Below are 70,947 nucleotides of genomic sequence, written 5' to 3' on the forward strand. Positions count from 1 at the left end.
GCAGGTTGCAAGGGTTTCTGTGTCACAGGTTTGGAGCTGGGGCCACTTGATAGTTATCCTTGGAAGGCTAAAACTTGCAGACACTCAAGAGGTGGACACAAAATAAACAACAGCCTTTAACGAAGAAGCTGCCATCCCAAGCACTTAACATGCATTGTTTCACTCACTGGTGTAACGGCCCCCACCAGGGAGGCATTATTAGGCCCATCTGACAGATACAGAAACTGAGGCTCTGAGAGGTTATGTGTCCAGCCCAAGATCACAGCTATCAAACAGCAGCACCTTGACTATTGTCTATTGTCGTGCCAGCTCCTGAGCAATATTCTTTGCTCCACACAACAGTACCGAGAAGAGCTGGGGTGCAGTGTCAGGGCTTGGCAGAGTGGAGCCAGACCACTTCCCACGCCCATCATACACTCTCTCACATCTGAGGAGACTGAGGGGTCTGGAGAGGTCAAACGCTTGTCTGAAATCACACCGTTCCTCGGGAGCTGAACCAGGCCAGAACTCAAGGCAATAAAAATGTTCTGAATAGCTGACCAGAGGGAAACCCCCATACCCATCAATCTGTCACAGCCACCCTGGTTCAGCTCCTGTACTTGTAACTTGTTTTCTCAGACTCCCTCCTTCACACACACACACACACACACACACACACACACCTGTTGTTTTGAGGGGCCTGAGGCAGGGCCTCTGAGCAGGATGCTACCCCTCATTTCGGCCTTTTCTCCTTCACAGCCCCTCAGATGGCTTGCACCGCCCCACTCTCTGCCCCAGCCCCCAAAGGACCCTGGGTCTCTGGTTTTTGTCAGGCCTGAGAGCTGATGGGATTGATTTATGAGAGGAGCCCCTGCCCCCACCTCACCCTGAGCCCCTTGTCCTCCTCCCCCCTTCTCCTCCTCTTCCTCTTCCAACTCCTCCTCCCCTGCCTGACTGCCTGCTCAGTTTTCCACCGAGTCAGGATTTCCCTGGGGTGGGGGGCTCCAAGCCAAGAACAACACAAGACCGGTTCCCCCACCTCCCCTGCCCCTCCCATCCCCCTCCAGCTCACACACCCGCCACAGCAGCCCCCTTAGTCGAGAGGAGGGGTTGAGAAGAGAGGTCCGGGCCCAGCCTGATTCCCCAAAGGAGGAGCCAGAAGCCGAGGCCTCTCCCATCCTGAGCCATGACTCCCTAGCCCCACCCCGTCCTCCCCAGTTCCCTCAGAAGTACCTTTCTTCAAGGACTCCTGTTGGAGAGGTCATGGAGGAGGACTCTGGGAGTGTGCACTGGGCTGAGGGGGAAACAGGAGAGCTTGCTGAGATGGGGGGGTACCCACACTCTGAGGGGGCAGGTCAGTGAAGACCCCCAGAATCTACACTGAGGGCAAAACAGGAAGGCATCCGGTGCCTCTTGTTGGCTCTGGGAGGGGGCGGGCAGGGCAGAGAGGCCTCCAAGACCCCAACACTGGAGGTGATGGGGAGCAAGGTCTCTAGAAGGTGAGTGGGCTCAGGTAGGAATGGGGACAGGGATCCCCATCAGTCTCTGGTTCCCTCTCCACAGCTTGGGACTTGAGTCACAGGGAGGAAGGAGATAGGGACAGAAAGTTCAACAAAAGCAGAGGCCAGCCTGATGGGGGTAGTGTCAGAGGAGCAGCCAGCAGACAGACCCCAGGGTGGGGATCAGGCTAGCGGAGGGTCAGGGCAGAAAGGGGGCCAGATCAGGGCTTGAGTCCAAGTCCTCCTTCCATCCCATTCTCAGACTTGATTTTGGCCCTTGACTCTGGACCAGGAGGTATGGGAGTTGGGGGTTGAGGAACCTTGCTTCCTCCTGGAGAAGGGGTCCAGACACCCAGACCTCTCCCGAGAAGAGCGCTCCCTGCGGGACAGGAAACTAGCGCTGGAAGAGCAACCTACTGTCCCGCCAGCCAGCCTCTCCCTCCCTCAGCCCGTCCTCTAGCCGCTCCCCTACCCCGCCCGCATCAGACGAGGCCTTCATGCCTCTCCAGGCAGCGTGAACCCGGGTGACCCCTCAAAGGTTACCTCTTTCACACAGCAGCTCTTTGATGGGTCTCTGAAGGCCTTGGTTTTTCCTGACTGTGTGCCCCCGCCTGGCCCCGCAGTGAACCCCCCATTGCCCACCCCTCCCCTTCTTTCCGACCCATGCCTGGTCCTGGCTCTGACTGGGGAGGAAAGGCCCTTCCCCAGACCTCCCAGGGCAGCTCTGCTCTGTGAGGGGCACCCCCAAGACACCTCCCCAGTTAGGACAAGGAATGAGAATCTGTTTTTTAAGTCACACCTCAAAGCCTTAAGCAATCCACTCCTTTGCGCCGGGCTGAGGGCTCAGCCAAGTTCATCCGTGTACCCTCAGGCTTAGAACAGAGCAGGAGGAAACAGAAATTTTGAATGAATACTTGGTAAGACGGGGAGTCACAGGGGCTCCTCTGCTTCAGAAGTAGAACAGGAGCAGGGACGGGGCAGGGAGGCGGCAGAGGCACAGCTGTGCAGTGCTCGAGAGTGGCAATGGTGGCCTAGCCCTGTCCCCTTCAGGAAAGGCGCAGGGGTGGCTGGGGCACCTGGCTTCTCCCCCCTGTGTCACAGCAAGCCGCCCAGGGGACGGCGGCCCCTTCTCCCCATCACAGCTCAGGCCTGGGCTCCTCCTGGGAACACACATCCAAATCCTGTCCAGCCCCTCCCCCCTCATTCGGGGCCCAACCTCCTCCCCTCCCCTGGTAACCCCCCCTTCCCCTCAGGCCAAATCTGGCCAATTTGTTCTGAGACAGGGTTCTGGTTTCATAGCCTCATTTGAATGATTTCCAACCAGAATTCCTGCCTCCTCCTTTGCAAAGCTCTGCCCTCCCCTCCCCCAGTCTCCCTTCTGCCTAAGCGGCTGGCTCAGCCAAGGCCTGTGTGGAAGAAGTAATGAACCCCCCCACACACTGACCCCTGAACCCTAACACCCCTTCTCTGGGCACTCCCAGCCTCCACACAACTTGTGGCCCCCAGAAGGAGGGTGGTCGCTCAGACCTCTGCCTCAGGCCTGAGAATGTGGGCGCTGGGGCTCTGCCAGCTGTCCTTCCTGGGGCCTGGTTCACCCCACCTGTGCTGGGAGCAGAGGATGTTCTAGAGCTGAGCCCAGAGCCCAGCCCTGCCCTCAGTAGAACTTAGCTGCCAAACTAGATGCAAATCTCCATCTTACTAGCCATCCCTGCCTGCCTCAAACACATTCTCTAGTCCCCTGGAGCAGAAAAGCTCTATGTTTCGGGTAGTGCAGCAGGGGTATCAAGAGGAAGCTGGCCCTGTGCACAGCTAGCCTTGTGAAAAAAATCATAGGCAGCCCCCCCGGGGTGCTGGTTCATGCTTCCTAACTGTCCTCACCAGCAGAAAGGTCAGGCGGAGAACCGGTTCAACTCCCACCATTCCCAAGACTTTGCTTTGGCCCAGAGTCAGACCCCCACAGCGTAGAAGGTTTCTTCCTCCAGGCCCTATACACAGAAGGTAGGCAGAAAAGGTTTTCTTCCTTTGTTTATAAAAAAAGGAGTTTGAGGCCCAGAAATATTTAGTAATGTGTCTAAGATCACAGCAGGACTTGAGCCCTGGCCACCGCCGAGGCTGAGTTGCCCACCACCCTGCACTGCTGGGTCTGGGTCAGCCTGGAGGCCACTCTTCAGCCCAGGACACCTGGCCCTCATAGGGGCTGCTGATCAGCCATCTGCAAACCCCTATCCTGGGAGATGATCCTGGAGATGGGTCCAACAATCTGTTCTGCAGTTCAGGTGTGTCATTTCCTGAGCCCTCGGGTGGGGGCTGGTTTGGGTACGGCCCTGTTGGCACTGATTCAGCATCTTCATTTTGCATATGCAGAACTAGGCTCCTAGCACAGAGAGGCATGTCAAGCCACAGCCCTGGTGCTAAGCCAAACAGAAAAACACTCCAGTATTCCCTGTGCCGCTGGAGCCTCCTGCCTCCTCTCCCAACCCCTGTTTCAAGGGCCCCTTTCTAAGTACCGCTCTTGTCAACTGTCAGGTACCCCAGGGTTCAAATTCAGGCTCTAACCTTCAGTGGGCATGTGACCTTGGGTGAGTTACTTCCCTGAGACTGTAAAATGGGGTAATAACGTGTTCTTCATAACCTCATAGGGTTGCGGTGGGTGTGAAAATACATCAAGTCTAGCACAAGATGTAATCATTCGCTTTTCCTCCCTTCATATATTCTGCCCAGTACAAGCCTAGTTTAGGAGGAGAAAGTGCCCCCAGCTGAGTCAAGTTCAGCTATTCAATATGAGAGCTCTCTGTGAAACCCAAGGTAAGACGCCCAGCCTCTGTTCTTCCACCTGAAAACATGTCAACCTGGTGGAGATGAGACAAGAGAGGGGAAAGGAAGAACAGTGGGAAAGGAAAAAGGTATAAATCTCAGTTTCTCGCTTCCTTTGATCAACATGCTCCCCACACACTCACAGGCTGTGGGAGAAGGCCCATTCCTGGATCGGAGGGGGAATCCTCTCCCCTTCCTTCTTCCCCAGGCCATTCTAGGGCCCCCATGACTCATCCTCCACAACAAGCAGCTCTTTTTCATTCAGCATGGAGCAGGGTGCCCTGCCTGCCTGGCGCCTGGCCCAGAGAGGGAGGCTCGGGGTCTGTGGGGCTGGTCTGGCTTCCTCAGGGGTTCCATGGCTGGATCCACTCCCACCTGTACCCCGATGCCACTGCTCAAGCCTTGAAGATTCCCAAGGAACTGAGCTAGTGGGGGCAGAAAGCAGGAGAAGGCTTCACCAGGAGGTTCCCATGACGCTATGCTGGTTCTCCGAGGCCACGGGGACCTTATACCCATGACATCAATTATCCCCCCAAACCTATACTTCTTCCTAAACAGACACAGAGCAGGGAGTCCTTAGCTTATCTTCCCCAGAAAAACTGAAACCATCACACATTATTACTTCTAGGAAGCATCTGTTACTGTGTGCTACACATTTTCTTTGCATCATCTTGTTTCATTTTCTCAGCGACCATGTGAAGCGGCTGCCATTAATTCCCCTGTGGTAAAGCTAAGGACTTCTAATTGAATGTCTTCAGAGATGGAGCCTGCCTCATTTCTTCTAGCTTGCCTGACCTGACTGCTATTCTGAAAACGCCTTCTCTACTTAAGAATAGATGTGGCTGTCCTGCCAGCCCCAGAGAACACTCCTTTCTCCCTAACACTGTGCCCCTAACAACTTCTGAGATGCCTGTTGGTTTCCCACTTTAATCTCAGCCTTCCATCCTGGCATCTGCTTGGGTCCTGGGGCCCTGGGTTAGGCCTATTAAAGAGACCACACAGGGGATGGAGCGGGGAGCACCCATCACCCCCATCCTCCCCCTCAACCACCACTCGCCTTCTTTCTAGGCTGGTTATTTGGAAGGTGCTTTCCCTGGACATCAAGGCAGAAGACCAGGAAAGGAATCAGGATTGCTGGAATGCATTCCAGGATGTCTCTGTACTGGGGGCTGTGGGGAGGTGTTTAGGACCAAACTTTGGTGCTTGGCTGTGGGTTTGCAGAGGGTGGGTAAGGACAAGATATACTCCATACACCAATGTGGAAGAAATGGCTAAGAGAAGTCATAGCTACATAGAGGGAAAAGGATAAAGGCTATAATTTGTGGGTTTTCTTATTCTCTTTTATAGCCCCAAATATAAGAATTCATTCCTTTATCCAGCCAACCATCTAAACATCCACTCATCCATCCAACCATCCAATCATCCAGCCATCTAATCATCTAATTATCTGTCCATTCATGTATCCTTTCATCCATAGGCCCATTGTCTTATCCATTCATGCTACCATTAATCCGTCTTTCCATTCATCCATTCATTTATCTACTCATCCATCCATTCACCCATTCATCTGCCTAACAATCTTCTCATCTATGCTTTTGTATCCATTCATCTTTCCATTTCTCCTTCTATCCTTCTATCCACTCACCAACTCACCTATTTTTTCATCTCTTCACAGTCATTTATCCGTCCATCCATCCATGCATTCTCTCATCCATACACCTGCTGCCTATCCTTTCATTCATCCTACTATTAATCCATCCATATATCCATTTATCCATTCACCTACCTGTCATCCATTTATTCAACAATTCATTCATACAGACATTCACTTATCTATCCATCTATCCATCCTGCCACTTATTTTTTCCTTTACTCATTGATTCATTAATCCATAATTCATCCACTTGTTTCATGTATGTGTGTATATATATGTACTACATATTTTACTCCATCCACCGAAACATTTATCTATTCATTCATTTATATAGAAATAAATTAAATAACCTAATAATGTTCTTAGCACAGTGCCTGGCACAGTAAGCATTCAGTAATGGCAATCAAGAGTAGCTGATTTTATTACAAGATTTTATTTGAGAAGCAGAATAGTGTGGGAGTAAAATGCATCAACTTTGGACTTAGACTACCTGGATTCACATCTTAACTCTTACTTCCACTTGATCTCGAACAAGTTATTTAACTTTTCTTAGTCAAGTTTTCACATGTGTAATATGGAAATGGCAAGAGTACATTTCCATTGAGAGTTGGAAATGTTAAGTTGTCCTGAAGATTAAATGAATTACTAAATGTAGAGCACTTAGAAAGGTGCCTGGCACATAGTAAGCCTTCAACATACTACTCGGAGAAGGCACTGGTGACCCACTCCAGTGCTCTTGCCTGGAAAACCCCATGGACGGAGGAGCGTGGCAGGCTGCAGTTCATGGGGTCGAGTCAGACACGACTGAGCGACTTCACTTTCACTTTTCACTTTCATGCATTGGAGAAGGAAATGGCAACCCACTCCAGTGTTCTTGCCTAGAGAATCCCAGGGACGGAGGAGCCTGGTGGGCTGCCATCTATGGGATCGCACAGAGTCGGACATGACTGATGCGACTTAGCAGCAGCAGCAACATACTACTATAATCATTCTTCCATCCTTCAGGCATTAATGAGCTTCTATCTTGTGCCAGACCCATGTATATCTTCCTGGGAAATATGCGTTGTAAGGATGTGTTGCCTCCTTCAAGGAGCCCACATCCAGGGAGAAAAGACAAACAGATAATTCATGTGATAAGAGCTCTCAGAGAGGCATGAAGGATGCCTAGGAACAGTGAGGGGGCATTCCCCACATACCCACCTCAACCTCTCTTCTCTTCTCTGTACAACTCTCTTGGGCAATCCTGCCCACGATCTGAACTTCATCCCTGGACTCCACGCTGTGCCTGGTACTCCAATTCAGACCTCTCTCCTGAGCTCCAGATCCATATATTCAATGGCTTACTGGGCACCTTCTTTGAAAGCTTCAACCTGAGCCCATTGTTCTCCTTCTCATATCCTGTTCTTCTTCCTGTACTCCTAAATCCATAAATGGTACCAAAGGATGCCTGATTGCCCAGTCCTCAGAATCTCCCAGGCTCAGACATCTACTGTATCTCCCTTTCCACACCCAATCAGTCACTAAGCATGTTGCTACTTACCTTTGCACCTATCCCTCACACCTATCTTCTCCTCATCATCTCTGCAGCACCTCCTCACCCCATCTCCATCCAGGACTTACTATCCTCCACCTAGACTGTGGCCTCCTCCCCTGTCTACCTGCTACCATCTCTGTGTCCTCCAATACATCCCACACTGGCCTCACTTCACTTCCCAGACACTGTGCTCATGACGTCATTCTCCCCTTCAAAATCCATCAGTGACACCTGGAATATCCCTATATCACTCTGTCACTTGCCTTTATATTCCCCTGCTGGAGGCTTCTTGAAGGCAGCACACTTATCTCCATTGCCTGCAACTCAGTGCCTGGCAAGAATGCATTATTTTAGTCAAGTAGGAGGTAAGAAGGGAAGAAGGTGCAAGTGTGGGCTCAAGTAGCATAGAAAAGTCTACACAGCTGCTGCAGAGGGAATTTTATTGGAAATGAGCAAAACAAGAAAAACGTTGCTCAGAAAGATCACGGTGGGATTGTTTGGGAGTGGGAATAGTCCAGGTTGGGCTGGGAGAGAAGTTTACACCAGGAGGCCCCCAAGTGGGGAGAAGGGGTTTGGGGACCAAAGATTTTGAAACTAGGCAGAACAGGAGGAAGTGGTGGGAGCCCAGGGTATCAGACTTGCAGTCTGGAGGAGATGGCTAAGTGATATAACCAGGATCATAGAGTACTCCAGTGTGCTGTACTAAGTGGAGGCCAAGTAGGAAGGAGGAGGAGGTCACTGCAGGTGAGAGGTCAGCATCTGGGTGTGAAAGCCAAGAGGCTGGAGCCAAGAAGAGTCTGGTTGGCCAGGTACCAAGACTGAGAAGAAGCCTAACTGTGAACCTGAGGCTCAGAAAGGTCAAGGGAGGTGAGGTTGGGAGGAAGGTGGGACAAGGGAAGAGTGCAGTGGTGACTTCAAAAGTAGGTGGAGAGGATGTGGGAGGACCATGCCCGGGAGCGGTGCTGGGGTGGAAGGAGTGGTAGGCTTGTGGGAATCAGGGGCTTCAGGGGACAGCAGCCTCCTGTACACCCCCCACGGTCCCGCAGACACACCCTTCCTGGTCCCCTCAAGCAAATGCCACCTCTTTCATTCACATGCCCCAAGTTCAATGCCCAGGGAAGGGAGAGGGGTTCAGGCAGGGTTGTCTCCTGCCTTTCTCCTTCTTCCTGTCAGGCCAAGACAAAGTGGGGAAGGGGGTCTTCCCCAGCCCCCAATAGTCAGGGTCAGGGCAGCCACCTCGGGGCTGATGTCACAGCAGGCCTCCAGCCAGATCTCGAGTCTGTTTTCATTCCTGCTCCATGAGACAGGAATAATTAATGAGAAACAGAGAGGGGCAGGGAGGCAAAGTGGAGGGACAGAGCTGCTTGCCTGTCAGACCTGCCCCCCAAGGTGGAACCCTATCCCACTCTTGGACTGTACTCCTGACAAGGGCCTTCAGCACCTGGGGGCCTAGCTCTCCTCCTCTTTCTTTCCCTCCCTTCTCTGAAGAAGGAACACTGAGGCAGCCTTTGTCCACAAGTGCAGACCCCCCTCCAGGGTAGGGTAAAGGGGAAAGAGTGTCACTCTAAAGTGGTCCAAGTGCGTTTCTAGGTTCCCTCAGGCCCCCTTCCAAGGGATCTTGATGTAGTGGGAAGAACACAGAATCGTGGATGGGTTAAGTCTGATTCAGATCCAGGCTTTGCCATTGACTGGCTCTGCGACTTCACCCAAGCCACATCATCTCTCCTGTAGAATGGGGATAGAAGACAACAGGTGCTCAGAAATGCTGCAGACAGATGTGCTATGTGTAGCAGGGAACAGGCAGAGCAGAGGGCTACAGAAGTAGGAGAGGATAGGATGCTTGAGTTGTAGACCTGCTGGAACCACATGCCCAAGACTAGCCAGCCCTCTGGGCTGTGAGAAATGGATGGCCTGATGGAGGAGGAATCATGGCAAAGGGGAAGTCTTTGTCAGTGTCATCTTTCCATGACCCTGTTCCTTCCTCATCCTGACTTGGAATGGCCTCTGTGCCCTGCTCTTACCTAGCCTGGGACCTTTGTATATACTGCTCCCTGCTCCCCTCTTGCTAACTGCAAACAGCCTTCAAGGCTTAATTCAAGCCTGGGTCCCTTCCTCCAGCCCTGGGTGCTTACATAGCTGTAGTACTTACGCACCACATTGTATTAGTTGGTTTATATATCAGTGTCCCCCTGTGAGCTGTGTCCCCCACACCTTAAGGGAGTGGGAGCTGTAACCAGTTCATCCCCACACCCTCAGCTCCATACACTCGGGCTGGCATATGGAAGGGACCAGTGAAGGTATGTTGAATAAATGAAGTGAGGCAGGGACAGAGTGAATGAAGATATACTCAGAGTCAGATACCAAAAGGCTAAATAAAGGGACCTGGAGAGTCATGAGGGCCCGGCTTCCTCTGCGGGGCATTAGAGGACGTTCGACTTTGCACTAGACTAGTTCAGGTCACTAGAGCTGGAATTTGATCCTGTACCAGTAACATTTACCTTGACTTGTAATTATATACATTTTTTTTTTGCATTATTATTTGAAGAGCATCTATACCCCTATTAGACTAAGCTCTTTGAAGCAGCATCTGTCTTTGTTCTTGTTCATCACAGTATCTTAGTGCCCAGCACAGTGCTTGACACACAACAAATATCCAGTAAATGTTTGAAGAATGAATGAATATTGGAGGGCAAGAATCCCCTCCCCACCCCAGACACACCCAGGATCAGTGCACTAAGAGGTCACATGCAGAAACCACGGTCCCTCAGCCACTTGCTACATTCTCTACCCCTTAGTGAGCTTCAGCACCCTCACTCTCATTCCTTTCCAACTACTCGGGCCCCAGTAGAACTATCCCAGGAAGTGGGCCAGCCTGGGCTAAGCCTGCAGCAAAATGCCAATCATTCCCGTGGCCAGAATGGGGTTGGTGGATTTCCCCACCCCCTGCCTTAGTTTACTGGATCCCAGCTATGCACCAAGCACTACACGGCATTTTCCTATCTGTTCTTATATTTTATTCAAAAGTCATACTAATAAAAATAGTAGCTGACATTTTTGAGTACTTACTATGATCCTGGCACACACTTTACATGTATTAACTGATTTCATGTTTGCAACAATCTTATGAGGTAGAAATGATCACTACACCTTTTTATAGATGAGGACATGGAGGCACAGAGAAGTCAACCTGTCCAAGGTCAAAGAGCAAAAAGCTGGGCTCTGACCCCAGGTCTGCCTGTACTCTAAATCTGCAGCTGCCCTGCCCCAGGTGCCCCAGATTTCCAGATTCGAATTCAGGGTCTGGCCACCCAGGCTTAGATCTAATAGTTCCTTGTCCAGGACCCTCTCCCTGGGGCCACTGTGGAGGAGGGGGATACTGTGGGGGGCTGAGTACAGCCTAGAGTAGCTTACTGTCTTTACCTGTCCCTACTCTCTGCACTCAGGCACAGAGAGGGGCATGACATGGGTCATTTGGGGCTGCAACTGCCTCTCTGGGGCAGATGGGATGAGGGAGGTGAGGGGAAGCAGCCCCAACTCTAGGCTCAACACTCTCCCCCACCCCAGCCCTCTGGCTTCCCTTTTCAAGCACTAGCTTGGGAGATCAAATGTTCTGCCCCCAGGAGTGTGTAATTAAGGAAGACTCTAACCAGATCAAGACCTCACTACATCTCATTCCTTCCCTGCCCCCAGGAAAGCCAGACTCCTGAATATCCTCATACTTCCTTTGCCCTAACCACACCCCATCCCTCTACATCACTGCTCAAGGACTGAGAACACTTCTCAGACCCCAGTGAGACACAGGTTGTTAGTAGGGTTATGAGGCCCAGGTAGGAATGCACTGGGGGGAGGAGCCTTCAATGAAGGGGATGGCTTTTGTTCTCCCTTCTTTGCATCCCTTCCCCCACCTCTTCTCTATCGTGGGAAGCTCTTAGGGTGTGTGGGCTGGGAGGTGGGGCCAGGCAGAGTATTGTAAGGGGACGTACGAACACGGGTAAGGACGTGACTTGGGGACATGGTGTGCTTGCAGAGGAATAACAAATCCGGACACAAGTGAAGGGAGGTATGTGTCCCGTGCTGCACAAGGCACATTCAACAGAGTACTTTATGCCCCCTTGAAATCTTCGTCCTGGAGCGCACCCACCAAGTGCCCCCTCACTGTGCGGCTCCCAGACCCCACCCCTCCCTCGGCGTTCAAAGCCCACGGTCCCGCCCTCTCTGCCTACCCACTGCGGCGATGCCCTACCTCTTCGGGCCGAGCCCCCATCCCAGAGTCCCGCTAAAATTATTAGAGTGAAGGAATAAGTGAGGGGGTCACTCCAGGAGACGCGGGCCATGGACCTTCCCCCATCCCGGGGCCTCAAGAGTAGGAAGGGGACACTTGAGCAGGAGCTTGGAACACCCCCTCCCCTTTATCTGAGCTCTCAGCCCGGGAATGCGGCGCAGGACAGGATGCGCAGGACGCCACTCAACACCGCCTCCCCTCCTCTGGCCGCCCGCCACACCTCGCGCCGATGACAGCGGCGGCGCCTGGGTCCCCCACCTCGTCCCCTCTAGCCCCCGCCCTCGGCAGAGTTCCCAGCTAGGGAAGAGAGGAGGGCTCTGTCCCAACGGGTCCCGGATCCCCGAGGCTTCCCGTCCCACCTCCCCGCCCCCACCGCCCGGGGCCTGAGCCTCGCGGGGCGCTTTTCCCCCGGGCAGCCTCTGCAGCGCCGCTGGGCTCCGTGGGGGGAATACTAAGGAGCCGCGCTACGGGTGCAGCCCCAGCGCGGGAGCGCGCGGCGAAGGGCGGAGCGGCCCCTGCCCCTCTCCCTGTCAGGCTTTGGGCTCGCGGGTCGAATGCCTCAACCTCCGCCTTGGACCAACTCTACTCTCGCCGGCCTGGTCTGCCTTCCGGGGTCTGGCCCCCTGCACCTGAAATAGCCTCCCGTTGCCTCCAGCCCTTCAGCATCGCCAAACCCTAGCTACCGCCCACACTTAGAATTCCCCTACGGAGCTCTGCCCTGCCTGGAAAGAAGTGCGGGACTGCTCCGTGTGAACCAGGAGATCCACAAGGCTTTGCCTACACTCCCTACCGGGTCCAGCCAGACTCTAATTTGGGATCGACAGGTTCCTTGGAAACTTGTTCCATGCGCCACAAAGGTTTACTGCCCAAGGTTCCCTCCTTCTGAAACTGGGAAAGTCACTGCATATGCACACCCCACTCCTCCCCCCCTCCCCCCCACCGCCACAACACACACACGTTTCTGCATCTAAGGGGCCTCTGAGTCCCCATTCCCACTCCACCCCCTTTTTCCTTTGACATTTATTTTCAGAAGCTGTTTTCCTAACCCTCTCCCTGGTTCTGGTTATTTATCCTCTGAACCTTTCGAGTGTGCAGGCAGTCTCAGGGTGGGAATCCCAGCCTCAGGCCTCACTTACTGGCTCAGCGACTTTGGGCAAGTTACTTAACCTCTCCCCTTCCTCCTCTGTAAAAAAGAGATAAAAATACTTCCTTCCCTGGCTCAGTTGTTGTGAGATTAAATAAGATCCATGTATAAATGGAGCATTTTAGCCCAGTGCCAGCAATATGGGAATTGTTCAGTAAAGAGTAGCCTTACTTCTCCACTGACACTTGCTGAAAAGGACTGCCCTCTGCATCTGAACACCAGTGGGGTCCCATCCTCTTTGTCCTGGGCCCTGTGACCCTGGGGGCTGATCAACGCCCTCTACCCTCAGCTCCTTCTAGACAGTGAGTGTGAAAGGGCTCAGTCTATGAAACACCATCCAGAAGCAAGTGTCTGCCCAGACAGCCCCTGGAACGGGAATGGCTGGGCCTTAGAAGGAAGGAGCTCTGAGGGAGTTTGCTCTATACTGTTATCACCCCACTTCCAAGAAGTTAGGTGCAACAAGGCTGAAACACAAAAAGGAAGTTGAGCCTGGGGAAGCCTGGATTTGGCCTCCCAATGACTCCTGGGAATTCTGAAGGGCCAGGGCTGAGGGGCCATGAATTTGGGAGGTGGAATGAGGAGGGGCAAGAGAATCATCTTATTGCCTTTATTCCGCTGACGGCCCAACTGGCCCCACGTCAGGGCACAGGGCCAAGCCTTTACACACTCACCCATGCTCTCTGTGCAGGCCAGTGCATGCACACATACGCTCACACACACTCACACACACACACACACACATCCGACCTCTGGCTCTGAGAGTCAGTCTCTGGGGGGCAAGGGGCTGCTCCTCAGCTGGCCCCTGCTTGCCCTTTTATGACAGCACCAAGGGCGGGGGTGGGGCAGGGCCCTCAGCCCCCAGAACAAGTCCCTGTGCAAACTGGAGGTGCCAGCTGGCTTCCGGCGGGGGGCTTACGTTTCCCCATTCCCAGGGTTCCCTCCTCCAGTTCCTGAGGGAGGGACTGCTCTCTGCCTACCTGGGGGGCCAGACCCCTGCCAGGGCTGGGCCCTGGAACCCAGGCTTATTCCCCACCTGACCATGCCAGGACCTCCAGCACTGATGAACAGCCAAGTCTGAGGTGGTGGGGATCCCCCCACCAGCGAGCAGGAAGGCCTGGGCCCCGAGGGGCTGGGGAGGGGTCGTCACCCCCTCTCCTAATCCATCTTCAATATGAAGAGGTTTGGGGCACACTTCCTGGGGAGGGAGCACAGGCCTGGGGGAGAAGTCCCAGCTTGGGCCTTTCCCAGTCTTCCATCTTCTGGGCCACAGCCTAAGGCTGGGCATCCAAAAGTCCAAAAGTCCAGTCGGCTGGTCGGAGTTCCTGCACAGTCCTTGGTGGAGCATGCACCCAGTGGGAGTCGGGTGTCAGACCTGCACAGGCAGCGTCTGGTTCATCTGCAGCCGCATGTCCTGGATACTGCTGAGGATCTTCTTCTGGTGGCCCGCCAAGGTGACCCCAATCCGGAGCAGGTCTCTGCAGAGGGGCCAAGGGTAGCGTCAGTGCCTCCCCTCCTGCCCACCACCCGGGCCCAGCTCAGAGTCCCCAGCCCCAGCCCTCCAAATGTGAGGCACACTCACTCTGCAGTCATCTGGGCCACCAGGTCAAAGGATGCAAACCCCGCGCTGACAAAGCTCTCCTTGTACCGCCCCATCTTGATGGCGTCTAGCCAGTCACCAACTGTCGTGAAGGTGGTGTAGTCGGGGACCGTGCGGTCCAGGAGGGGTTGTGACATGCTGTGGGAAGAAGAGGGGAACTGATGAGTCCTGATGTCAGGGGAAGCAGGGTAGGGCTGCTGGCTCCGGAGCAGAGGCTGAGGTACTGACCCAGACTGGGCACTGGCGATGACCTTAAGGCTGGCGGCATTACGAATGAGCTTGTCCAGGGTGTTGACGATCTGGGAGAATTTGGGCCTGAGGTTCCGGTCCCGCACCCAGCAGTCCAGCATGAGCTGGTGCAGTGCTGTGGGGCAGTCCATGGGTGGGGGCAGCCGGTAATCCTGCTCCACGGCATTGATGACCTGAGCCAAGAGCCAGGAACCCTGGAGTGAGCCACCACTCGGCTCCCCAGCAGCTCCCACCCACCCGAGCACTCTGGCAGGTCCAACTCACATCCTGGTTGCTCATGTCCCAGTAGGGTCGCTCGCCGTAGCTCATGACCTCCCACATGACGATGCCATAGCTCCAGACGTCACTAGCAGAGGTGAACTTCCGATAGGCTATGGCCTCTGGGGCGGTCCAGCGGATGGGGATCTTCCCGCCCTGGTGAGGGGGGCACACGCCCTTCACCCTATGTCTTGGGGCTGGTCCCCAGCCCCGAGCCCCTGCCTGGTTGGCCCCGCCCCCAGTCTCCCTCCCAGCTGCTTCCTGTACCAGGGAGCTGGTGTAGGTGGGATCAGAGGGGTCATCCTCCAAGAAGCGGGAGAGGCCGAAGTCTGAGACTTTGCAGACCAGGTTGCTGTTGACGAGGATGTTGCGGGCAGCCAGGTCTCGATGCACGTAGTTCATCTCAGACAGGTACTTCATGCCGGCAGCAATGCCTCGCAACATGCCCACCAGCTGGATGACCGTGAACTGTCCATCGTTGAGCTGGAGACAGTGAGGAGGCTCAGGAGGCAGCCCATCCCCTATAGCCCGGCCCTGGCTCCATCCAGGACCTGCCTGCCTGCTCACCTTCCCAGGTCCTTCAAGACCACGCCTCGTCTACCCCCTCTGACCATATCCACCGTGCACTGAGAGTAAGGAGCTGCCCTCCTGTGTGGCCAGCATCTGTATATATCACCTGATGAACCCCTGTGAATACCCAAAGAGCTCTTCCACTTCTATTTTACAACCAAGGCAACTGAGACTCAGAGAGGTTAAGTAAAGCCTGAGGTCACACAGGCAGCAGGGGGCAGTCAGGGTGAGAACTCTGGTCTTCCTGGCTCTGAAGGTCCAGCTCTCTCCCTGCACTGTGCCACCTCAGCAAATATTTGGGCTTGTATAGGGTCTAACTTGTGGGAGCAGGTGGTTTACCTAACCTAGCTGTCTTAGGGAGTGGAAGGGGGTTCTTACCCGAAGGAAGGAGTCCAGGGCGCAGTTCTCCATGAACTCCGTGAGGATCATGACTGGCCGACTTTTGGTGACCACGCCCTCCAGCCGGATTATGTTGGGGTGGTCAAACTGACCCATGATGGAGGCCTCGCTGAGGAAGTCCCGCCGCTGCCTCTCCGTGTAACCCACCTTCAGGGTCTTGATGGCCACAAACACCTCCCGGCGGCCGGGCTGTTTCAGTCGACCCCGGCACACTTCTCCAAACTCCCCTGCACAGCACAGGGCACAGGTACTAAGCTATTTCTGTACCTAACTGGCCTCCACCCTCCCCCAGGGGTAACCCTCAGCCTCTCCTCCCCACTGTGTGCCCCAACAGACTCACCAGCTCCAATCACCTCCTCAATCTTGACACAGGACACATCAATCTCCTTAGCAAATTCCCGCACAGCCTCATTAGGGTCTTCATAGGTAAAGGGGTCAATATAAACCTTCATTCCAGGAGCAACTAGAGGAAGAAAAGGTGGGCATGAGAGGGAGCCAGATCCTTGGGCTGAGGACAGTGAGGGAACTCTGCCACCCGGATCCTGCCCCAGTCTTCCTCCCTATCCCCCACCCCCATAGGAGCACATTCCCAACCTCCCTGCTAAGCCTGCTCTGTATTCCTTTCTGAAGAAGCTAGAGCTCCCCCGTTCCCATCCTACCACTGTCCCCTTGGTGAGAACTAGCGACCATAAAGGCTAGACACCTAGTAGTCTTCTCCTTCCTCCCTCATCTCTCATCACGTCAAAGCCTGTTTCAGACCCATCCCTCCCCTCATTCCCTCAGCCCCTGACCTTGCCAGGCCATCAACACCCAGACTACTGCAACAGCCGCCCAGCTGGGCTCTCTGCCTCTGGACTTTTCTCACCTATCCAGCCTGCATACCTGTCTTCCTACAACAATGCTTTCATTGTATTGCTCCCCAGCTTGAGAGCCTTTCAGATTACCTATGGTGCAGTCAAGTCCAAACTCCTCTGCCTGCCTTTCACGACCCTCCAAGGACTGGCCGCAACTACCCGGCCTGGCTTCCCAGCAGCTGTCAAACCAGTCTTCTCACTGCCCCCACAGTTGGGCACTCTCTCCACCCCACCCACTACCTTCCAAAGGTTCCTCTAGCCCAGAATGCTCCCCCTTCCACCTCTCTGCTACCGCTACTGCTGCTAAGTCACTTCAGTCGTGTCTGACTCTGTGCGACCCCATAGACGGCAGCCCACCAGGCTCCCACGTCCCTGGGATTCTCCAGGCAAGAACACTGGAGTGGGCTGCCATTTCCTTCTCCAATGTAGGAAAGTGAAAAGTGAAAGTGAAGTCGCTCAGTCGTGTCTGACTCTTAGCGACCCCATCAACTGCAGTCTACCAGGGTCCTCCATCCATGGGATTTTCCAGGCAAGAGTACTGGAGTGGGGTGCCACTGCCTTTTCCTTCCACCTCTCTAAACCCCGCTAAATCTCACCTGGCTCAGCTCAGCCCAAGGCTACCTCCTCCAGGAAGCCTTCCTCTCTTCTGAATGCTCACTGCCCTCTGTAGCAGGAACCCCCGACTTAACTCTGAATTGTTTTCTCATTGTTTCCTGTGTGTACGTATGTTGCCTTTCTCACAAGACTAACTACCCCTGAGGACAGGGGTCACATCTCACTCATCTCTGGGGCTAGCAAGAGTGAAGTAGGGGCTCAGGAAATGGCACTTAATTGGAAGCAGGACGGGGCAGCCAGGGGAGAAGTTAAGGGAATGAAGTCCCAGCCAGGGAAGAGGGTATCCCCAAGCCCTGCAGGGACCAAGGGAGCTTTGGGAGGTGGAAATGAATAGACAGACTCACTGTATTGCTGTAGCTTCTCCGTATACTCTGAATCAGAGCTGTGCCGCTGCTTCCTAGGGGGAAGGGGAGAGGGGAGGCCTGAGACAAGTCCAAGCTCCCTCCGTTCAGTGAACCCTTGGGCTCATAGGAGGGGCAGAGTGCACAGGGGACGGCCCAGTGCCTGGTCTCATAGTCAGTGGTTACAGCTGCCTCTGGGTCTGTGGCAAGGGGCTCAGTGGTCTTGATCCCAGAGGGAATTTGGGGACAGGGAGGGCATAGAATGAAGACATGGGTGTGGATTGGAAAGGGCCTCTCCAGCAATGACACCCTGGGCCTAGGAAGGCTGTGGTTCCAGGTCTGATGTGGGTGATGGTCACCTATACGCTGAGAGGGCTCAAGGGCACTAAAGGAATGCTCCAGTGGGCCCCTGAGCCCATCAGTACCTGAGGCAGACGACAGCAATGACCACCACAGCCACCACGAAGACCAGCCCAGCCGTGGCTGAGCCCACGATGAGGGGGAGTTGCTCCTGGAGCTGCTGGGCACCGGAGCCTAGAGACGAGGGGGAGGCACAGGTGAGTGGAGGGGTGGCAAGGGTGGGCGGGGCGGGGACAGGTGTGGGGGGACATGTACCTCTCTCGCTTGTGGTCTCAAACTCAGCTGGGTGGCTGTATTGCCCATAGCCAGCTACCGTGCGGGCTCGGACCTGGACCACATAGCGGGCATCGGGCCGCAGCCCATCCAGCTGCACGGAGTTCTTCTGGCTGGTCACGGTGGAGGCGATGCCCTCACTCTGCAACACCAGGAGGACACTGAGTCTCAGTGGGTCCTGACGTCCCTTGGCCCCTGCCCACCCTCCTCAGTACCCAAAGCTTCCCTCCCAGGGGCCCCCAACACTATCTGGGGTGATCTTCTTGCCCCAGGGCTTCTTCCTGCCCTGTGAGACTCTGACCTTCTCAAAGTACTTCATCTCGTAGTCCAGGATGACTCCATTGGGCCGCTCTGGGGGTGCCCAGGACAGGGTCAGGCTGCTCCCGGAGCTGCTGTGCAGGCGTAGTGTCGGCACTTCGGAGGGGGCTAGGGAAGGGGTGGGGCTCAGCACGGGCTTCTCGGGCTCTGGCATCCTCCCCAAGGACCCAGGTCCCAGGGGCCCCCCGGTGGTCCATGGGCAGGCCCCAGACAACTCCGCTCTGGGTGGGGGAAGATGAACCAGGCCCTACCCTCCCATGTGCCCTCCTCACCAGCCTGGTTGGTGGTGATATTCACAGCCGCGTAGCGGGGGGGCAGAGGGCTCTTGCCCGAGACGCCATTGACCGCCTGCACCTCGAAGGTGTAGCGCGTGTGGGCCAGCAGGTGGCTGACGTGCACCCGGCGCTCGGTCAGGCCCAGCTGCCGAGGCACAAACTCCACGTTGTCATCACAGCGTGAGCAGGTCATGGTCCCGGGGCCCCCGTGGCACTTCTTGCAGATGACATTGTAGAGGAGGTCGTCCCGGCCACCCAGGTCCCGGGGCTCACTCCACTCAAGGATCAGTGAGGTCTCATTCACATTAGAGATCACACCCCGGGGCGGAGATGGCACCGCTGTGGGGAAGATGAGGGGGAGAGCAGTGAGCTGGGGTCCGGGGACCACCCTCTGCCCAGAGCGCCTGTGTTCTCCAAGCTGCTTCCTACCTCTGCTTTTGTCTTTGCTTTCATATGCAGAATACCCTTCCTATGCCTCTTTACACTCCTATTTGGCCTTTAAGGCTCAACTTGAGAGGTCACCTCCTCTTGGAAACCTTCCTTGATTCCTCCTCTTCCCATCCTCTGTACTCCCGTAACCATTTCTGGGCATCCCTCCAGCCTTGCATTTAGCACATTATACGGTTGTTATCTATTTCCACATCTGTTTCTCCCACCAGGTTGCAAGTTCCTAGGACAGTTGACTGCATCATTCCTGGCGCCTGGCAATGCCTGGCACCAAAGGCCAAAGTAGAGAAAAAGCAGAATACCAGGCTGCCCCAGGGATGTGAGGCCCCCTCTCTGGTTAGAGCTGGACCAAAAGAATAGCAGTCCTAGACAGAAGAAGCAGCAGTAGACTGGAGGGTCCTAGACAGTTCCTGATACCCAGCTAGGAGCTAGCAGATGCTTATTAAGTATTGGTGGAGGGCTAAGCCTTTCAGTTCACCTGGATTCTGGCTCAGGGGCTGGTCACTTCCTACCTGCGCTGTGGTTGAGCACAACATCTAACCCCCACCCTGAGCCTCAGTGTCCCCATCTGCAAAGTGGAGATATTCATAGAGACTGTTTAGGCATCCCCAGCCTGGCCTGCAGAGGGAAGGCCTGGAATAGAGAACATGAAGACGCGCCACCACTCACTGGTACAGGCACTGTCTGCGGAGTCGGAGTCTGCGCGGTAGAAGTTGTTATGGCAGGTGCAGATGCCAGCAGCTGGTGAAGTGGTGCGGCTATTGGGTGGACAGGGGAGGCAGGGCCCTTCTCCCTGCTTTGCCTTGTAGCTCCCGGGGGGACAGGCTGTGGGGGAGAAGAGGATGGAAGTCTCAGCTCCCTTCCCTGCAGACACAACCCTCCACACCTCCATGGGAATCTGGCCCTTCCCCAGCACAGGTCTTGGCCCCTCCACCTCCCAGACTGTGCAGGCCATGCTAGTATTGCCTAACTCTGACTGCAGCTACAAAAGGCCCTTCTGCCTCGTGGAAACCCCATGTCAGCGGATTCCTCCCCACCCCTCCCCCACCCGCACCCCTGGGGCCTCATAGAAGAAGACGTCAGCTCCATCACCTGGACAGCCTGGACTTGTCGAGACAGGGAAGAGAGAGGGAGGAGGAGGAGGGGGATGGGAAGAGACCACTAGCAGGCTGGCAGCACCCTCTACTCTGCTGGGATGCCCCCACCCCTCCCTGAAACTCAAGGACAATTACTCCTGAAGAGCCTCAAGAACACTCCAGAACAACCAGCGGTGGGGACTCTGAGGACTCTGAGTTTCACGGCCCACCTCTCTCCCCGCCCACCAGGAGCAGGGCAGCAGCTCCTTTCTGCCCTGGGGCAGGGGTGAGGGCTGAGAAGGGGTGAGAAAAGGAGAGAAAGAAACCAGGCAGGAAGGCTGAGGTCACCTGGAGTTCAGAGGCCTCAAAGTGTCCACGAGGGGAACCCCAATCCCAAGAGGGAGCCCAGAGCTCGGTGCCTGAACACCTGGCACCTCTATCTGGACTTGGGTTTCTGGAGATCCCCTATATCTATGATGGCCATATGATTTATTACTCAAACTGGACTGTTTTGAGAGTGAAAGGGGTCACAAGTAATAATCACGATAGCTTGATGGGCGTAAACCAGGGCTGACCTGGACACACTAACACATATGGTCACCCTGTCCATACACAATTGCTTTCTAGAAGGTTATCCTGAGTGTGGGATGCCCGGAGTTGGGGCTATGCCTTCTCTGGGGTTTAATCTCCCCTGACTAAGGTGATATTCCATCCAAGCTCTTTTGAGCCAGTGGGAGAGGGGGCAGGGGCCAGGCCAGCCTGGTTGCCATGGGAACCAGCATGCATTTCCTGCCAGGGACCTGCAGAGTGTTAGCCCCTCTTCAGGCTGTCAGGCTCATCACCCCCACCCCCTTTCTCCACTTAGGAGGAGGAAGTCTGGGGGCAGGTTCCCATAGTGAAGTGGAGAGGCGCCGGGCAAGGCACTGTTCACCTTCCCATGACAGCACAGACATGAAGTCTCACAGCCAGGTTGGGCCACCAGCCCCCCACACCGGGGGCTGTGCTAAGAGCTGGCTCCCACCCTTTGGCGCTTCAGGCTGCAAGCCCCAGGAGGGCAGACAAGGCCCTCAGCACCTTGACACGCATGGAACAGCAGCTGAATGAGGCTGTGGTCCCAGTGCCCACATTCCCCACCATGAGACCTGGAGAGCAGAACCTCTCTGAGCCTCCTTATTGGCTAAACAGAGGAGGTAACTGGAATCTACCATACAAGACTGTGTGAGGCTCAGATGAGAGAACCTCTCGTGAATGGGGGTTATAGCTGGAAAGTCTAGTACTCTGTGAGGTCTTATGAGTCTTGGCAAGCTACCAGAGGCAGGCCCCTACCCTCCTTGTATGCCTGCGTCTGCATGTGCTCAGCTGCTCAGTCGTATCTGACTCTTTGCGACTCCGTGGACTGTAGCCCTCCAGGCTCCTCTGTCCATGGGATTTCCCCAGCAAGAATACTGGAGTGAGTTGGCATTTCCAAGGGATCTTCCCAACCCAGGGATTGAACCCACATCTTCTGCATTGGCAGGTGGATACTTTACTACTGTGCCACCTGGGAAACCTGCTCTTGTGTATGAATCAAGGACAAAACAATCCCTGTCCCCTTCATCCCAGGACTCCTGCAAGTCACAGCAGACACTTACATGGTGCTCTGCTTCCCCATGTGCTGGGCACTGTTCCAAGGGCACCCATGCATTGACTCAGTTCAGCCCCATTACAGCTCCATGAAGGAATCACCACTAATGCCCCCATTTTGCACATAATAAGGAAACCAGGGTTCAGAGTTCAGTGACTTGCCCAAGGTCTCACAGGTGGTAAGTGGCAGAGTCAGAACTCAGGAGTTCAGAGACTGGGCCTCTGATCTCTGCACTATAAATGTAGGGTCTTAAGATGCAGACGAGATCCCCAGGTTAAAGGGCCAAGCATAGGTGCCTGGAGCTCCAAGGCCCACCTAATATTTCCAGGTGACACATACACTTGGGCCTGGACAAGCGGGCATCTCTGCTGGCCTCACGAGGCTCTGGGCATGTTCTCCAGGTGCCTCTTTGTCAAGGATTCCCCATGGTTTCCTTCCTCTCTCTTTAGTTTCATTATTTCTCTTACGATCCTGGTGTCTCTCCTCATTTTCTCTCATCTCCCTTCTTGTCCAACATTTTTGGCACCTGATCCCCCTCTTCCCTTTCCTCCCTCTGCCCCAGATCTGGCAGGCAAGAAAGTGGTGGTTAGGGGGCAGTGGGCAGTGGTGGCCCAGGCCTGTCCTCCATCCCCTCCCCTAGGCCAGTCCTCACTCACGGCGGCACTGGGACTCCTTGGCGGCTGGCTCGTGGCCGGTGGCACAGGTACAGGCGCCCACAGGCACCATCCACTCCCCATCACCGTTGCAGTAGAGCTTGAGGGGCACAGACACCTCCACGGCGTTGGCGATGCAGGTGCCGGGGGCGATGACCAGTGAGGTGGGCTCAGCCCCAGTGAGGGTCTCAGGGAAGAGTGCAAAGCCTGCGGTGGTGGACGCACACTTCTTGTAGAATGCGCGCACGGAGATGAGTGACATGCAGGCGCCCTGGTCCTGGAAGGCCAAGTAGAAGCCAGCCTTGGAGAGCGGCCCAAAGCTGCGCACCTTGGTGTTGACACGGCCAGCATCGAGCCGGGAGAAGCTCTCATCGGGTGCGATGGTGTCCACCTTCACATAGGGGTTCTCCATCCAGAAGGGGGAGGAGGCTGAGGCCACGTCACTGTCAGCCTCATAGTAGAAGAGGTTGAAGGTCTCCTTGCAGGAGCCAGGGATGTTGGGAATGCTATTGCAGTCCCGCACAGTGAACTTGAGCTCCACGTAGACCCGCTGCACATCTCGCCGCCAGATGAACCCTGTGCGAAGCCAGTTGTTCTGGCTGGACTCCCGCACATTACACACCTGGTACGTACGGATGGGGTTCATGGCTTCATCATAGCCGCTCACCTCTTCCCACTGTGCAAGTGAGAAAGATGGACAGTGAGACCAGCATTTGCCGGGTGTTGATCACAAGCCCAGATCTGACCTGTTATATTTACTTCACAGAGATGCTTCCGTGGTGCCGTGGCTGAGCATATAGACTAGTGGGCTCCAGTCTCAGTTCTCTGTTTGCTGTGTGACTACAGGTAAGTCATTTAACCTCCCTGGCCTCCCTTTCCCCATCTGGAACATGGTAAGAATAAAGATATTTAAAGAATAAATGACTTTAACTGAATAAAGCACTTAGAATGGGGCACCTGATAAGTACTTTGTAATTATCAGCTATATTACTTATTATCGTTATGCCTCAGTTTCATTGTCTATAAAATGGGACTGATTGAAAGTAAATAAGGCTGTGAGGAATTAAATAGGTCCAATAAACACTGATTACTACTATTACCATCACATTTAACCTTCACAGTTCCTTGGAAGACACATCTGTTGTTCCCACTCCAGAGAAGAGGAAGCCAAGACTCATAAAGGCAGGGACTTGCCCAAGGTCACAGAATCAGGTCTGGTGACTTGAGGGTCTGTAACATCACCCAAACCCAGACTAAGTGTTCCAGAACTTAGTACAGTTGTGAAGGCCATCGAGGGAGGTCAGTTAGAACACTTTAGAGATGTCAAGGGCTATAGGAATGTAACATTCAAGAAACGGAGGCCCAGAAAGGTAAACTGTCTTGCTCAAAGTCACAGCAAGTCAGAGATCTGGAACCAAAGCTTCCTTGTTCCCAAGCCAGTGCTCTTCTCAAGGACCCAGGAAGGAGGGAGATGACAGACATGCAAAGGGCTGCCAGGTAGAAAGGGATGGGAGCAGGTTGAAGACAGGCTGAGGGGCGGGCAGAGGGAGAATGGGACAAAGATGGTGTGTATGTGGGAGGAAGGACAGAGGCAGGCTGAAGGGTCAGAGAGGAAAGCATTTTCAGAGATGGACCAGCAGGTAAGGGGGAAGGTGACAGGTGCAGACGATGCGGATGCCACAGGTGGGGAAACTGACAAGTAGGGCACAGAGGCAGCCCTGCTGAGGCAAAGGGGCTAACTGGCAAGCAGCACTCAGGAGAAATGGAGAGAAGGTCTTACCCCACTTTCTGGATGAGAGGTCCATGCCAACTCAGATGTCACCCATTTTGTATCCATGAGGGTCTCTGTGGAAGCAACAAGAGAAAAAAGGCCAGGGGCCAAGCTTAGGATAAGGAGAAAGAGGAGGTTGCCCAGGAAAGTCCAGGATGCCAGACATCAGTTCCCACCAGGTACTCCCAGGTTCCCAAAGCTCTCAGCTCCCCAGGCCCAGAGGAGACCCTGCAGCCACTCCCAGAGATGTCACAGCCTCAAAGATGTCTTGTCGGGCCAGCTGGGAGTGGGTGTTAGTTGCTGACCCCAGGTCTGGGTTAATGAGGCAGGATCCAGGGCCGGTTCACACACCTACAGGCTCTGCTAATCTCCACACAAAGGGGCTGGCAGGGCCTTTATCCTGGAACAAAGGGCCGTGTGCTTCAGACCCTGTTGCCCAGGCCTCCCCTGACTCCATTCCCAACACAAAGGCGCACCCCACACACGCCCAGGGGAATGGGAGAACAGTCACAGGCCAGAGCCCACACCCACCCAGCCTCCTACACAACCACTTCTAGCGGACAGGACAGGAATGCTCTTTGAGAAGGGGGTGAGGACCACCAAGGCCCAGTCAGCTCCTCTAGAGCTAGTTCAGTTGTTCCTGCAATCCTTGGATAAAAGTACTGTTGGTGTATCCCTTTTACAGATGAGAAAACTGATGCCTGGATACAGTATGTGAAAAAAGTAAAAGTATTAGTCGCTCAGTTGTGCCTGACTCTGCCATCCCACGGACTGTAGCCCACCCAGCTCCTCTGTCCATGGGATTCTCCAAGCAAGAATACTGGAGTGGGTAGCTATTCCCTTTTCCAGGTGTTCTTCTCAACCCAGGGATCGAACTCAGGTCTCCTAGAGTTCGATAGCAGGCAGATTCTATACAGTCTAAGCCACCAGGGAAGCCCAAGTACAATATATATAGGACCTAAGAAAGCTGAGCGCCAAAGAATTGATGCTTTTGAACTGTGGTGTTGGAGAAGACTCTTGAGAGTCCCTTGGACTACAAGGAGATCCAACCAGTCCATTCTAAAGATCAGCCCTGGGTGTTCTTTGGAAGGAATGATGCTAAAGCTGAAACTCCAGTATTTTGGCCACCTCATGTGAAGAGTTGACTCATTGGAAAAGACTCTGATGCTGGGAGGGATTGGGGGCAGGAGGAGAAGGGGAAGACAGAGGATGAGATGGCTGGATGGCATCACCGACTTGATGGACGTGAGTTTGAGTAAATTCCGGGAGTTGGTGATGGACAGGGAGGCCTGGCGTGCTGCGATTCATGGGGTCGCAAAGAGTCGGAGACAACTGAGCGACTGAACTGAACTGAAGGTAAAACTGCTAGAAATTGAGGTGAAAAGTTTCGAAACGTGTCTCAAATTCAAGTCTGACTCCACAACCAATCTCTTAACCAGGGTACTATGACTGCAATACGCCCTTCTGTAAAGGGAAAACAGAAAGCCTGGAAAGCTCCTGTGTATACTTTGTCTCAACCAGGCTGTCACCTCCTCCAAGAAGCCTACCCTGAACCCCCAAGTCAGTGTTAGATGCCTTCCTCTGTGTATCCAGGGTCAGGGGCTTTGTTGCAGCACCAATCCCATTCTAAGCTTCGGGGTTTTTGTCTGTTTCCTTTTGCTTGGCCATGCTGCTGCTGCTGCTAAGTCGCTTCAGTCGTGTCCGACTCCATAGACGGTAGCCCACCAGGCTCCCCCGTCCCTGGGATTCTCCAGGCAAGAACACTGGAGTGGGTTGCCATTTCCTTCTCCAATGCATGAAAGTGAGAAGTGAAAGTGAAGTTGCTCAGTCGTGTCCGACTCTTAGCGACCCCATGGACTGCAGCCCACCAGGCTCCTCCATCCATGGGATTTTCCAGGCAAGAGTACTGGAGTGGGGTGCCATTGCCTTCTCCGTGCTTGGCCATAGGATGGGTCTATTAATGCTTCTGACATAAACTTGCTCCCCTAGGAACTGGATCTGGGTTCTGGCTTAATAACTCTTTTCTCAGCAGTGTAACCCCAACATTACACCTAGGAGTGGGAAAGAGGTCCTGAGTCTTTTCTCATAGTCTGGAAGACAGCCAGTGGTTCTCCCCTCAACTCCAAGCTGGAATGGGGCAGGATTGCCCCAGAAGTCCTGGGGGCCTCAACATCAACAGTGGGGGCAGGCTGGAGGTACTTGGAGAAGGGAAAGACCCAAACCCTACAGACTCCCGGCTTATGGTCTTCGCTAGTTTCCTGCAGTCTGGCTCTGAGCTGGGGATGGTGGAAGAGGCAGCTGTGGGCCCAGGCCCTCACGTGAGGCAAGGGGGCCCGCCAGCAGCAGCCATTCACTTGGGAAGCGTGGCTCCCTCCTCCTTCCTGCAGCAGCAGCTGGCCCCTGGAGGCCGGGCTGAGGGGTGAGCCATCCCAGCTTCGTCGTCGGTGGCCTGACAGGCCCCTCTGGCAGACAGACAGACAGACACCACGTTCAGCGCGGGGGTGGAGGGGTCGGGGAGAGAAGAGGGGGTGGGCTGAAGCAGGGGCCCAGAGACAGGCAGAGAGGGGCGGAGCGGGTGGATGGTGGGCGGCACCCAAGCTGGAGGGATGTGCTGGGCGTCGGGCTAGGACCAGACAGCCCAGACAGCCGGGATGGCCGGCGGTGGACTACAAAAGACAGCGAGATGGAGAGACAAGGAGGCCCAAGGAGACAGACACGGAGAGGGAGTTGCCAAGTAGCCTCTTCCACAGCCAGCAGCCCAGAGTGCTGCGGTCCCTGGGAGCCCCTGCGAGCCGCGAGCCAAGTGCACCCCCTCCCCCCAGCCAGTCCGCCCGCTGGTCTGCCCGCTGCCCGCTGCCCGCCGCCCGCCACCGAGCCGGCCAGGGCTCCCACCGCTCCCTCGAGCTGCCTCCCTCCTCCCTCTCCCTCACTTCCTTCTGCTCAGCCTGTGCCAAACCCATCTGGAACTGTTTAAACCCAAATATTCAGCCCCCTCCCCCCTCCAAGCCAGATTCCTCCACAGTTTAAAACAAGCCCTGCGCTGGCTCTGAGAGGCGGGAGGGAGGGGGCGCTGGGGAGGGGGGCGGGGGGAGGTTGGTGAGGGGAGGCTCTTCATTTCTGTTTAATTTCTGGGGAGCGAGAGAGGGAGGGGGCGGGGGGATCGGCCCTTGGCCATCGCTCAGCCTTGGCCATCGCTCAATCTCGGCACATTTTTCCCATTAATGAGGAGAGGACTTAGATTTCGAGTCATGTGTGCCTGAGGAAGGGCTCGGTCACCCTGGTGGGGAGGGGCTTGCTCTCTGGGGGAGGGGAAGGGCTTACTCCCTTCTGCAGGAGGGAGACCCTGAGGTGCCCGTGTCCCAGCCTCAGGAAGAAGGTGGGGCGGGGGTTGGGGGGGCGGTGAATCTATCTGTCTGTGGTGTTGAAGGGGAGAGACTCACCTCTCCAGAGCCCACCTTTCCTATGTGTAGGGTGTGTGTGTGTGTTAGTACACACTTGCTGGAGTAAAGGATATAGGTACAGGGGATAAGGACAAAAGAGGAATGAAGGCGCAGTCTCCAAACTCCCCAGCTGCCCACCTCATGCCCACCCCCTTCTGTCCCACCATGGCTGCTGGAGGGAAACCAGAGGGCGGTGGACACTTGCAGATACAGGCTCTGTTGGGCAGGGAACCCCACCACCACCCCCGCCCCCCCCCCCCCGCAAGAAAGCAGAGGAAGTGGCCACCAGTCCTTTCTGGAACTCTCTGGGACTGGGGCTTCAATGCTCAGAAGGAAAGCAGCACCCCTTTCAGGTTTCACGGGGCCAACGGGAATGGCCACGTGGCAGCAGCTGTGTGGCTCTCGCTTGTGCACACAGAGGCACACACTTCACCAAGTTCTCAGTGGCTGGGCTCCTTCCCACCACTGGGGCTAAAGAGCGACCAGTCCCACATATGGTGGACAAAAACACACAAAGCCACAGCCACCCGCAGACACACACGCTTTCACACACAGTCTGCCTTTCACAGACACACGGATGCATCTGGTCCAAACAGATCAGTCTTCCTGAGACATCCATATACAATGAATCTTTCCTACACAGATTCGGCATGCCTTAGGCAAAGACTCAGTCTCTCAGCCTTCATATGTGCGGATTTCCTGAGACATATGCATCCGCGAGGGCGTGTGCAGCCAACAGTGCGTTCTCCCTACACACCCAGCCGCACGCTATTGCCAACCACACGTCACAGTCTTAAGTGTAGTCAAGTGCAAACACAAACACCAGTTTGCCTGTACAGATGCCATGACATGCTCTTACACAGTCACACACAACTAGCATCAGCTGCACACGCGCAGATGCCCACTTGCACTGAAACATTCCACAGGAGCGTGCAGACATAGTATACGTATCAATATCTAGAGGTGACGTAAAGCCTCAGAGTTGCATTCTCGATGCACATGCCACACACACACATTCTGCAAGCCTGTTCTTTCTGAGATGAGTTTTCAAGCAAAATGGAGAAGAGTTGGGAGAGGGCACTCTTCTGCTGAGAAAGCAGAGAGACTGGGGCAGCCTTGACCAGAGTCACAGGGAAGGAACAAGCCCCAGACTGGCTTCCTGTGGCCCTGGCCCAGGCAGGAGCTGTCACAGGTCACGAGGCTGGGGTTGGGGCAGGGGCATGAAGATGCTTCTGGGTGTGGCAGGGTGCAGCCTCCCCAGGTATAGCCCTTCCCCAAGCAGCAGGCCACTTCCCTGCTAGCACAATGGTACCATCCCCAGCTCTGGGGCTGTGGTAGGGTGGGGGTGCTAGGATGAAGGCAGGTAGCCTCAGGAGCTTCGGGCAACACGTCCACGCGTAAGTTGGGGGCCCAGGAGGAAAACATCATCGGCAACCAGCATGTGTCTGAGGGTCTCATTGGGCCATACTGGTGTGTGTGTGGGGGGGAGCCTGGCACCTGCCCTAGTGAAGGGCCAGGGGCACATGACTTTATGGAGCTACTAAATCCCACAGCATCCCCAAGCCCCAAGTCACACAAAGCACCCCACCCTGTGAGCAGGTGTGCCAGTGAGACCCAGAGAATAAGAAACAATCTAGAGAACAGGAGCAAGAAACAACCAGCCCAAACTCCAGACCACAGACTGTGAGGCGACAGGAAAGGTCACACTCCTGGACTGGGCCAACAGAGTGTGCAGGGGCAGGAGGACAGAGACACAGGGTCTGAGCAAGGAGGCACACCCTGGGACCCTGCCTGCAAAGACAGGGGGAAGTCTCCTCCAGAGTCGGTCCCCCTCTTCCACCTGGGATCCCTACCTCAGCCAATCCACCTGAGTGATCTGTCCTGTCTTCCCCCCTCCCGCCCCTCCCCTGTGTCTCAGCGTGTGCACATGCATGTACCAACCTGCACACCCAGGGTGGTCAGCCCAAGGAGGAAGGGATCTAAGCAGACCCTGCCACAGGACCTGGAGGACCTCCTCTCCCTCCCCCTGCCACGGCCCCAAGGCCCTCAGGTCTGGGTCAGAGGGGAGGGGAGCATCTCAGAACAGGGAACACATTTTGTTTTTCATTCTTCTCCTCAGATCACGGGGATTTATAATTAAATAAACCTGAGAGGGAGGAGAAGGGCGGAGGAAGCAAGGGGCAGGAGCCCAAATGCCTCAGTGCTCATCCATGGCCCCCACCCTGCAATGCAAGAGACCCGGGTTCGATCCTTGGGTTGGGACGATCCCCTGGACTGAGGAGCCTGGTGGGCTATACAGCCCATGGGGTTGCAAAGAGTCGGACACGACTAAAGCGACGGACACTAAGAGGACTAATGGCCCCCACCCCAGTTGAGGCCCTGCCAGCCAGCCAGAAGGCTGATGCACAGCTCGCCTTTAAAGGCTTCCCTGGGATCCTGGCCACAGCCGGTCTGACCAGGAGTCTAAGGGCAGAGAGGCAACAGGAGACCGGGTGCCAGGGCCAGCCCTCGGGGCAGGGGGCCTCTCCCACTCCATCAGGTGCCCAGCTGTACCCAGTCTCCCTCCCCACCACCCCCAGCTGCCCAATCCCGACAAACCAGTTTGACTCAGCACAACAGGCAGGGCTACAATTTTCAAACTATGCAGGCCTGGTGATTCAGCCTCTTCATGCTGTTTAATTAGTGGAAGGCTGGGTGGCAGAGGCCTTGCCCATGGCAGCTTTTGGCTAGCTCGCTGCCGCTGAGGCCACAGTGGTGGCGGCGGCGGCAGTTCTGGTTAATGGGAAGACGGTGATGGGCAAGCTGGTTCCCTCGAGTACCTGCCACTGTCTCTCGTCGCAGCTCTGAGGTGCCAGCTCAAGACAGACGGGTGGGGGGCACCAGAGGCCACTCAAACACATGGGAAAGCCACAGAAACCCCAGCCCACTGTCACTTTTCAGCTGCCACCTCCTCAGTGGTCACTGCCGCTGAGAAAGAGATGGACTCACACACGCCTCTCTCCCCAGGGAGCCTGCCACTGCAGCAACAGAGCTTGCCTGGGAGAAGGCCGACCAGCCCCACCTCTTATATCTGGTAACTGTTTCTCTTTTCTCCAAAGCGTCTCTTCCTAGCAGGGACCTCCCCATCCTATCTGAGGTAGAAGGACCCTGTGGTCTGGACATCCATCCCACGCCCCGTTCCTAGTCCGCTCACCTACTGGACTCCGCTCATGATCCCCAAGGGGAGAATGATCTTGGCTTGGGGGACTGGAGAGCATGATACAAAAGAAGAGTGAGCAACCAGGTGGCCCTGTTTCCCCATGACTGAGGGTAAATTCGAGGGCAATTTGTGTGCGTGTTGGGGGCGGGAGAATCAATCAGAGGGCAAGGAAAGGTGTTTCTTTAACCAAGGAGGACAAGCAAGAACCCTGGCTCTATCTTCATGGAAAACTGAAATATTTGGAGGCAGAACCTTTGTGAACCCCAAGTGTGTAGATGGAAGAGCAACTAGGTGCTAGTTGGCATCTAACCAATGAGACCATGAGGGACAGCACCCACAGCTCAAGAACCTGGCCTAAATATAACGACCCCAGAGGCCAAGGGCAAACCAAATACTAGCAAAATCAAAGGGAAGGCTGGAGTAAAGGGGTGAGATCCTCCACCCATAAAGCTTGGGGATGCTGAAGAGCTCTTTGGTGCTGGGTGTCCCACCTAGCCCTGCCCTCTGGCCTAGCCCAGGACCCCCAAATCTACCCATCCCCCATTCAAGTTCCTGAATAAGGATGGGGTACAGGCAGGAGTCAAGGTCAAGTCTCTCCCTACCCCAACCTTTCCCTCCCAAAGCTGGAGAGAAATGGAGGTTGGGGGAGGAGGGGGATAGCAACTTCCCCAGACCAACTTCTCCTTCCCCCATCATTGCTTCCTCTAAGCTCCCTCCTGCAGAGCAAGTGTACACACCAGTTTCACTTTCTGGAGCTCCCCAAGGAGCAGACCCTAGGGTAATAATAATAACAACAGTTAATCCTTGAATAACAATAGCTATGTGCTAAGCACTTGACACACATGAAGGATTCAATCTTCATAACACCCCCTAGGAGGTGGGTTCCACTACTATCCCATGTCACAGTAACGGGGGCAGGAGGGTGGGTAGGGGGACCACTGGGCTGGGGTCAGCGCCTGTGGCATCATCTCTCTTCTTTCTTTCATTCTCACACTAACTGAAAACCCTAAATTCTGATATATGGCAAACGTGAAGGAATTCATGAAAGCCACACTCGGGAGGCACTGCCACCTTCTTAGGAGCGCCCCACACTGGCCTGGCCTCCCAGCTACCACCCACGCAGTCAGGGAAGAGCCCCAGACCCCACTTCACAGCTGAGGGAGGAAGGGACAGAGGAGGGGCCACAGCCCCACTGCCCTCTCTTTCCTGGGCTGCTGCAGCTCACCAGGCTTCTGCCTCCTAGTCTGCCCCTCACGTCCTGGGCCTGGAAACCCGGATGCCAGCTCCCGGCTAGGGCCTGCCAGCTAGGGTCTAAAGGGACCAGCAGATTGTGAGGAGTGAACAGGAGAAATCAAGGAAGGGAAAGAGGAAGAAGGGACACAGGGAGGGAAGAAGGAAGGAAGAGGGTGAACCTTTGCAGGTAGCCCTTGCTCACCTGACCCAAACCACCCCGCTTCGCCCCACTCTCAGCATCAGCACCCACCGCAGCCCACAACAAGGGCTCTGGGGCCTGGCACACACAGCCCCGTAAGCGCGTGTGCCGGTGTCGCCTCTCCTAGGCTAAGACACAGACCTGAGAACTCCAGCAGGCTCACACCCTTGAGGCGATCAACAACAAAGCTCCACACTGGTTTCTCACGCCTGTGATCCTATCACACACATGTGGGTGAGTGTGCGCCAAGTGTGGGTGCGACCTCGGTGTGTCTGTCTGGATTTGCATGTGTCCACCCGTGTGAATCAGTCTGTCAGCACCAATGGGCTCAGAGATAAAAGACGATGGGGATTCAGAAGAATGTTTTTTTTTTTTTCCTCCTGGAGAAAATGAAAAAGCACCAGAAGATGCATTACTCTCGTAACTCTGTTTTTTTTCCTTCCAACCTTCAAGTTTACCGACTGTGAACATGCGAACAAACCAAGTCACACAGAATTCATGTTTTTGTTCTTAAACTAAGAAAGTGACTAGATTGGTTAAAGATACCGAATAGAAGTACTGCCTGTCATCTCAGTTTCCCCCAGTCTGTGGTGTCCTTCCCTCCACATTCAGGAAGGGTTTTATTCCCTCATTTAATGGCTCCAAAAATTTTAGAAAACCGTGTGTGTATGTATGTGTATCTGTCTGTCTGTCTATTGTTTGCCCAGTGTCAGTGCCTCTGTCCCCGCAGGCTTGTGTCAAGTGGATGTATGTGAGCTCTCCCACGGGGGCCAAAACCACTTAGGCTGTTCATCCAGGCACAGTCCTGTGGAAGTTGCAGCAACCCTTCCCCCCCAGCAGCCCTCTCTGCAGGTTTCACACAACCCACGGAGAAGCCTGGCCTTTTCCACTGGGTAATGGGTAAGGCATCAGCTCTAGCGCTACCTGAGTCAAACCCCACAACCTCTGGAGTTCGGTGGAGACCTCAGCACTGGGGGTGGGTGTCCTGCAAGAAGGCAGAGGGGGAGCGCCAGAGCAGTGTGCAACGGCGGTGCACACAGCACCTTGTGGGTAGTTGGCGCTCGGTAAACCGTCAACAATAACAGGCTCCCGCCTCACCATCCCCGCAGCCATCCCCTGACAAAGCGGAGTGCACGCACTCACACTCTCACGGTTAACTCCAAGAGGTTCCTCGCCGACGCGGCCCCTCAACCTGGGGAGCCCAGCAGCAGCCTCAGAGCCCCGGCCTTGCCTGGTGGGGGTCGCGCACACTTCCCTGCAACCAGGAGGTGCGGAGGGCCCCGCTCCTCTGTCCTGAGTGCCTGGCACTCCTACAGAAGCTCACCGCCGGGCCATGACTTTTCAGGGACGCTCACCCAGGTCGAGCTGCCTGCGGTCCCACAACCGGCAGACAGCCGGCAGCTGGAACCTACGAGGCGGCGCCCAAGGCGTCCCTGCCACCCCAGCTCCAGCCTCTGGAGAGGGTGCGGGTGGCCGAGCCTCCTCCGAAGTAAGCCTGGACCGCATCGGACCGACACCGCGGACCCACCCCTGGCCCCTGCTCGGGCGACCCCGGACACCTTAACCCTTGGACGTACTCCCCCGACGCCGCTTACCTTCCAGCGCCCGGCAGCCGGCGGGCAGCAGCAGGGGCAGCAGCAGCAACGGAGAGAGCAGCGGCAGGAGCCCCGGCGGCAGCGGCGGCGGCGGCGGGCGGGCTCGGGCCATGGCCGGGGCTGGCTCCGGGAGCCGAGCCGGGCCGCGCCGGGCCGCGCCGGCGGGGCTGCGGGCACCCGCAGGAGGATCCGCTCGGCGGGCGCGAGAAGGCTCGCGCACGGTCCCAGGAGATCCAGGCAAGGAGAGGGTGCAATCCAGGCAGGCGGCTCCGGGACCCAGGCGGTGCCCTGAGCCGGGCGATCCTGGGGTAAGCAGGCAGGTCGGTCCTGGGGGAATCTGGACGGACCGGTCCAGGAGGATCCCGGGCGCTTGGAAAGCTCGGAGCCAGAGAACTCGGGGAGGCGGGTCGGGGCGGGAGGGAGCGAGTGGTGGTAGTTCGGTGTGCACAGTAATCCAGCGGTCTCCTGCGGGCCCGACTCGGATCTGAGACTCCGGGTGCGCGCGCCGTCCGGGGTCCGAGCTGGGTTCTTGCTGCGCCGCTCACGTACTCACTTCTGCTGTCCCCAGCGCTGGCGCGGCCGCTCTGGACGAGAGGGGCGGGGCTGTCCGCCTGCCTGTCATCGCGGAGGCCCCGCCCCTAGCCACCCGCCGCCCACTCACAGACCGCCAGGCGCGCTGGTTCGGCCTCAACAGCACTACGCCGGAGTTTAGTTGGCAGCGGTTCCATCACGCCCACCCTCAGGTTCTCCGAGGCCTGGGGTGGGCAGGGCCAAGGAAAAGATGAATTAGATTGGGCGGAGCGATATTGTCCATCAGAGGGAGAAGCCCGCCTCCTGTCCCCAGTGGTGATCAGTAACCGAACCTGAGTCCGAAGTGCCATTCACGTAAAACGAGCCGGGGGCGCCCCCGTGTGGTCTGTGCGTGCCTGAGGCCGCCCCCATGTGGCTGTCTTTACAGGCACGTCCGGACCCAAGCTAATCGCGGCTTACGCACTACCAGGTGGGCGTCCTCCGCGACACATCCTGTGACCAGGACCTTCTCACTTGTTTATTCATTCATTCATTCGTGTATTTCATCATTCTTTGAGCCAAAGACTGACTAGAGTTTTCTGGCGATACAGCAATGGATAAGACAGAGGTTTGTGTTCTCTGGGAGCTAACATAGCGGTGGAGGCAGGCATGAAGTCATCACCGCAGAGTGTAACAGTTATTATTATGGAGGAAGGACAGAGTTGCTGGAGCACATGTGAGAGGCACGGCTACGTCTGGCCCTGAGGAAATGACATTCAAGTGGAAATATGAAAGATGAATAGTAGGCGAAGAATATGTGTTTGGGGACCGAGGCGGGCAGTTTCAAGCAAAGCAAACACGCTTTGTATGAAGTCCCAGGGGCAAGAGAAACTGATATTCATTGGAGGAAATGGAAAGAAGTTCAGAGTATCTTAAATGCAGAGTTGGAGGCTGAGGGGAGCCAAAAGGAAGCTTAGGAGTAGGTGGAAGCAGAGGAATTTTTTTTTTTTTTTTTTTTTTTGGACTCAGAAGGCCTTCCTAAGAGCTAGGGTCTGAAGCAGGGGCATTACTTTATCAGATTAACATGGCTTCTCTGGGAAGGACTGAATGAGAAGAGGCAAGGGTTGGAATCAGGGAGGTCAGTGAGGAAGCTGTGCAGTGGTCAGGCAGAGGAAGATGGTGGCTTGGACCAGAGTGGTGGCTGTGGGGATGGAGAGAAGTGGGTAGGTCTAAGATATTTTAGGACACAGAGCTCAGGGGAATTGTGATTGGGTGGTTGAGAAGCTTGGGGTAGATAGAGACATTAACAAGAATTCCCAAGTTTCTGAATTGGGCAAATAGACTCCTACCCCATTTGTTCAACAAACGTTTGTAAAGTGCAAAAAACACTCTGAAAAAAATCAGTCAAGTTTATTAAGATGTAAATGTTGTTATCGGAGAAGGCAATGGCACCCCACTCCAGTACTCTTGCCTGGAAAATCCCATGGACAGAGGAGCCTGGAAGGCTGCAGTCCATGGGGTCGCTGAGGGTCAGACATGACTGAGCGACTTCACTTTCCCTTTTCACTTTCATGCATTGGAGGAGGAAATGGCAACCCACTCCAGTGTTCTTGCCTGGAGAATCCCAGGGACAGGGGAGTCTGGTGGGCTGCCGTCTATGGGGTTGCACAGAGTCAGACACTACTGAAGTGACTTAGCAGCAGCAGATGTTATTATAGCCCCATTTTACAAACAAAACTGACATCTAGAAAGGCTTAGTGACTTGCCCCAAGTCACAGTGCTCATAAGTAGCAGGGTGGGATTTCAATCAGAGTGTATAGCTCTTTTTTTTTTTTTTTTTTAAAGGATTATATAGCTTTCAGACTCACTCATTCTACTTCATCAGACACCTTAGGATCACTTAGGTGCCTGCTAAAAACTCAGAATTCTGAGCCACCCATCCACCTTGGATGTTGGGACTCAGAATTTCTGGGGGTATGGAGGCCAACAGTCTGCATTTCAAATAAGCATTCCAGGTGATTCTGATGCACTCTAAAGTCCAAGAGTCACTATCACCATGCAGCCTCTCACTGTCCTTACTGGAGAAACATCTGTCCCTCTGAACCTCCCCCAGATACCATGAGATTTCTCAGGACAGAGAGTAAGAGATCAGATTCTGAGCTGCCTCAGAAGCAAGATGGTCACACTTAATCCTTTGACCATGAAGTATCCTAGATCCAGTCCTAAAAGTTCCATTAGTGTAAACGAGGTCATGGATCCAGTGCTCAGGGACATTGCTCTAGAGAGGTTAGTCCTACTGGCCAGAGGCATGTGAGGGTACATGGGGCTGGAGTGGGAGTGAGGGGCGGGGAAGATGCCATAAGATTCCCAGATTTCACCCCTTCAATCTGTTCTCAAGCCCCAGAGACTCCCAGAAACATCGTTCAGGGTTCTAGGTCACAGAAGGGATCTTGGAGATCACCTTGTGCAACTCTCCCATTGCAGAGCTGGAAGCCTGAGGCCCAGAGCCAGGAGGGCTGGCCCCAGAGTCCCCTCTGCCCTGGGGTGCTGGTTGCAGCAGGACAGGGTAACATTTCGGCAGGTGGCCCGGCAGCAACGCCTCCCAGCTGAAGTCCTGCTCGTAAGGCGGATCTGTGAGGCCGGCAGTCCTGTTTGCTCAGCATCTGTGCCAGGGTAGGCCTCGCCCTGGACAAACACAGCCTGCCTGGCGGCAGGCACCAGGTTTCTTTGTTCTCGGGCCTGATAGCAGAGGCTGCAGGGCCAGCAGGTAACGGAGGGCCCGTCCTCACCGGATGTTGGCACTATGGTTCCCACGGGAATGGCTCCTGATCAAGAGGCCGACAGGCTGGAGGGCACCTGAGTACTGGCCACAGCAACCTTGGGCAGGAAGGTGACCACCTGGCAACAGAACAGACGTGAGCAGAGGGCAGGTGGAGGGACAGGAACTGAGACAGGCCAGATAAGGAGGGCTTTCATCTCTGCAGGGCTAAGTGAGCAGACGGTCTTCACTCTCTTATCTTTTCAGGCTGATGAAGTATCAAGGAGCCCAGGAGCAGGCTCCTCTCCAGCTTTTGATTTGGAGTGAAGGGAGAACGTCCAGACTGAGGTCAAGATGCCTCTCTCTGGGCCAAACATTCTTTGCCGGTTTGTTTCTAGGAGGGAGATTAATGTAGAAGCAAAACCTTGGACTTTGGCATCAGAGGGAGCTAAGTCTAAATCCTAGCTCAGTCATTTACCAGCTGGGGGACTTATGATAAGAAGCTGAACCTTTCTGAGTCCAAGCATCCATGGGAATGAAGGTGGGACAATGATCATACCGCCCTCACAGGGCTATGATGATGCTCTGGCCACAGGGCCGGGAGCACTGCAAATATCTAATAAATGCAGGTGCCATATAATAATTAACACTCATGCCCCAGAACCAATCTGGACACACGGTCAGTTTTGGGATAATTATAATAGAAGAATGTATGCAAATTGAATTGGGGCTGGGACCAGCTCCAGATTCTCTTTTTAAAAAATAATAAATGTGTGTTCCTGGGTTTGTGGTTTGGAGATGGTGGTGAGAAAGACAAAACTAGGAGAAGAGGGCTTTGGGGAAATAAGTGATGGGGGATGAGTGCTTTTTGGGCTTCAGTTAAGAACTAGTATAGAGGCAGAGAGTCCAGCGAGCAGGGCAAGAAGTGATGGTGACAGGGCTGGCTTTGTATAGCATGGTAGTCTGAGCAGTGGGATGGGTGGTCATTTATAGGAAGAGAAGTAAAAACTTGAGGAGGGGCAATTTGGTTGGGGCAGGAAGTGGGAACAGGGACTGAGGATGTCATTTTGGACTGGCTAGGCTTGGGAGGCCTGTCAGCATTCAGATGGGCTCATGGAGCTGACAACTGACACCACTCCCACCTCCTTCGCTGACCGTCTCCATTGCCACCTAGGCAGCCCCAGATCTAATCTTTCTCTGTCACTTGTAGGCACCACCTCAGGACCTTTGCACTGGCTGTTCCCTCTGCACACCATCACTGTCTCTCCCATTGCACTATTTTATTAGTTGAGGTTATATTACATAGTCATTTGTCTATGTATGCATTGTCTGTCTCCCTTTCTAAAACGTTAGCTTCCTGAGAGCAAGGGCTTGTCTTATTTTCCACTGAATCTGCAGTATAAGGACCACTGACCTGCATGAAGTAGCAATTTACTGAATCAATCAGTAAGAAGGGCAAATATATGGGATTCCTACTGCCGCTTCCTCCTCCCAAGCCTATGGCAGACGTTGCTCATCAACTATGGGCTCTTTCCTCAATGCGATGCTGCAGACAGCCCTTGTCCTTGTCAATCTCTGACTGTTGGCATAGGAAGTTCCACCAACCTGCCATCCCTGTAGTAGACAAAGGTCCTCTGCTGGCTACCATGTGATCATGTGTGAGTCTTTTAAAACTCCTTGGGGGGCTTCCCTCGTGATCCAGTGGCTAAGACCTCGAGCCCCCCATGCAGGGGGCCAGGGTTCAATCCCTGATCGGGGAATTAGATCCCACATGTTGCAACAATGTTCACATGCAGATCCCGAGTGCCGCAACCAAGACCCAGTGCAGCCAAATACATAAACATTTTTAAAACGTAAATAAAGCTCCACGGGCTTCAGTTTCCTCATCTGATGTCTCATCCGAGAGGTAGGGGAGACTCTCCACTCTTCCTTTATGAGCAGGGCTTCCTGTCAAGAACTGTGGTCACCTGCAGACATTATTGAGTCACAATCACTCCTGCACTTTTCTCACTCTCTGCTTCCTCCGTTTTCTCACCAGCCCCAGAAGGCAAGCCTAGAAATAACCTTTGACACCTGGCCCAACAACACCCTCATGTTCGGATGAGGAAACTGATCTCAGAGAAGAAAAGTCAATGGAGCCAGAAACCTAACAAAGCTTAGTTGTCCACACACAATGCTCTGGCAACAGCCATTCCTCTCCTCTGATCCCCGCAGGGCTGGGCACTGGCTGCCATCAGCACCTCCTCTCCGGGATGGGAGCCGGGGCCGCAGCTTCCTTTATTCTCGGGCTCATTCCCAAGCCCCAGGAGGCGGGCAGCCTGGCTTCCATCCAGGCCCTGGGCAGTTGGCGGAGGAAAAGGATGCCCTGTGGATTCCTGGCTCCTTCCCCCACTTCCGAGCTGCCCATTCAAGGAGGCGAGAAAGGTACAGGCCTCTTCCTCCACAGTTGCTTTCGGAAATTGGAAATTGCCTCGGGGTGTTTGGACCAGGGTGAAGTTCTCAGCTGTTCCAAAGCCAATTAACGCCCTGTTGGCAGCTTCTGGCCTTCATCTTCTTCCGATCCAACCTGGATCATCCCCTCTGCTTTCTTGAAGCTGTTCTACAGCCCGTATCTTCTCTGACAACAGCTCAGTTCTGGCTTCCCTTGAGGAAGGGTGGAGGAGGAAATAGAGGAGTATTGATTAAATCTCTCTGTGATCTTAAGTGGAGGTGCTTTAAACATCTCCCAGAGAGGGGGATGCCTCAGTTGCCGCTGAGCCTGCCTGCGCAGAGCTCCTGTTTGCAAACTGTCTTTTCTTGTGGAGACACTGCACTTCCTTTTTCTAGGAGCTATTTGGGGAAACACTAATGTTTGCAGGAACAGAGAGCCAGCTCCCCGCTCAGGAGGACAGTGAGGACCCAGAGGGATCCAAAAGTGCTAATTAAAGACCAATACCCATAGCCATTTGGGGAAAGTTAAAAAATGGAAAAGACTGAGGCTTTCATGTTTAATTAGGAAGGAAGAAATATCAGGGACTAAGGATGATTTTTTTTTTTGGCTGCACCTTATGGCTTGCAGGATCTTAGTTCTCAGACCAGAGATGGAAACCCGCGCCCCCTGCAGTGGAAGTGCAGAGTCCTAACCACTGGACTGCCAGGGAATTCCCTAAGGGTGACTTTTAGGGAGACAGATTTTGACTTGATATTTATCATTTCAGCCATTTATTGAATAGCTACTGCATGCCAGGTGTGAGGGAACAACTGTGATCAGGTCCCCTGACCTCAGGGAGGTCACGGTCAGAGGGGGAAGGCAGGTGTCCAGGAAACACAGGACAAGCCCAGGACAGTAGGGGGCCCAGGCACAGACATGCACCCAGCCCACCTGGTCAAGAACACCATGATGGGAGTGAGGGAAGTTTTCCTAAGGAGGCAGACATGGAGCTGAGACAGGGCTGAGGCCTGGCGAATAAGAGAAGCTGGCCAGGAGAGAGTGACAGACAAGAAGGCTGAGCAGCAGGCGTTCTCAGCTTCGACACATTGGAATCACCTGGGCAGTTTTTAAAAATGAAGGCTGCTCATGTCTAGGGATCTCAGAGGGGGGCAGGGCCTGGCACTGTTGTGTCTTAAAAGCTCCCCAGAAGGGGGATTTAGGGGAGAATGGATCCATGTATATGCATGGCTGATACCCTTTGCTGTTCACCCGAAATTATCACAACATTGTTAATGGGCTGTACCCCAATACAAAATAAAAGTTCAATAAATAAATAAAAAGTTGAGCCTAATGTTGAAGGGAGGTCGGGAGAAACACCAGATCATAAAGTAGGTGTTGGGGGTGGTGACAGTCCAGGAGTCACTGGTGGGTCAGCAGTGGCCACATTGCAGAGGACTTCAGCAGCCATGTGAAGGAGGTTGGAGTTCTCCCCAAGGAAGATAGGAAGTCCCCATAGGTTTTAAGGTTTCAAGGAGAGAAGTCTATCAGTTACATTTGCTTTACAAAATAATGCCTTTGCGTCTTGCATTTCCCCTCCTCTTCCCTTCACCTCCACCTGATGTGAAAGGATCCCTAGAGAGGCCCACTCGGGACCACCAGGGTCAATGGTACACCCCCCACCCTCCCACCACCAGGGGCTCTCCTTTCCTCTGCAGAGCTCAAGCCCTCACCAGGCCCTGCCTTGAGTCTCTGGGTAGTGCAAGTCCTCTGTACCTGCCTCAGGGGGTGGTGGGGGGGTGGTCACTGGAATCCCCAGCTCCTTCTCCCTGCTTGTCCCTGCTCCCCAGTATCTGCCCTGATACTGGCTCTGGCCAGTTTCATCCAGTGCCAGCCCAGCTGAAAATGGCCCCTGACCTGCCTGAGTTCTGTGGTCACTGGACAGGGGAGGCATTTGCTTCTCCGTTTGCCAAAGCTACCGCTCTGGGGTCAAACCCAATAGCTTCTTCCTTCTGGGAATGTGTATTGTCAGGCCTGTCTGGGTCCCTGCTGCTACTCTCAGAGTCCCCAGGGCACCTCTTGCTCCCAGCTGGAGGGAGAACAGTACAGCGGTGAAAAAACAGGGCTTCACAGTCCGTCAGACTTGGCTTACGAACCTGACTCCACCTCTCCTCAGCACTGTGACCTGAGCAAGTTGCTTCCTCTCTCTGAATCTCCACTTCCATATTCCTAAAATAATAACACCGACCTCCTAGGACAGTTGGGAACTTTAAATGGGATAAACATGTAAAAGCCTGAATGGAATACCAAGCCCACAATAAGTCATCAATAAATGGTAGGGTCATTTACTATTATTAGTCAATGCTAATTATTATTGCTAGTGCTGGACGCTCTGCTAAATGAAAAAAAGTTGTAGAATAAGGAGAAGACAGGACACTCAGCTTGTAGAGTTACTTTGAACGCAGAACACAGGCAGTCTGAGAGACTTTTATCAGAGCTGGAGGCTACTCATGGGCCAAGGAAATGCTACCTACCTAATCGGCCCTTTGGACCTTTGGACTCCTGCTCCGTTCTTGATATTTATACCGCTACTTGCTGGTAGACCGACAGGGGCCTTTCAAAAATGCGTCAGGATGAAGCCTGGGACTGTTGTAATGTCAGCATTGTCTGGCACGGTGTGCGGACTGTGCACACAAGAGCACTGCCCAGGATTTGCATTGCATTCAGAGCTCCGAGACTGATGCATCTCTGTCTCCTGTCTCCCCGTGGACAGAGCATCATAAACAGCTGTGATTGGAGGCCAGAAGCCTGCTCTGGTCTGTCCAGATCTGCCTTCCTTCTTTCCCTGATTAAATGAGGTGAAGGGTCCAGTAGGTGGCCAAGCCTTGCCCTCCCATCAGCCTTCCTTTCCATAAAGTTCCCAAGGCACTGAGGATAAAAATAAGTGAGAAACCAAGGTTCCTCTTTATTATTAATATTAGCTGAGCGAGTGTATGAGAGATCCCAAAGCTGGTGTCTCTCTGAGCCGATGGAGCACCTCCTCAGCCTCACAGCCCAGACCAGGGCCTTATCAGGGGCACTGGCCCAAATGCAGAGCCCTCCCAGGGACCCTGTCCTTGTGTAGAAAAACAGAAGAGGAGAAGACACCAGCTCCCAAGATAGCCTGGCTGTCCATGGATTCAGGGGCACAGGTGAAGGAAGGGGGAGAAGGGCCACAGGAATGTGAGTGAGTTTTAATACATGAAACCCGGTCCCCATCTGAGCCTTAGAAACTAACCATGTAAATAGACATCCCTGGAAGAGGGCAGGGAGTGTCTCCACCTCCTACAAGGATACCCCAGGGAGACAAGCATGGCTCCTGCCTGCATGGAACCTCAGGTCTAGCAGGGCAAGTATTTACTGACCTGATTAAGTTGCTATAATGTGGTAAGTGCTGCAGCGTCACAAAGCGCACTCGGCAGGCCAGACCAGGCTCTGCTCAGGAAATGCTCTGAACATAAGGACTGACTTACAGACTGGGTGAGGCACGGTGGGGAGAGGGGGCGGGGCAGAAAGAACCGCACTGGTGGGCAGTAATGAATGAGAGCCCTTCCCTGATGTTTTCTCATGAAATCCAGTCCCTGGGAAGTATTCTGAATGGCCCCTAAATGCTGCAATCCCCAGGCTTGCCTTTGGGAGTCTCATGCTACCTGGTGCCCTCGGGGGACACCAGCTATGCCAGCGGCTCTTTCCCACACTCAGACCCCATCTCCACGGGCTCCCCATCTCCTCTTGGGGTGTACTTCAGGCATCTCAACTCCAACATGTCCAAAATTAGACTCATCTCCCTTCCACCCTCAACCCCCTACCTCCTCCTCTGGGTTCTGCTCCAGGAAGGACAGTGCCGTCCACCAGGTGCCCACACAGGACACCTGAGCGGCTGCACAGACTTCTCTTCTTCCTTTTTTCCTTCATCCCATTCGTTATCAACTGTGACAAGTCTTAGCTCCTTAACATTCCTCTTCCTGCTCTCCAGTCATTCATGTCCTCCCGTCCATCTTAACTCTTGCCTTGATGTAAGTTAGTCCTTCTTCTCTGGCCTGTTTGATTGTGATTCCCTTCTAACTGGTCCACAAACTCTCCACCACTATGTTATCCTGTTAAATTACTGTTTCTGATCAAGCGAGGTATTCCCCCCACCCACGTCCCCCATCCATGGTATAGAGATTAAGAGTGTGGGCTCTGCAGCCAAGAAGTTTGGGTTTAGGTTCTGTCACTCACCATCACTGTGACCTTGAGCAAGCCATTTAACCTCTCTAAGCCTAGAAGGTGGAGATAATAACAGCATCCAGACGGTACATGGCTGCTGTTTTTGTCCACCCCCAATACACCACCTGGGCTTCCCAGGTGGCTCAGTGGTAAAGAACTTACCTGCCAATGCAGGAGACATAAGAGACACGGGTTTGATCCCTGGGTCAGGAAGATCCCCTGGAGGAGGGCAGAGCAATCCACTCCAGTGTTCTTGCCTGTAAAATTCCATGGACAGAGGAGCCTGGCAGGCTACATACAGTCCATGGGGTTGCAAAGAATAGGACCTGACTGAGCACACACTCATGCAATACATTGCCCTCCTTCTCACCCTTCCTTTTGGGTGACCTCCCCTTCCTCAACTCCACAGGGCAAGGTTGCCAATCACAGAACCTGATCCCCCATCACAGACATGGGCATCGGCCCAGGTCAGGTCAGTCAGAGCCTTGTTCTAGGTATTGGAGTCCTGAGAGAAGTTGCTGGGACAGAAGGTAGCTGATGCTGAGCCCGTGGAGCAGCACCCTCTAGAGTCCACATACAGCCACTGCAGGCCCTGGTTCCATCCCAGCTAAGTCGCTTTAGTCGTGTCAGACTCTGTGCAACCCCATAGACGGCAGCCCACCAGGCTGCCCCGTCCCTGGGATTCTCTAGGCAAGAATACTGGAGTGGGTTGCCATTTCTTTCTCCAATGCATGAGAGTGAAAAGTCAAAGTGAAGTCTCTCAGTCGTGTCCGACTCTTAGCGACCCCATGGACTGCAGCCTACCAGGCTCCTCCGTCCATGGGATTTTCCAGGCAAGAGTACTGGAGTGGGCTGCCATTAAGCGGGGCTGTCCATGGTTTCCTTCTGCTTGGTGAACTGACTCTCCGATTCTCTCTGTCTTTCCACCCTCGCATTTCCTCTCTCCTGTTTTGTTTTTTTTTTTCTTGAGTAAGGACCTGTTTCTGACTCTAAGGCCTAAAATCTACAGCATAGCACTGTTGCCAGAACGAAATGGGGCTGTGCTGTCAAGCCCAGTTCTGAGAATGTTGGCTGTTGGGAAGTTGGCCCCACCCCAGTCATCCTGGAATCAAAGCCTGCTAGGAGGTGAGACTCAGTGGAGACCACTCAGTGGACATAGCCATCAAATAGGTGGCCAGCCATGGGAAGGCAGGGGATGTGTCGGGCTTGCTGACCACTGTGCCCCACCCCCACCAGGCCTGCACGGTGTCTGGTATTGAGCAGGTCCTCACTTAACATCCACTCACTGTTGACTGATGTCCAGAACCTGCAGGTATAACAACTTGTTGCGCTTGCAGAGGGGATGTCCTTGTAAAACTTGGCCGGGCCTAAGCTCCTTGGCTGTGATTATTAGAGGCTCCCAGAGTCCTCTAGCTCTGAATCTCTCTTCCTAGGAATTCCTCAAGCTTCAGTGCTATGCTCTGGATGTCCATTAACTCTGTCTTTTCAGGACTACCTCAATCCCCTCACTTTGGGGAGCTGTCTCTCCCCAGTGCAACCATAGGTTTCTAGTGGGCTTTCAAGTCAGAGGGCCACCCCCACCACCCCCACCATGGCCCCAGGCGTGGTTGAGGGACTATGGGAAGCCCATGGAGCTGCCTTCTTTTCCCAGAGCAGAAATGCTAAGAATTAGGGCTTGCTGGTGACCATCCTCCCCGAACATGGAAACAGTCTGTCTGCACAACAGAAACTGAAACAGACAAAAATGAGGAAGGCGAAAAAGAGACATGACCTATCATTTGAGTTCCTCTATCCAGTCAGCTTCCGGGATCAACCCCTCTAGGTGCAGGATTGACTCGTTTCTTCATTCAGGAAACTTGTACTAAGTGCCTAGTGCATAAAGGGGAATGCAGAACTAAATGAGATCCTGTCACTGTCCTTGGGGGAATAATTCTGCTGTGTTAGGCATGTGTGTGTGTGTGTCTACAGTCATCATGGATCATGGGGGAGGCACAATTGCAAGAGGGCACACTATTATCTGGGCCTAGGTGGGGGTGGGGCGGTTCAACAAAGACTTCATGGAGGTGGTAACCCCAGAGGCGTCTGGAAACGCCACTGGTAGGAGTCATCCTCAGTGGGTCTATTCTTTAAAGTAAGAGACTCAGCTGCTGAGGCGGCTCAGTTGGAAATCCCACGTGGATAAGCCTTTGTCACATGAGCATGCTGCTAAGCTGGTGGCCTGTGCTTGGGAGGTGGCCCAATGCTGGAAGAGAACCCCTGAACGCTGGTGCCCTGAGCTGTCTCCCACCACAGGTCACCTATTGTGCCCTGTCATTTCCTCCGGAAGCTTTAATGCTGGAAAGCCGCCCTGACCTACCTTTTCAGGTTGATCAGATGGCCCAATTATCCATCTAGGATCCCAGATTGTCTGGAAGTGAATGGACAGGAGTGAGGGGGCTGTCTAGAAACGAAAGCGCCAGGGGGAGTCCAGCCATCCACAAGCTGTTAGCTGGAGCCGGCTGCCCACAAAGGATCTCTTTGTAATTCCAGGAGGTGGTGTCACAAGAGCTTGGCCACGACTCACGAAGCACATCCAGGAACCGTTTTTGTGAACGGGCTGGCAGGGAGTGCTGTCTGGTGGCCTGGAACAGATTCCGATCTTGAGGAGCCTGGGAGGGGGAGGGCCTGCCAGGCTGCCTGGCACCACCTGCCCCTGAGCTGGCCGTCCCATGGGCAGTGACTGGGAAGCAAGGCCAGGCCTCCTCGGTGAACACACCAGACCTTCTCAGGGGAAGGGGCTGTGGTCAGCTGTCTGAAAGTTTCTGAGGGCTTGTACCTCCATCTTCAATCTTGTTTTTGCAGCAACAGAGGGGGCTCTGGCCCCAGGATTCACAGCCCCCAGGCTCTAAAGTCCTCCATCATCTCTGCATCAATCCCAGCAGAGCATCAAAAATCACAACACTTTGGATAGGAAATTGATCTGAATTGTTGCTCTTATAGCTAGGGTGACCGTGTAATTTATCTTTCCAAGCTAAGCACTTTGAAGAGTCAAAGACGATGCTATTAATACTTTTGCTGGGACAACTGGCATGAACTAGGATCATGCCAGGCAAACCCAGAAGATTGAGCTCCCTGTTTATTCCCTCAAACACAAGGTCGAGACAAAAAGATGGTGCCTTGAAGCAGATTGCTGGTGGAGATGGCCAACAGGCACGTCCAAGTTCCCAGCACACTCCACGTCTCTCACTCCATGTTTCTTAACAGGATGTTCTTCCTGAATTAATAACGGCACAGCTTGCCTTAGCGACCTCCATCCAGACTTTGCTGAGGACTTAACAGCCAAGAACTTGGTCTAGATGCATTCCCTGTGTAACTGTTCTGTTGTTTTTATCACAAAAGGCTATTTAGCCCAGAATAGGAAGGTAAGCTTGTACATGTGAAATCTGGCTCCACCAAATGTGGGGGAGGGCATAGGGCACATAGCTGGCACATAGACTACAGGAATTGAAGAGCACAATGCCCTGAGCCCAGGAGCTCCACTCCTACATGTACACCCACCCTTGTGAAACTCTCCTATGCCTGCACAGGGTCACCCACACAGAAATGTCTGTGGTAGCATTGTCTATAATAGCGGAAAACTGAGAGCAACCTAAGGGGCCATCAACAGAATCATGACTTTTAAAAGGTGACTATAAAAACAATAGAAAAAATGGGCAGAGGATCTGAGTAGACATTTTTCCAAAGAAGACATACAGATGGCCACAGGCACATGAAAAGGCTCACAGCCATTTGCAACAACGTGGACGGACTTGGAGGGTAATATGCTAACTAAAATAAGACAGAGAAAGACAAATACTGTGTGATCTTGCCAACATGTGGAATCTAAAAAATAAAGTAATGAATATAACAAGAAAGAAACAGAGGGGTACATTAGGAGTAGGGGATTAAGAACTATAAACTATGATGTATAAAAGAAGCTGCAAAGATATATTGTACAGCACAGAGGATATAGCCAGTATTTTGTAACAATGATAAATGCTGTATAACCTTTAAAAATTGTGAATCACTATGTTGTACACCTGAAACATATATAATATTGTACATCAAGTATACCTCAATAAAACAATGTTTAACACACTATGTACAGGGTGCACTAAAGTGAAGCTCAATAAAATGAAGTATGCCTGTACCTTTAAAAGAAAGAAAAGGTTCAACATCACTAATCACTGGGCAAATGCAAATCAACATGGTAATGATAAACCACTTCACACCTGTTGGAATGGCAATTATGAAGAAAAACAAGAGATAAAAATGCTGGTGTGGAGAAAAATGTAAATTAGTGCAGCCACTGTGGAAAACAGTGTGGTGATACCTCAAAAAATGAAGATGAGAACTACATAGAGAACTACCATACGACCCAGCAAATCATGTCATTCTGGGTATTTATCCAAAAGAAATGAAATAAAACTCAAAAAGATATCTGTATCCCCGTGTTCGTGGCAGCATTATTTTCAATACCCAAGACACGAAAACAAGCTAAGTGTCCACCAACAGACCGATGGATAAAGACAATGTGGCGAATATACACGATGGAGTGGTATTCAGCCACAAGGAAGAAGGAGATTCTCCCGTTTGTGACAACATGGATAGACCTTAAGGACATTATACTAAGTGAAATGTCAGACAGAAAAAGACAAATACTGTGTGACCTCGCTCATATGGAGAATCTTATAAAAAAAAAAAAAAACAGAATTCATAAATACAGAAAACAGATTGTGGTTGCCAGAGTAAGGAGATGAGGGGTTGGCAAAGTGGGTGAAAGTGGTCAAAGGAGACAAACTTCAAGTTATAAGGTAAGTCCTGGAGATGTAACATACAGTATGATGATGACAGCTAACCAGACTGAATTACATATTTGAAAGCTGCCATAAGAGTAGGTATTAAAGGTTTTCATCAGGAGTTCCTGGGTGGTCCCATGGTTAAGAATCTGCCTGCCAATGCAGGGCATATGGGTTCAATCCCTGATCCGGGAAGATCTCGCATGCCTCTGAGCAACTAAGCCCAAGCACCACAGCTACTGGGCCCGCGTGCCCTCAAGCTTGTGCTCCGCAAGAGAAGCCACTGCAATGAGACGCCCGCACTGCAATTAGAGAGCAGCCCCTGCTCGCTGCAACTAGAGAAAACCCAAGTGCCGCCACGAAGACCCAGCACAGCCAAAACATTAATTAATTAATTAATTTTTTAAAGTTTTCGTAAGAAGAACATCTGTAACTCTGTGTAGTGATGGATGTTACTTGGACTTATTGTGGTGAGCATTTCACAATACAGACATACATCAAATCATTGTCATACGCCTGCAACTAATACAATGTTATATGTCAATTATATCTCAAATTTCAAAATACATAAGTAAAGATTTTTAGGACTTCCCTGGTGGTACAGTGGATAGAACTCTGCTTGTCAGTGAAGGGGACAGGGCTTCGATCCCCGGTCTGGGAAGATTCCACATGTGGCGAAGCAACAAAGCCCGTGCACCAGAACTACGTAGCCTGTGCCCTGCAACAAGAGAAACCACCGCAACGAGAAGCCCAGCACCGCAATGAAGACTAGCCCTTGCTCCCCACAGCTAGAGAAAATCTAGGCACGGCAACGAAGACTCAGTGCAACTAAAAAAAAAAAAATTTAAGTGATGATAAAACGTAATTTACAGATACATGTATCAACATGGATAAATGTCAAGAACTATTTTGAGAAGAAGACACCAACAGCAAGAGGTTTTCATTGCTCTGACACTGTAAATGGTTCAAAACATGCAGTAGAATACCATATGCTATTTATGAATTTTTGCGCGTATGGTAAAGTTATACAAAGATGCATGAAAATGATAAACACCAAATTCAGGAGAATGGCTGTAGAGGAGAGAGTTAAGGAGTTCAGTTGGGGACTACAGAGGCTTCAACTGTGTCTATGATATTTTATTTCTTAAGCTGGATAGAGAGTAAGGCAGATTCCTTCTACGCTTTTGTCTGAGACAGGTCTGCATTCTAATTCAGTCCAAGACTTAACTTTGGGTGTCTTAGACAAACCACTTAACCCGGTGCACCCATTTCTTTCTCTGTAATGGATACACGTGGTACCCACGTCACCGAGTGGTGGTGAAAATCCTTCCATAATGTTTTTGGGTTCTTTTAAGATTTTTTTGACATGGACCATTTTTAAAGTCTTTATTGAATTTGTTACAATATTGTTTCTGTTTTATGCTTTGGTGTTTTGGCCGCAAGGCATGTGGGATCTTAGCTTCCCAAGCAGGGATTGAACCCACACCCTGTGCATTGGAAGGCAAAGTCTTGACCACTGGACCACCAGGGAAGTTCCCTTCCATAATGTTTTGCAAGGATTTACTGTGTTGCCTGGGCTTCCCAGGTGGTGCTAGTGGTAAAGAACCTGTCTGCCAGTGCAGGAGACGTAAGAGACTCAGGTTTGATCCCTGGGTCGGGAAGATCCCCTGAAGGAGGGCATGCCAGTCCACTCCAGCATTCTTGCCTGGAGAATCGCATAGACAGAGGAGCCTGGCAGGAGTCCATAGTGTTGCAAAGCGTCAGACACAATTGAAGCAACTTAACATGCGTGTGTGAATGTATGCACGCACTGTGTTCCCTATGTGAGAGTGCCATCTTGGCTCCTTCTATAAGTCTGGTGGCAGATGCTCCAGAAATGGCAACTGCAATGTGTGGGTGCCCACGGCTGTACCCGTGGCCTGGAGTGCAGCAGTGTCTGTGTGATGTGGCCATTTGCAAAGACACCTGCCTGCAGCCTCGTGTTCTCTGGCCGGGTACACTGCCCAAGATATCTCTCCTCTTCTACTCTCTCCCTCCCTCCTTCCTGTTCCTCCTCCAGATCATTTCCAGCACTACAGAGGTAGATGCCACCGGCACAGCTGTCAAGAGGCAACACTGGGATTCTAATCCAGGTGTCTTGAAGATGAAACTCTTCCCAATGAAATCAGGGGCCCGCACCCTTACTCATCTTAGAAACACCTGAGGATCTTTAAAAACCACCCAAGCCTGGACACCACCCTTGGACTCTCCAGATACCACGACCATGTGGCTTCCTGGGTGAGTGATACCCAGCCAGCAGTGATTTGACACTCTCCGTTCACGTGTGCTCTGCCCTTCCTTCACCCTCCACCCAGTCCAGCATCATCCTCAAGGAGCTGTAACTCCTTGCCAGCCCAGATCCCCTGGTCTGTGAACTTTCTCGAAACAGAGTTTACACCTTGCATCTCTATGCTCCAACATGCAGCATCATCTCCAGCAGGCTTTTGGAGGAGTGATCAGAACTCTGCAAAGGGGAAAAAGAGCGGCCGAGACAAGGAAGTTGCCAAGAGGCAGACAGACTTGGCCTGCCCAGCATCTGAAGAGGAAGAAAGGGCTGCCCATCAAGTTCTGTGCTCCTCCCTGGAGGAAGTGTTCCAGAAGAAGCAGAGGCTGACCCTTCCTAAACGGGTACTGCCTGTGTTCAGATTCTACTTATCTTGCCACCACCAACAAAGTGGGAATTTCCTTCTCACATTTCTTGTTTCCAGAGATAGAAAATTCTGGCACAGGAAGGCAGCAGGAGATGACCCACCGCAGCCCCCAGTCAGCCTTGTACAGAAATCTTCTCAGAACTAGCTCTGCACGGTCCCCAGCAAGACCTCACCCCTTGTGGAGCAAACAACCTGAACGGCTTTGATTATTAGAAAATGCCTCCCTTCCTGTGTCAAAGTTCAAGCTCTGCCACTCCTATCGTTTGGTCCTGGGCCCACCCTCTGGGATGACATCTTTCTACACATAGGCCACAGGGAGGCGTTTGGGTTTTATTTCAAGTGAAATGAGGAACAAGTGAAGCCTTCTTAAACAAAGGCCTGGCAATGTGATCTGGTTTATGATTTTAGAAGAACTTTCTGGCACTATATGGAGTCTGGATTGTAGGGGAGAAAGAGCAGAACCCAGGCAATGTGCCAGGAGGCTGTGGGGATAAGTCAAGTCGGAGGTGATGGTGGTTCTGGCAATGGTCTGGCTGTGGGGATGGGTTTGGGATGTGTTTTGGGTTCAGAACCAATAAGATTTGCTGATGGATTAGGTGTGGGTGTTAAGTATTAGGTTGATAGGAGAGAATTTTTATCTTTATGTGCCATCTTGCCTTAGATACCTTTTTTTTAGCTAACAGAATCAAGGCATCTGTTGAGTCATTTTTGCCTGAGAAGAGAAAGAGAAGAGAGGGTTGGGAAGAAAGCTGTGATCTGACTTTCCTCTGCCCCTACCCTTGGAGGGCTCAGATCTGGTTGGCTGACTTCAACCCCCTCCCCAGTGTGACCCCAGCCTCAACCCACACAGCCTCAGCTCCTACTGAGCCTCGCTCTCTGCATGACAGAAGGACCAACAGTAATGGAGGCCAAGCCCAGTTGGCTTCTGGGGACAAACTTCTAAGCTTTCCAGCTCAAGGATTTGTGTCGCCACAAGTTAGAATTTATGAGGTTCAGAGAGAATCCACTAGAGGGCACTACAGCACTGCCCAGAATAGACCATTCCAGGACTGGTTTTTTACCTATTGAATTACAGAAGCACCTACAGAATTGAGCAACCTTTTAGCCAGAGCCCTAGGTTAGATGCTGAGATACAAATATTACAATATTATATATGTATATAAAAATATGCACAGATGCTGTCTGCAGTCAAGTTGGGAGAACAGGGTGGGGCTCAGTGTCCTCAGAGGTGGAAAGGCACCAGGATTGTTCCCAGGAAGGGTCAGTCTGAGACTTTTTCCTGCTTCTGGGGACTTAACTATAGGACACATGCATACATACAACACATAAAGAGCACACACACATACATACAAACAATACACGTATGCACAAACCACACAAACCACATACACATACACCCTGCTGTCCTGGGCTCAGGGTGTCTGTGAGACCGCAGGCTACGGAGCAGGTGGGCTGGAAACACTGAGAAGAGTGTGGAGCAGAGCAGTGCCGGGTTTACAGCTTGAGAGAACAACCCCTAGCCCCAAAGAATCCACACATCATCGGAAACACTGTAAACAAACCTATTAAAATACACACACGTAACCACATATGACCCAAGGGTTACATGAACTCATCGACACCCATAGATTTACTGAGCACTGGGGTAGGGGTGGGCTTTTTGTCAGAGGGTCACAGGGGAGAATGCTAGCCAGCCCTTAAGGGGCTGACTGTGTGCAGACACCATTTGGGGGCCTGTGTGTTTTCTTTCTCTTAATGCTCACAGCACCACGGTGGGCTCTGATGTTATCCCCAGTTTACAGAGGGGGAACATCAAGGCCCAGAGAAGTGACGTGGTTTGTCCAGGATCCCAGAGCTAGGTGGGCAGAGGGGCTGTGATCCTAATTCTGCCCTAAAGCAAGCCAGAACTAGTTGGGAGACACGTGCATACAACGATCCAAAACAACACACAATGGGCTAACTTCATTTTCTTTCCGGTTTGTCTTTCTAAGAACTTAACATGTTTAGCTTGCAGATCCTCACCTGAGAAGGAAGGGGAAGCCCCTTTTAGGTGCCCACCCCCCACACTAGTATCTGCAGTGGCCCTGTGTTACCCAACAACACACGCAGCTCTGTCACCTGAGCCATATGACCCAGCTGACATTGCGGTGCTGAAGTCCTCGGTGGTGGGGAAAGGGGCCTTGTGGGGTTGGTGACAAGCTCTGGGGAGACTCACAGTGAGACCCCTGGGTTCACTAGCAAGGCTATGCTCTCTGCAGCAGAGAACTATGCATCCACCAATAAAACAAAGCAAACACACACAGGGCCGAGCAGCCAGAACTGCCCACTGTGAGCTGGGTCTTGTCAGGCCCTCCTAAGATCTGGCAGGCCCAGCATCGGTCCACTGTGAGGTGGAGATGGCTCAGCCAGGGCTGAGCAGGGGCAGGACCAGAAGGCACAGGCCTGCTGCCCAGCCCCCACCACTGTGGCCCCAGTGCACTGCCCTCAGCTCACGCCCACCTGGGACCCCCGGCCAGCCAGCCAGGGGAGGAAGAAAAAGCCTGAGCCTGGGTTACAGATGGGCCAGCTTCCCATACAAGTGTAAACTGAACGTGATGTTAGCCACACTACAGCCTCCTCAAGGGTGGCCTTGAAAAACGGGGTTGAAGCCCTCCAATAAACAGGTAGTGTTTCAGATGCTACATCTCATCATCCCCTTTGAGTGGAAAGAGAAGTGTCCTGAAGTTAGAATATGTACAATGCATAGGCGGTGACTGATGGCTTGGCTGACTGGTCAGGGGCCTGGAAGGAAGAAGATTGGAAGATGAGGGCTGGGCAGAGGATGTGAGTAGACACATGAAAATGGGCCCAAGGGTGCAGATCTCAGTATTACATGGTAACATCCACCAGAGAGCATCTAGTGAAGAGGCGCAGAATAACCAAGTAGATGAAATGACCCCGTCAACAGACGTCAGCCAGCCTCTGTCAGCTAGCTTCTGCCAGTGGTGCCCTGGAACCAGAGTGCATCAGAGCCCCTTGTTCACAGCAAAGCACACTGCATGCAGGCAAAGGTGCAGCTCTCGACCTTTACCTCAGGTGGGCCTCAGCACTGCCCAGCAGGCAGACTACAATCCTCCAACCCAGTGGCCTTCAACCTGGCTGCACTACAGCATCTCCTGGGCAGCTTCTCAAAGATGCCTGGCCCTGCTTACCTCAGGCTAAGCGTGGGGCCCTTGGGAGCACAGAGGCTCCCAGGTGATACTGATGCAGGTGGCAGACAAGGACTCCTCCTCGCATCACTGCGGGGAAGAGCCGATGATGCCGTCTCATCTGGATACCCCCGTGCTGCACAGAGGAGGGGCCTACGTGACTGAAGTGTGGGGGAAGCAAGTTGGTGTGAAACTTGCTTTCACATCTTGTCTTTCACATCCCTTGTCTTTATCCATGAAGCATTAGAGCAGTGATACCAGCGGGAACTGAGGCACTGAGAGCCCCTGCTTCCCCTGCCCAGGACACACAGAGGTTCACAGATCAAGCCATAGTAGTCCCGGGGTGTGGCCTCAGGCTCTTAACTGCCATAACAGAAGCCACTTGTTTTAAAAGGACCAGGCCATCCTGTACACCTTTAACTTACACAGTAATGTATGTCATTTGCTGCTGCTGCTGCTGCTAAGTCGCTTCAGTCGTGTCCGACTCTGTGCGACCCCATAGACAGCAGCCCACCAGGCTCCCCCGCCCCTGGGATTCTCCAGGCAAGAACACTGGAGTGGGTTGCCATTTCCTTCTCCAATGCAGGAAAGTGAAAAGTGAAAGTGAAGTCGCTTAGTCGTGTCCGACTCTTAGTGACCCCATGGACTGCAGCCCACCAGGCTCTTCCTCCCGCGGGATTTTCCAGGCAAGAGTACTGGAGTAGAGTGCCATTTACTTCTTATTAAAACTGGAAAAACACAATAAAGGGCCCTGGGATAGAGGCTACATTCTGCCTCTCTAACCATGAACCATAGGACCTTACCTTAAGTCTGATCCTCTATTTCTTCATCTATAAATGAAGATAAATATCATTTCTCAAGATTGTTTTGAAGTTTGAATAAAAACCATATATATATATTTTTTGACAACATTAAAACACTAATACAACACAGTATGTTCTTTTTTAAAACTTAAATTTTACTTATTTAAAAAAAACAAACAAGAAATGGACATATATGGGCAAAATTCAAAAAATAAATTACCCTCCCTCCCATGCCGCTGGTAACCATTTCTACTTCTGGGAGGCAACTACTGTTTGCAGTCCCTCAGGTGGTAACCAATGTATTCCTAACAGGAGTTCTGCCACACCAGACAATTTCCTGTACAGACCACGAGGCCTACTGATTGTGCCAGATTCAGGCTTCTCTAATGTTATGGAGCACTGACTACATGCCAGGCTCTTTCACACCAACTCTCTTGCAATTATCAAAACCGAAACAGCAAGAAAACCTGTAAGGTAGCATTAAGACTCCTACTTTTCAGCTCCGTAAACTGTGGTTAAGCAGTTTGGCTAAGATCACTCAAGAAAGTCATAATACCAGGGCCCCAGTCCAGGACGTGTAACTCGCACGCCCTAACCACTGCTCCACAGCCACTCCAGAAATCTACCCGTGTGCCTGCCATCCGCCATCCACAAGCACAATCGCAGCCCATTTAGCCCCTGTGGGTCCTTAGTCAGCTAGGTCTTCACTGCACATGGGTGTTTTCACGTCTTTTACTCCTTTCTGTAAATACCATGCATGGTGCCCGTAAGCAAGCCCGCATGCATTCCTAAAGTCTTTCCTTTCTAAGGAGACTGCATTCCCTGAGGAAGGCAGCTGGTGAGGTACCTCCCGTGGGCCTTTGCACCCAAGCCAGTGCCGCCACAAGAACAAATGCCCCAGCGGTAGTGGCTGGGCAGCAAGGGTTTCTGCTCAGGGGGTGGGGACCAGGCCTCCTTCTGCACACACACACCCACTGCACAATCATTCTCATCTTGTTTTCCCTGGAATCCTCCCCTGCCCTGGAGGAGGTTGCCACATCCAGGTGGGGATACCAGAAGCCATGGGTCCTGCATGCAGGACGTGATCCAAACTCATCCAGTATCTGGCTATCCTCAGCTCCGTGCTGTGCCCGCAGGAGCCCCAGAGAGAAATCCTGGGACCTGTCTGCCCAGCAGCCCCTTGAGAGCAAGCACTGGGCTTCCTGCGGTATCTGAGACTGAAAGACGGTCCTCAGGGATCCGACAGTTCCTGTAACACATCTCTGATCCACACGAGGAAAAGCAGGCTTGGAATAAGGATAGGGGTCTGGGACGGAATTTCTCATTTAAACAGATTTCTCATTAAATGGATTTCTCATTTTACAGATGGGGCCTGTTGAAAGTCAGCATCTCCCTTCTGAGAAGTTCAAGAAGGTTCCCAAGGGTGCGGCTTGAATGACAAAGAGGGAAGAGGCAGGAAGGAAAGGTTGGGCCTGGCAGGGGCTGGGAGAGGCCATGGAAGAGGGTGAAAGAAGAGAAGGAAGAAGAGGGTGGGAGCAGTCCCCAGACACCTGGTGGGAGAGCCTTGGAATAGAGAAAGAACACGTGAGAGCATGGAGACCACAGCCGACTTCCCAGTGGGTCACCTCTTCTTGGTGGGTCATCAATCAATTGATCAGTCAGCATTCCGTAGCCCATCCCTCCCATTCGCTTTCCAGGAAGGTTAGATTTTCACCAGACTAGTCAACTTTCCACTCTATTCCATATTCTTAACTGAGAAGCAAAGAGTATTTTAGGATTTTGGAATTATCTACCTGAGTGGAATTCTCAACCTACCCTGTCATATGAAAAATCTAAAAAGAGGTAAACTGCATTTATGAGGTTTCCTAAACTATTTTGTTGGGGGTGGTTTTCTGCTTTTAAAAGTAGTGCATCCACATTGAATGTCTCCAAGTCCCAGTTCCCTCACAGGTACAACAGGGTTATTAACGATACAGACTCCAAAGGTTTGCCTCAAGGGTTAAAGGAGACAAAGTCTATAAAGTGCTGAGCACCATGTTTGAGGGTGTTTGGTGCACAGTAAGCATTGGTAAATGTTAGCTATTACTCTGTAACAGCTGAATCACTTCCAAAACTGAGACACAATTTGCCAGCTTCCAGTCTGGTCCTTTTCTCTATCTTGACTTTAATGGCTGTTAATTGTTTCACAAGCTAAATTTCACTTATTGAGGCATTTCTCCTAGGCTGTCTTGGAGAGCAAGCTCCCTTAGTAAGTAAAAAATGTGACTCAATTTATAAAACTTCTATTTTTGTCCCCCCATTTTTAGAACTATCTTCTTCTTCCATCAGCTGAGTTGGATCAGATAAAACCGTGAAATCTCTCCCCATGCAACATTGATAACTCTGTTGTATAAAGTGAGGAACTGTCTGTCTACTCAAGTATCTTAGGGCCAACTATCAACAAAAACAGATTAATATTTTGTAGAGAGCAATTTGCAAACTTAGAGAGCTGAACCAAAACATTTAACATCCAGTGATGAACGGCTTGTCAATAATGAGGTCCTTTGTATGCAATGCATAATTCAGAAAGGAAGTAGAGACTCATCTGCCTAATTTAGCAAACTTTAAAAGATAAAAAAGAATGAATCCTAAGGAATTAATCTGTGATGGAGGGGAAAAGAGCTGTTAAGATGTTCAGCAGTGCATTATTTATAGAGGCCCCAATGATACATAATCTAAATCTCTCACAATATGAAAATGGCTAAGTAAAATTTGGCTCATCCAAACATTCAGCATATCATGCAGTCTTTAAAGAGGTGCAGCGTTAAAATGGTGGTTATGGCCACATGCTCTGGTCTTAGGTTGCCTGAGTTCAAATCCAGACTCGACCTCCTAGACAACCAATTTCTCTATATCTCTATTTCCTCACTTGTAAAATGGAGAGTAAACTAGTATGTACCTCAGAGTGTTGTTGATTAAACACAAAGTCCTTAGAACAGTTGCTGGTGAGCAGTAAATACTTGACACAGGCTGGCTAATAACACGCTGTGGCAGGGACTGCTAACTTATCAAATCCTTTTCATCACCTTCTAAGGCTGTTGGCTAGACTACAAAATGACCCACCTTTCATCAGTTAGGTATAGCTATGTGACTAAATTCAGGCCAACAGAAGGAGAGAAAAATGATGTGTGTCTCTGCCAGGCATGGTCCATACAGACCTCGAATGCACTCTCTCAGCTCTAACCATACTGCTGGCTTGATGCAAACAAATGCAATGATCAGGAGCACCCATTTGGCTTCCTGTGAATTAGAAACATTTTAGTGTTAAGACAGTGTAATTTAGGGATTCATCAATTACAGCAGCAAACATTAACTACTGTACAAACGGATTTTTACATTACGTGAAAAAAATATATAGGATATATAAATGACATATCAGAGCCTGAGAGATGTCCCCCAATATTTGTTTTTCCTTTTCTAAAAAATCTTTTGGCTGCATCACATGACATGTGGGGATCTTAGTTCCCTGACCAGGGATCCAGTTCCAGCCCTACAGTGGCGGTGTGGAGTCTTAACCACTGGACCAACCAGGAAGTCCTTCCCCCTTCTTTTTTGTTGTTGTTGAGGAAAACTTAAGCACAGTGAAGTGCAAAGATCTCAAGTGTATAAGACAAAAGGTTTCAATAAGGTGTTATTCCTATGCAACCAACATATTAATCAAAACACAGGCTATGTCCATCACCCCAGAAAATTCCCTTGTGCTCAAACCCCACAGACAACCATCATTCCAATGTCTACCATCATAAATCAGTTTTTCCCTTCTTGAACACCATGTGAATCATGCCTTAGATACCCACTTGTGTCTGGTTTCTTTCACTCAACAAACATGTTTTTGAGCTTCATACACGCTGCTGCATATAACAATACTTCATTCTTTTTAAGTTGCTAAACAATATCCCATTGTCTGATTATGGCACAATTTGTTTATTAGTTCTCCTGTTGATGGACATTTGGATTATTTCTAGGTTTTCACTATTGTGAATAAAGCTACCAGGAATATTCATGTACAAGTATTCTTACAGTGTTTTTTGTTTTCATTTCTCTTGGGTAAATGTCTAGAAGAGAAATTGCTGAGTGTATTCATGTTTTTATTGCTCCTGTAACAAATTACCACAAACAGTGGCTTAAAACAACATAGATTCATTATTTTATAGTTCTGTGGTCAGAAGTCAGACACAGGTCTCGCTGGGCTAAAATTGTGGTCATCAGGGCTACATTTCTTCCTGGAGGCTCTAGGGGTAACTTAGTCAACTCAGCTGCCATAAGGAAATACTATAGGCTGGGTGGCTTCATCGACAGGAATTTAAGCTTCTTGCGTTTGGCCCCTGGAAGGCTGAGATCAGAATGCCAGCACAGTCAGGTTCTGGTGAAGGTTTTCTTCCTGGCTTATAAATGGCCCCCTTCTTACGTAAGTGTGCTCACAGTGGTAGGGGGCTGGAGATGGAGGGGTGCTCTCTGGTGTCTCTTATTTTGAAGGGCACTAATCCCATCATGAGGATCTCATTCTTATGACCTCATCATGCTGGAGAAGACTCCTGAGAGTCCCTGGACTACGAGATCAAACCAGTCAGCCCTAAAGAAAATCAACCCTGACTATTCATGGGAAGGACTGAGGATGAAGCTGAAGCTCCAATACTTTAGCCACCTGATGCAAACAGCCAGCTCATTGGAAAAGACCCTGATGCTGGGAAAGATTGAGGGCAGGAGGAGAAGGGGACAACAGAGGATAAGATGGTTGGATGGCATCACAGACTCAATGGACGTGAGCTTGAACAAACTTTGGGAGATAATAAAGGACAGGGAAGCCTGGTGTGCTGTAGCTCATGGATTCACAAAGAGTCAGACACAACTTAGCTACAGAACAACAACAAACATTAATGACTCCCAAAAGGCCTCATCTCAGTACCATTACACTGTGTTTAGGGTTTTAACATATGGGGACCCATCAATTGTGGAGGGTGATCAGTCCATAGCAAGGGTGAATCAGTTTCTGGACTTTCAGCTTCTAGAAGCTGCCTGAATTCTCTGGCTTATGGCTCCCTGCCCTTGTGATTACACTGAGCCCACCTTGATAATCTGAGACAATTTCTTAATCACAAAATCCTTAATTTAATCACATCCTCAAGGTCCCTTTTGCCACATATTGTAATATAGTTACAAATTCTGGGGATTGGAATGTGAACATCTTTGTATGGGTCAGGGGGTATTGTTCTGCCACACACACCGGGTTATAAGCTGGTATATGTTTACCTTTACATAAGAAGCTACAACACAGTTTTGCTAAATGGTTGTCCCATTTCATTGATACATAGACACCAGCAATATATGGAAGTCCAACTGTTCCACATTCCTGCTAATCCTTGGAATTTCAGTCTTTTTAATTTAATTCATCCTAAAGGGTGTAAAGCAATGTCTTACTGTGGCTTTAATATATATTTCCCTGATGACTAAAAAGTCAGACATCTCTTGTGCTTATTGATCAGAGAATTTTGTTTTATGAAGTTTTTGTTTTCAAGCCTCTTATCTATCTTTAATAAGGTTGTCTTTTTTATTATTGATTTATAAGAGTTTGTTTTGGAGGCTGTGCCATGTGCCATGAAATCTTAATTCCCTGACCAGGGATTGAACCCATGCCCCCTTCAGGGGAAGCACGGAGTTCATTAGACCTCCAGATAATTCCCTACAAGAGTTCTTTTTGTATTCTGAATAAAAATTCTTTGCCATATATATGTACTGTGTGGAGGAGGGGTAAACTCCTCTCTACCCTTCTTGACCAGTTCTTTTGCCTGATCTAATAATAAAATCAACATGAGACAGATTAGCAGGAGAAAAAAAAATTGTACCCACAGAAATTTTGTAGAACAGGAGCCCCCAAAGTGACCAAAGCAGGCTATTCATATATCATTTTTAGACAAAGAAACAATTATTTGTGAAGATTTAACAAAGAGGCTTGGGCTTGGATGGTAGATGAATGAAGAGGTAACAAAGTTTGTTTATCTAGCTCTCTTAGCCTTGAATTCCCTAACTTGGGTGACAAGAATGATTTCTCTCCTGGTATAGGGAGGATAACTTCACACAGAAGATTCAGTTCCTGCTTTCCGGGGGAAAAGGGTAAGGGTGATGGTGGTCAGAGTGTTTTTTAATATTTTTCCCCATTTTTTTCCAGATATTTCTCAACGACCTCCCATCTAACTGGGTGCATGAATGTGACCCAATCCTGGACAGCAGCACGTGAGTTAATGTGTTGTGCATGATTCCCAGCTCAGGCCCCGACCGGGACTGGAGGGTACTGTGGCTTCAGTGAATTGTCTTCCCTCAGTCCACTAGCTGGAAAGCAGACAGGATGCCAGGTGCTAGAACAGACATCCCAGAAAATGAGATAGAAGTTATGTGTTGAGAACAGAAGGGCAACAAGAAAGGAGCTTAGGTCCAGACCGCCTCAGGCTGCCATACCAGATCTGCACTGTCCATGTGGACTTTCATCCAACAGAGAAACCAGCTTCTATTTTTTTTAAGGCACCTATTTTAAGATCTTTTTATTGCAGTCGCCCTGTTCATTACTTTAACTCAAACTCCTCTTCCTGTTAATTCTCTGAGATGGCATTTGGGTATATAGGGGATGGAGTTTGTATGATCTCGTGGCGAAGGGGAGGACAGGTCCCTAAGTTCCTGAGCATAGGTACTGGTACTGCCTCTTATTTTTGTAGCCATATTTCTACTTGGTCACTGAGCACGCATCTTGCTGACATTTGTTGCTAACATCTCTAGCTAATAAACTCGAAGTCTTTCTTAGCTTGTTCAGAATCCAGTGGTCCTTTCAATGAACTCTTCTCCACTTCAGTCCTATTGGTGCCCCATGAAGCCTGGCTGCAACTCCCATTTAGGTCCCAGCCCGGAAGACTGCTCAGTCCTCACTTACAGGGTCAGTCCCTTCTTCCCAAGGATATGCAGGAAATTCTGGACACCTTTCATGCCAACAAACACCAGGACAGACTCTTGGTAGCTAAATGCTGGACTTTTGTCTACCTAAACAAGCAGAAGGGCTGTGCCAGGACAGGTACCTGGTGAGGCTTCTCTTCCCAGAGCCCCCAAAGAAAACAGAGTTAGAGGCCTCTTTTTTAATAATTTTATTTAATTAATTACTTACCTTTTGGCTCTGTTGGGTCCTCGTTGCTGCATGGGTTTTCTCCAGTTGCAGCAAGTGGAGGCTACTCTCTAATTACAGTGCACCAGCTTCTCACTGAGTGGCTTCTCTCGTTACAGAGCCCGGGCTCTAGGACTCACGGGCTTCAGTAGTTGCAGTTCCCGGGCTCTAGAGCACAGGCTCAGCAGTTGTGGCGCAGGGCTTAGTTGCTCCAGAGCATGTGAGATCTTCCTGGTGGTTTAGTCACTAAGTCGTGTCCAACTCTTGCGACCCCGTGGACTGTTCCCCGCCAGGCTTCTCTGTCCATGGGATTTTGCTTCCCTTGTAGCTCAGTTGGTAAAGAATCCACCTGCAATGCAGGAGTCTGTCTGCAATGCAGGAGACCTGCATTCGATTCCTGGATCCAGAAGATCCCCTGGAGAAGGAAATGGCAACCAATCCAATATTCTTGCCTGGAAAATCTCATGGACAGAGGAGATCTTTCTGGATCAGGAATCAAACTTGTGTCTCCTGTATTGGCATGTGGATTCTTTACCACTAGGCTACCAGGGAAGCCCAGGGGTCTCTCTTCTGTTTTGACATTCCCTTCCATCTACCTATCTACAACTCTGGGACAGTCAGGATACACAGCTCTCACCAACTGCTCCTCCTGACCTCCTCTTCCGCCCACAACCCTCCCTGAGGGCTGGCTATGTTTCCCACTTCCTCTTGGTAGTAGTTCTTGCTGTGTAGATGTTTATGCTCAAGTCCATCCAACTTGGTCCTTGATTTATTAAAGGCTAAGCTTCAGGATAAAATCATTCTTCTTCTTTTCTCCACAAAGGCTGGCGCCTGAGACCCCTGTCTTGCTAACAGGGTGAAGGAAGTTAGCATTGAGACTAAGTCCCTCAAGGGCCTCCCAGCCCCAGGCAGTCCCTCCCCTCTTTTTCTGGGGAGTGCGCTTCATGGCTCAGCCTTGGAAAAGAGAACCTGAAAGAAAGAGTGATTTATGGAGAAAATTAAAATACATGAATATTGTTCCTGCTGCATATTTTATCTCAGTTTGTCGTTCATATTTTCATTTTGTTTATGGTGTCTTTCAAGGACAAGCCTTGTTAATATTTATGGTGTCAAAATCTGTTAGCTTTCCTTTAATGGCTTCTGGGTTTGGTGCCCTGCATAGGAAATCTTTCTTCACTCTAAGACCGAACAGAACTTTTAATGGCTGCAAAATATGCCATGTGAAAACATGCAAATATGCTCTAATTTATTTACAGATGAATACTTAGTGTGCTTCTGATTTTAAGATATCATAAATAATGTAATGAACATTTTTGTAAATACATTTTTTTCTTCTGCAATTTAAATCACTTCTTTAGGATAGATTCTTAAGAGGTTCATGGGTCTTTTCCACTATTTTAAAAGCCTTAACAACAGTTAAATATTTACCTTTTATAAAGTTGCACAGGCCAACAAAATGCCAAATTCCCTTCTTTTGCATAGAACTGCAGCTGCTTAGTGTGGTGACATTTATATTTATGTTGATTAGAAGCTGCGGTAGTTACCAGTGACTTTGATTAATAAAAGAACACAAAAGCAATTATTAGTCAAAAAATGCAGTTGGTTTTGTCAGTTGCTCCTCGGTTCTGTCTCATCACAACAAAGATTTGGAGCGACGGACATTAAAGCCCTTGGCGCGTCACAGCTCTCCAGTCTTGGACAAGCCATGTTATAGCTCTTAGACAAATCAGTGTTACTGCTCTATTTTATTTAGATAATAGCAGGAAAATCCATCCTCAAAGCGTGAGGGCATGCCAACCCAAAGACACGAAGAGAAGAGAGTGGAGGAGTGCGCCAGAGCGTGGGAGAGAGAGAGAGAGAGAGAGAGCGTGCTTTGGCTCCTCTTTTTATATGTTTTTTCCTCCCCCTGGGCCTGCCCTATGTAAATTGGGCTAGCCAGGAGTGCTGTTTGTTCTACCTGAGGTCCTCACTCAGGTCCTTGGACCTTCCTTTGTCCTATTTTCGCGGGCTTTTCCCTTCCTTGTCTTTTATCCACTGCCATTTTGGACTCCTGTTTCCTATTCTAACTACCTAACATTGCCCCCTCAAGAGATGGGAGGCCCAATTCTTTGGGAATAGGGACGTCGAGGTCTTTCTGGCTACTTCCTGTTGAATTGGGATGGTGAGGGGTATTGGGCCTCCCCCTCTTGCTAGTCTCAGGCCTGAGAGTCCTCATAGCAGTGTCCATCTAAGGATGAGTGATATTTTCCATGGTCAGCTGTAGTTTTGTATCTTTGTTCAACTGGCACCGCATGTTGTAGCTTGTTGACCTGCTGCTGCTGCTGCTGCTAAGTCGCTTCAGTCGTGTCCGACTCTGTGAGACCCTATAGACGGCAGCCCACCAGGCTCCCCCGTCCCTGGGATTCTCCAGGCAAGAATACGGGAGTGGGTTACCATTTCCTTCTCCAATGCATGAAAGTGAAAAGTGAAAGTGAAGTCGCTCAGTCGTGTCCGACTCTTAGTGACCCTATGGACTGCAGCCTACCAGGCTCCTCTGTCCATGGGATTTTCCAGGCAAGAGTACTGGAGTGGGGTGCCACTGCCTTCTCCTCTTGTTGACCTGAGTAGAGACAAAAGAGGTTAGACAATTGATAATACATGGAACAATCATAAGCAGCATCAATATGGCATAATAAGGACTAGTACGGGTATTACCCAATTCCAAATTAACATCGCCAGGATGGCTCAAGTCCCTCCTTGTTCAGGGATCAGAAGATCTACCTCCTGTCTGTTTTAGAACACAATCCCTGCAGAGCTGTGCTGGCTCTTTAGAGCGATCCTGAGAAATCTTATCCCCAGAAACCAGATTTTGGGGGTGTTCATTAGAATGGCACTCATTTGCAGTCCTGAATAGGTATCTGAGATCTCCCAGGGCTCACAGGTGTATTGAGTGTCCTCTTCTGTTTTCTTCCATGGCTTGACTCGTGAGTAGTGAATCCAGGAGTCATGTCCTGGTACCTTGACTGCTGTGGGGGTAGAAAGTATTACAGGGGAGGGGCCCTTCCATGTGGGCTGGAGTTGAGCCTTTGGGGACCCATCTTTCCAGACTTTAATTAGGACTTGAGTCCCTGGAACATATAGTGGTGACTCCTTAGAATCTTTTGGGTCCTGGTTCATACCCCACAAATGTATAACCTGTTGGAATTGCCCGGTGGCCATGGTATAAGATGGGAGGGTCTGAACCTCTGGATCTAGGAAGAGGTCATTGACATAAACAAAAGGTCTCCCATATAGCATCTCATAAGGACTAAAACCAGCCTGTTCCTTAGGGGCAATATGAGTGTGGAGGAGAGCTATTCGTAAAGCTGCCTTACATCACAGGGAGGTCTCCTGGGTTATCTTTTTTATCGCTGATTTTAAGAATTGCTTGGCTCTTTCTACTTTTCCTGAAGACTGAGGCCTCCAGGCACAATGGAGATAATAAGTAATGCCCAATGCTTTCGAGACCCCTTGGGTGACCTTAGAAGTAAATGATGTCCCATTGTCACTTTGTAATGACCTGGGCAGACCAAATCTTGGAATGATTTCATGGAGCAGTATTTTTTTACTACCTCCTCAGTCTTCTCAGTCTGGGTAGGAAAGCCTTCAATCCATCCTGTGAATGTATCTATCATGACTAATAGGTATTCCCTTGAGAAACTGGCGTCCAGGTGAAGTCCATCTGCCAGTCCTCTCCTGGGTAAGTCGCACGTCATTGAACGGGCTGGGCCAGCTGGGGTCTTCGAGTTCCTTGGGGGTTAATTGGCAAGTGGGACAAAAGGAGACCACTTGCCTTACAGTTGTTTGGAAGGCTGTTCCTCTGAAGGACCTTTCTAATAATCTTTGGAGGGCCTTTTCTCCTAAATGAGTGGTGGCATGTAAGGAGTTAACCAACTTCCATTGGAGGTTCCCAGGCAGAAAAAGGAGTCCCTTCTTTTGGAACCACCCAATATGATCTTCTTGAAAGCCCTCACTCTTAGCTTTAAGAGTCTCACCTTCAGTATATGAAGAAGTTTCTGGCAAATTAGTCTGTGGAACTAAGGTGGCAACCCCTGTTAGGTCATTGCTCTGTAATGCTGCTCTCCTAGCTGCCTGATCAGCTGTTTGGTTCCCTTGTGCCACTTTCATGCTCCCTTTTTGGTGTCCTTTACAGTGGGAGACTGAAACCTCAGTGGGCAGATGGACTGCCTCCAAGAGTCTAAGAATCTGATCACCATATTTGATTGGGGATCCTCGGGTGGTCAAGTGGCCCCTTTCTTTCCAAACAGCCGCATGTGCATGTAGCACCAGAAAAGCATACTTGGAGTCAGTGTAAATGGCTATTCTTTTTCCTTTTCCCAGCTCTAAAGCTCGAGTCAGGGGTATGAGCTCAGTTAATTGGGCTGAAGCACCTGGTGGCAGAGGCTTAGCCTCTATGGTCTCAAAATTGGAGACTACTGCATACCCGGCTCTTCTTTTTCCATCCAAGACAAAGCTGCTTCCATCAGTGTACCAGATTTCCTCAGGATTGGTCAGAGGATCTTCTGACAACCCCTCTCGGGGTTTTGTCCAGTGGTCCAAGGTTTCTAGACAAGAATGAAAGGGGAGAGAGCCCTCGGGGGTAGGTAGGACAGTGGCTGGGTTAAGAACCTCACAAGGGGATATAGTGAGGCCTGGATTTTCCATCAGCATTACTTGATATCTGAGGATTCTTTGATCAGATATCCATAAATGGCCTCCCCCATTTAGGAGTTGTTTTACTTGGTAGCTGGTAAAAATAGTTTGCCCCCAAAGGAGAGTTTTAAAGCATCTTCTATCATGATTGCAATAGCTGCAAGATTTCGAAGGCAGGGGCGCCCCCTTGGGTAGTTGGATCAAGCCTCTTGGATAAGTAAGCTACAGGCTGGGGCTCAGATCCCAACCTTTGAGTTAACACGCCCAAGGCTATTCCCTCTCTTTCATGGACATAAAGTTGGAATGCTTTTTCTGGGTCTGGCAACCTCAAGGCAGGTGCCTGAGTTAAGGCCTGTTTTAGTGTAGCCTCTGCCTTCTTTGACGAGTTCCCCACATCAGTGGGATTGAATCATTCTGTCCCTTTAATCTTTCACATAAGGGCTGGGCAATTAGACCATAGTTGGGTATCCAGATTCTACAATATCCAGTTAGCCCCAGGAAAGCTTGCAATTGTTTTCGAGTCGTGGGGGAGGGCAACTCGAGGATTCCTTGTACCTGATCAGAGGACAGCCTCCTGGACTCGTGTGTAATCTGAACTTCCAGGTAAGTGACCTTTGTCTTGACCATCTGTGCCTTAGCACGGGAGACTTTATATCTCCTTTCTGCCAAAAAGTTTAGAACCTGAATTGCATGTTGTTGGGCATTTTTTTTATCTGGAGAGCAGATTAGTAAGTCATCTACGTATTGTAATATTTTCCCATTAGGTCCCAGGTCCAGATCTAGGAGATCCCAGCTCAGGGCCTGTCCAAACAAGTGGGGGCTATCTCTGAACCCCTGAGGTAATACTGTCCAAGTCATCTGTTGGTGTTTTTCTCCTGGGGCCTCCCACTCAAAGGCAAAAGTTATTGGGATTCTTTAGCCACTGGTATGCAAAAAAATGCATCTTTGAGATCCAAGACTGTAAACCACTTGGCACTGGGTGGGATTTCTCCCAAGATTACATAGGGATTGGGTATTGTGGGATAGAGGGGGACTACAGCTTCATTTATGATCCGGAGATCTTGAACCATTCGCCAGGTTCCATCTTTTTTCTTTACTGAGAGGATTGGGGTGTTACATGGTGAATTGGTGGGGATCAATAGCCCACAAGCAAGGCATTTATTTATTAAATGCTGTAGTCCCTTCCGAGCCTCTCTTTTGAGGGGATATTGTTTCCAGTTAGGAAACCGAGTGGGCTCTTGGAGGACAATGATGACCGGTTCAGCTTGCTGGGCTCGTCCAGGAAATCCCTGGTTCCACACCTGGGGGTTAATTTTGTCTTCCCATAGTTTTTGGTCCCTCTCTATTGGAGAAGGTGTAATGGGCTCTTCAGTAGTAACCAGGAGCTGTAGGGTTCTAGGGGCTGTAAAGCTTCCCATCACAAGGGTGTTTCCCAGTTTAGTGAGCATATCTCTTCCCAATAAGGGAGTAGGACACTCAGGGACCACCAGAAACTGGTGGGAAAATATTTCCCCATCCCAGCAACAAAGAAGTGCTTGGGTGAATCTTTTAAAAGTTGCTTTTCCTGTAGCACCCAAAATGGTACAGGTTTGAGAGAAGATTCCGGAGTAGGAGATCAAGGCAGAGTAGGTAGCCCCTGTGTCAACCAAGAAATTCTCGGACCTACCTGCCACCAGTTGCACCCTTGGCTCCAGCCCCGTGATGGTTATCTGTGACAGGCGGGCTGGCTGGAGCGGGCCACTTCAGTCCTCTTGAACCATCGTGAGGGTAGGCTTGGCGCTTGACCTTGAGGCTCTTGGGTCCCGAAGGCAGAGTGCCGCCCAGTGTCCCAGTTGATGGCATTAGTGGCAAGCCGTTCTAGAAGACTTGTTATGTTTTGGACAATCTTTGGCCCAATGGCCTGCCTGTCTACAGATTAGGCATTTGCCTTGTGCCTTGTCCTTCATACAATTTCTGTCCTTTATCGAGCCCATCTTTGCATGAAATGTTCCCTTGGTATCTCTAATTTTCTTGAAGAGATCTCTAGTCTTTCCCATTCTGTTGTTTTCCTTTATTTCTTTGCATTGATTGCTGAGGAAGGCTTTCTTATCTCTCCTTGCTATTCTTTGGAACTCTGCATTCAGATGCTTATATCTTTCCTTTTCTCCTTTGCTTTTCGCTTCTCTTCTTTTCACAGCTATTTGTAAGGCCTCCTCAGATAGCCATTTTGCTTTTTTGCATTTCTTTTCCATGGGGATGGTCTTGATCCCTGTCTCCTGGACAATGTCACGAACCTCAGTCCATAGTTCATTGTTCATCAGGCACTCTATCTATCAGATCTAGTCCCTTAAATCTATTTCTCACTTCCACTGTATAATCATAAGGGATTTGATTTAGGTCATACCTGAATGGTCTAGTGGTTTTCCCTACTTTCTTCAATTTCAGTCTGAATTTGGCAGTAAGGAGTTCACGATCTGAGCAACAGTCAGCTCCTGGTCTTGTTTTTGCTTAATATAATCAATCTGATTTCGGTGTTGACCATCTGGTGATGTCCATGTGTAGAGTCTTCTCTTGTGTTGTTGGAAGAAGGTGTTTGCTATGACCAGTGCATTTTCTTGGCAAAACTCTTTGCCCTGTTCATTCTGTATTCCAAGGCCAAATTTGCCTGTTACTCCAGGTGTTTCTTGACTTCCTACTTTTGCATTCCAGTCCCCTATAATGAAAAGGACATCTTTTTGGGGTGTTAGTTCTAAAAGGTCTTGTAGGTATTCATAGAACCGTTCAATTTCAGCTTCTTCAGCGTTACTGGTTGGGACATAGACTTGGATTACTGTGATATTGAATGGTTTGCCTTGGAAACGAACAGAGATCATTCTGTCGTTTTTGAGATTGCATCCAAGTGTTGCATTTCGGACTCTCTTGTTGACCATGATGGCTACTCCATTTCTTCTAAGGGATTCCTGCCCGAAGTAGTAGATATAATGGTCATCAGAGTTAAATTCACCCATTCCAGTCCATTTTAGTTTGCTGATTCCTAGAATGTCAACGTTCACTCTTGTCATCTCCTGTTTGACCACTTCCAATTTGCCTTGATTCATGGACCTGACATTCCAGGTTCCTATGCAATATTGCTCTTTACAGCATCGGACCTTGCTTCAATCACCAGTCACATCCACAACTGGGTATTGTTTTTGCTTTGGCTCCATCCCTTCATTCTTTCTGGAGTTATTTCTCCACTGATCTCCAGTAGCATATTGGGCACCTACCGACCTGGGGAGTTTCTCTTTCAGTATCCTATCATTTTGCCTTTTCATACTGTTCATGGGGTTCTCAAGGCAAGAATACTGAAGTGGTTTGCCATTCCCTTCTCCAGTGGACCACATTCTGTCAGACCACTCCACCATGACCCGCCTGTCTTGGGTGGCCCCACACTGCATGGCT

General features: G+C 51.4%; 1 protein-coding gene across 1 annotated transcript; it reads right to left on the reverse strand.

Moving 5' to 3' along the window:
- Nucleotides 1-13,499: 13,499 nt before the first annotated feature.
- EPHB3 (EPH receptor B3) lies at nt 13,500-34,829 on the reverse strand. Its single transcript, XM_006056734.4, has 16 exons — nt 34,253-34,829; nt 24,596-24,660; nt 22,819-23,491; nt 20,132-20,287; nt 19,013-19,354; nt 18,724-18,848; nt 18,405-18,564; nt 18,215-18,323; nt 17,793-17,845; nt 16,320-16,442; nt 15,959-16,206; nt 15,278-15,493; nt 15,017-15,166; nt 14,732-14,925; nt 14,486-14,641; nt 13,500-14,381 (listed from the first exon to the last, which is right to left on the reverse strand). Exons 1-16 carry the CDS (start codon nt 34,362-34,364, stop codon nt 14,273-14,275), a joined length of 2,991 nt encoding a protein of 996 aa, XP_006056796.2. The 5' UTR covers nt 34,365-34,829; the 3' UTR covers nt 13,500-14,272.
- Between the last annotated feature and the right edge of the window lie 36,118 nt (nt 34,830-70,947).

The sequence above is a fragment of the Bubalus bubalis genome, chromosome 1 (genome assembly GCF_019923935.1).
Source record: "Bubalus bubalis isolate 160015118507 breed Murrah chromosome 1, NDDB_SH_1, whole genome shotgun sequence".
Lineage (NCBI taxonomy): Eukaryota > Metazoa > Chordata > Mammalia > Artiodactyla > Bovidae > Bubalus > Bubalus bubalis.

Bases quoted from the DNA above. Each gene is read 5' to 3' on its own strand.
- EPHB3 (XM_006056734.4), bottom strand. From the start codon at position 34,364: ATGGCCCGAGCCCGCCCGCCGCCGCCGCCGCTGCCGCCGGGGCTCCTG. The intron at 16,443-17,792 runs GTGAGTCTGTCT...TTCTTCCTCTAG, and splicing joins GGAGAAGCTACAGCAATACA to TTGCTCCTGGAATGAAGGTT. The intron at 16,207-16,319 runs GTGAGTCTGTTG...TGTGCTGTGCAG, and splicing joins TGAGGAGGTGATTGGAGCTG to GGGAGTTTGGAGAAGTGTGC.